Genomic DNA, 60948 nt, shown 5'->3' on the forward strand with positions numbered 1-60948 from the left:
CAGACAGGTGGGTGATGCTGAGCTGTGCAGGCTGTGGCAGGAGCTCGAGGAGAGCTTGCAGCTGCCAGCTAACCTTCAGCATGGCACACACACAGTTGTCCCTTGGTATCTGCAGGGAACTGTTCCAGCTTCCCTCCCAAACCAAAATCCGGGGATGCTCAGTGTAGGATTTGCATATATAACCTACGCACATCCTCCCATATACTTTATTTACTTACTTTTTGGTCACACTGCGTAGCTTGTGAGATCTTAGTTCCCTGGGGCCCTGGGCAGCGAGAGCTCAGAGTCCTAACCACTGAACCGCCAGGGAATTCCCATCTCCCGTATATTTTAAATCATCTCTAGATTCCTTATAATGCCTAATAAAATGCAAATACTATGTAAGTAGTTGCCAGAACACGGCAAATTCAAGTTTTGCATTTTGGAACTTTCTGGGGAAAAAAATGTTTTTAACATCTTTATTGGAGTATAATTGCTTTACAATGGTGTCTTAGTTTCTGCTTTATAACAAAGTGAATCAGTTATACATATACATATGTTCCCATATCTCTCCCCTCTTGAATCTCGAATCTGTAGATTGCTTTGGGTAGTAGAGTCATTTTCACAATGTTGATTCTTCCAATCCAAAAACATGGTATATCTCTCCATCTATTTGTATCATCTTTAGTTTCTTTCATCAGTGGCTTATAATTTTCTGCATACAGGTCTTTTGTCTCCTTAGGTAGGTTTATTCCTAGCTATTTTATTCTTTTTGTTGCAATGGTAAATGGGAGTGTTTTCTTAATTTCACTTTCAGGTTTTTCATCATTAGTGTATAGGAATGCCAGAGATTTCTGTGCATTAATTTTGTATCCTGCTACTTTACCAAATTCATTCATTAGCTCTAGTAGTTTTCTGGTAGCACCTTTAGGATTCTCTATGTAGAGTATCATGTCATCTGCAAACAGTGACGGCTTTACTTCTTCTTTTCTGATTTGGATTCCTTTTATTTCCTTTTCTTCTCTGATTGCTGTGGCTAAAACTTCCAAAACTAGGTTGAATAAGAGTGGTGAGAGTGGGCAACCTTGTCTTGTTCCTGATCTTAGTGGGAATGGGTTCAGTTTTTCACCATTGAGGACGATGTTGGCTGTGGGTTTGTCATATATGGCCTTTATTATGTTGAGATAAGTTCCCTCTATGCCTACTTTCTGCAGGGTATTTATCATAAATGGGTGTTGAATTTTGTTGAAAGCTTTCTCTGCATCTATTGAAATGATCATATGGTTTTTCTCCTTCAGTTTGTTAATATGGTGTATCACGTTGATTGATTTGCGTATATTGAAGAATCCTTGCATTCCTGGAATAAACCCCACTTGATCATGGTGTATGATCCTTTTAATGTGCTTTTGGATTCTGTTTGCTAGTATTCTGTTGAGGATTTTTGCATCTATGTTCATCAGTGATATTGGCCTGTAGTTTTCTTTCTTTGTGACATCCTTGTCTGGTTTTGGTATCAAGGTGATGGTGGCCTCATAGAATGAGTTTGAGAGTGTTCCTCCCTCTGCTATATTTTGGAAGAGTTTCAGAAGGATAGGTGTTAGCTCTTCTCGAAATGTTTGATAGAATTCACCTGTGAAGCCATCTGGTCCTGGGCTTTTGTTTGTTGGAAGATTTTTAATCAGTTTCAATTTCAGTGCTTGTGATTGGTCTGTTCATATTTTCTATTTCTTCCTGATTCAGTCTTGGCAGGTTGTGCATTTCTAAGAATTTGTCCATTTCTTCCAGGTTGTCCATTTTATTGGCATAGAGTTGCTTGTAGTAATCTCTCATGATCTTTTGTATTTCTGCAGTGTCAGTGGTTACTTCTCCTTTTTCATTTCTAATTCTATTGATTTGAGTCTTCTCCCTTTTTTTCTTCATGAGTCTGGCTAATGGTTTATCAATTTTGTTTATCTTCTCAAAGAACCAGCTTTTAGTTTTATTGATCTTTGCTATCGTTTCCTTCCTTTCTTTTTCGTTTATTACTGATCTGATCTTTATGATTTCTTTCCTTCTGCTAACTTTGGGGGTTTTTTTGTTCTTCTTTCTCTAATTGCTTTAGGGGCAAGGTTAGGTTATTTATTCGAGATGTTTCCTGTTTCTTTTTTTTTTTAATTTTATTTTACAAATTTAATCAGTTATACATATACATATGTTCCCATATCCCCTCCCTTTTGCGTCTCCCTCCCACCCTCCCTATCCCACCCCTCCAGGCGGTCACAAAGAACCGAGCTGATCTCCCTGTGCTATGCGGCTGCTTCCCACTAGCTATCTACCTTACGTTTGGTAGTGTATATATGTCCATGCCGCTCTTTCACTTTGTCACAGCTTACCCTTCCCCCTCCCCATATCCTCAAGTCCATGCTCTAGTAGGTCTGTGTCTTTATTCCTGTCTTACCCCTATGTTCTTCATGACATTTTTTTTTCTTAAATTCCATATATATGTGTCAGCATACAGTATTTGTCTTTCTCTTTCTGACTTACTTCACTCTGTATGACAGACTCTACGTCCATCCACCTCATTACAAATAGCTCAATTTCATTTCTTTTTATGGCTGAGTAATATTCCATTGTATATATGTGCCACATCTTCTTTACCCATTCATCCGATGATGGACACTTAGGTTGTTTCCATCTCCGGGCTATTGTAAATAGGGCTGCTATAAACATTTTGGTACATGTCTCTTTTTGAATTATGGTTTTCTCAGGGTATATGCCCAGTAGTGGGATTGCTGGGTCATATGGTAGTTCTATTTGTAGTTTTTTAAGGAACCTCCATACCGTTCTCCATAGTGGCTGTACCAATTCACATTCCCACCAGCAGTGCAAGAGTGTTCCCTTTTTTCCACACCCTCTCCAGCATTTATTGTTTCTAGATTTTTTGATGATGGCCATTCTGACTGGTGTGAGATGATATCTCATTGTAGTTTTGATTTGCATTTCTCTAATGAGTAAAGATGTTGAGCATCCTTTCATGTGTTTGTTGGCAGTCTGTATATCTTCTGTGGAGAAATGTCTATTTAGGTCTTCTGCCCATTTTTGGATTGGGTTGTTTGTTTTTTTGCTATTGAGCTGCATGAGCTGCTTATAAATTTTGGAGATTAATCCTTTGTCAGTTGCTTCATTTGCAAATATTTTCTCCCATTCTGAGGGTTGTCTTTTCGTCTTGTTTATGGTTTCCTTTGCTGTGCAAAAGCTTTGAAGTTTCATTAGGTCCCATGTGTTTATTTTTGTCTTTATTTCCATTTCTCTAGGAGGTGGGTCAAAAAAGATCTTGCTGTGATTTATGTCATAGAGTGTTCTGCCTATGTTTTCCTCTAGGAGTTTGATAGTGTCTGGCCTTACATTTAGGTCTTTAATCCATTTTGAGCTTATTTTTGTGTATGGTGTTAGGGAGTGATCTAATCTCATACTTTTACATGTCCCTGTCCAGTTTTCCCAGCACCACTTATTGAAGAGACTGTCCTTTCTCCACTGTACATTCCTGCCTCCTTTATCAAAGATAAGGTGACCTTATGTCCGTGGGTTTATCTCTGGGCTTTCTATCCTGTTCCATTGATCTATATTTCTGTTTTTGTGCCAGTACCATACTGTCTTGATTACTGTAGCTTTGTAGTATAGTCTGAAGTCAGGGAGCCTGATTCCTCCAGCTCCATTTTTCGTTCTCAAGATTGCTTTGGCTATTCGGGGTCTTTTGTGTTTCCATACAAATTGTGAAATTTTTTGTTCTAGTTCTGTGAAAAATGCCAGTGGTAGTTTGATAGGGATTGCATTGAATCTGTAGATTGCTTTGGGTAGTAGAGTCATTTTCACAATGTTGATTCTTCCAATCCAAGAACATGGTACATCTCTCCATCTATTTGTATCATCTTTAATTTCTTTCATCAGTGTCTTATAATTTTGTGCATACAGGTCTTTTGTCTCCTTAGGTAGGTTTATTCCTAGATATTTTATTCTTTTTGTTGCAATGGTAAATGGGAGTGTTTCCTTGATTTCACTTTCAGATTTTTCATCATTAGTATATAGGAATGCCAGAGATTTCTGTGCATTAATTTTGTATCCTGCAACTTTACCAAATTCATTGATTAGCTCTAGTAGTTTTCTGGTAGCATCTTTAGGATTCTCTATGTATAGTATCATGTCATCTGCAAACAGTGACAGCTTTACTTCTTCTTTTCCCATTTGGATTCCTTTTATTTCCTTTTCTTCTCTGATTGCTGTGGCTAAAACTTCCAAAACTAGGTTGAATAAGAGTGGTGAGAGTGGGCAACCTTGTCTTGTTCCTGATCTTAGTGGAAATGGTTTCAGTTTTTCACCATTGAGGACGATGCTGGCTGTGGGTTTGTCATATATGGCCTTTATTATGTTGAGGAAAGTTCCCTCTATGCCTACTTTCTGCAGGGTTTTTATCATAAATGGGTGTTGAATTTTGTCAAAAGCTTTCTCTGCATCTATTGAGATGATCATATGGTTTTTCTCCTTCAGTTTGTTAATATGGTGTATCACGTTGATTGATTTGCGTATATTGAAGAATCCTTGCATTCCTGGAATAAACCCCACTTGATCATGGTGTATGATCCTTTTAATGTGCTGTTGGATTCTGTTTGCTAGTATTTTGTTGAGGATTTTTGCATCTATGTTCATCAGTGATATTGGCCTGTAGTTTTCTTTCTTTGTGACATCCTTGTCTGGTTTTGGTATCAAGGTGATGGTGGCCTCATAGAATGAGTTTGGGAGTGTTCCTCCCTCTGCTATATTTTGGAAGAGTTTCAGAAGGATAGGTGTTAGCTCTTCTCTAAATGCTTGATAGAATTCGCCTGTGAAGCCATCTGGTCCTGGGCTTTTTTTTTTTTTTTTTTTTTTTTTTTTTTTGCGGTACGCGGGCCTCTCACTGTTGGGGCCTCTCCCATTGCAGAGCACAGGCTCTGGACGCCCAGGCTCAGCGGCCATGGCTCATGGGCCCAGCCGCTCCGTGGCATGTGGGATCTTCCTGGACCGGGGCATGAACCCGCGTCCCCTGCATCGGCAGGCGGACTCTCAAACCACTGCGCCACCAGGGAAGCCCCTGGTCCTGGGCTTTTGTTTGTCGGAAGATTTTTTATCACAGTTTCAATTTCAGTGCTTGTGATTGGTCTGTTCATATTTTCTATTTCTTCCTGATTCAGTCTTGGCAGGTTGTGCATTTCTAAGAATTTGTCCATTTCTTCCAGGTTGTCCATTTTATTGGCATAGAGTTGCTTGTAGTAATCTCTCATGATCTTTTGTATTTCTGCAGTGTCAGTGGTTACTTCTCCTTTTTCATTTCTAATTCTATTGATTTGAGTCTTCTCCCTTTTTTCTTGATGAGTCTGGCTAATGGTTTATCAATTTTGTTTATCTTCTCAAAGAACCAGCTTTTAGTTTTATTGATCTTTGCTATCGTTTCCTTCCTTTCTTTTTCGTTTATTACTGATCTGATCTTTATGATTTCTTTCCTTCTGCTAACTTTGGGGTTTTTTTTGTTCTTCTTTCTCTAATTGCTTTAGGTGCAAGGTTAGGTTATTTATTCGAGATGTTTCCTGTTTCTTAAGGTAAGATTGTATTGCTATAAACTTCCCTCTTAGAACTGCTTTCGCTGCATCCCATAGGTTTTGGGTCATTGTGTTTCCATTGTCATTTGTTTCTAGGTATTGTTTGATTTCCTGTTTGATTTCTTCAGTGATCTCTTGGTTATTAAGTAGTGTATTGTTTAGCCTCCATGTGTTTGTATGTTTTACAGATCTTTTCCTGTAATTGATATCTAGTCTTATAGCATTGTGGTCGGAAAAGATACTTGATACAATTTCAATTTTCTTAAATTTACCAAGGCTTGATTTGTGACCCAAGATATGATCTATGCTGGAGAATGTTCCATGAACACTTGAGAAAAATGTGTATTCTGCTGTTTTTGGATGGAATGTCCTATAAATATCAACTAAGTCCATCTTGTTTAATGTATCATTTAAAGCTTGTGTTTCCTTATTTATTTTCATTTTGGGTGATCTGTCCATTGGTGAAAGTGGGGTGTTAAAGTCCCCTTCTATGAATGTGTTACTGTCGATTTCCTCTTTTATGGCCGTTAGTATTTGCCTTATGTATTGCAGTGCTCCTATGCTGGGTGCATAAATATTTACAATTGTTATATCTTCTTCTTGGATCAATCCCTTGATCATTATGTAGTGTCCTTCTTTGTCTCTTGTAATAGTCTTTATTTTAAAGTCTATTTTGTCTGATATGAGAATTGCTATGCCAGCTTTCTTTTGATTTCCATTTGCATGGAATATCTTTTTCCATCCCCTCACTTTCAGTCTGTATGTGTCCCTAGGTCTGAAGTGGGTCTCTTGTAGACAGCATATATATGGATCTTATTTTTGTATCCATTCAGCCAGTCTGTGTCTTTTGGTGGGAGCATTTAATCCATTTACATTTAAGGTAATTATAGATATGTATGTTCCTCTTACCATTTTCTTAATTGTTTTGGGATGGTTATTGTAGGTCTTTTCCTTCTCTTGTGTTTCTTGCCTAGAGAAGTTCCTTTAGCATTTGTTGTAAAGCTGGTTTGGTGGTGCTGAACTCTCTCAGCTTTTCCTTGTCTGTAAAGGTTTTAATTTCTCCATGAAATCTGAATGAGATCCTTGCTGGGTAGAGTAATCTTGGTTGTAGGTTTTTCTCCTGCATCACTTTAAATATATCCTGCCACTCCCTTCTGGCTTGTAGAGTTTCTGCTGAGAGATCAGCTCTTAACCTTATGGGGAGTCACTTGTATGTTATTTGTTGTTTTTCCCTTGCTGCTTTTAATATGTTTTCTTTGTATTTAATTTTTGACAGTTTGATTAATATGTGTCTTGGCATGTTTCTCCTTGGATTTATCCTGTATGGGACTCTGTGTGCTTCCTGGACTTGATGAACTATTTCCTTTCCCATATTAGGGAAGTTTTCAACTATAATCTCTTCAAATATTTTCTCAGTCCCTTTCATTTTCTCTTCTTCTTCTGGAACCCCTATAATTCGAATGTTGGTGCATTTAATGTTGTCCCAGAGGTCTCTGTGACTGTCCTCAGTTCTTTTCATTCTTTTATCTTTATTCTGCTCTGCAGTAGTTATTTCCACTATTTTATCTTCCAGGTCACTTATCCGTTCTTCTGCCTCAGTTATTCTGCTATTGATCCCTTCTAGAGTATTTTTAATTTCATTTATTGTGTTGTTCATCGTTGCTTGTTTCCTCTTTAGTTCTTCTAGGTCCTTGTTAAATGTTTCTTGCATTTTCTCTATTCTATTTCCAAGATTTTGGATCATCTTTACTACCATTATTCTGAATTCTTTTTCAGGTAGACTGCCTATTACCTCTTCATTTGTTAGGTCTGATAGGTTTTTATCTTGCTCCTTCATCTGCTGTGTGTTCTTCTGTCTTCTCATTTTGCTTATCTTACTGTGTTTGGGGTCTCCTTTTTGCAGGCTGCAGGTTCGTAGTTCCCGTTGTTTTTGGTGTCTGTCCCCAGTGGCTAAAGTTGGTTCAGTGGATTGTGTAGGCTTCCTGGTGGAGGGTACTAGTGCCTGTGTTCTGGTGGATGACACTGGATCTTGTCTTTCTGGTGGGCAGGTCCACGTCTGGTGGTGTGTTCTGGGGTGTCTGTGGCCTTATTATAATTTTAGGCAGCCTCTCTGTTAATGGGTGGGGTTGTGTTCCTGTCTTGCTAGTTGTTTGGCATAGGGTGTCCAGCACTGTAGCTTGCTGGTCATTGAGTGAAGCTGGGTCTTGGTGTTGAGATGGAGATCTCTGGGAGATTTTTGCCATTTGCTATTACGTGGAGCTGGGAGGTCTCCTGTGGACCAGTGTCCTGAAGTTGGCTCTCCCACCTCAGAGCACAGCACTGACTCCTGGCTGGAGCACCAAGAGACTGTCCTCCACACAGCTCAGAATAAAAGGGAGAAAAAGTAGAAAGAAAGAAGGAAAGAGGATACAATAAAATAAAATAAAGTAAGATAAAATAAAGTTATTAAAATAGAAAATAATTATTAAGAAAAAAATTTTTTTAAGTAAAAAAAAAAAAAAAGAGGGACAGAATCCTAGGACAAATGGTGAAAGCTAAGCTATACAGACAAAATCTCACACAGAAGCATACACATACACACTCACAAAAAGAGGAAAAGGGGAAAAAATCATAAATCTTGCTCTCAAAGTCCACCTCCTCCATTTAGGATGATTCGTTGTCTATTCAGGTATTCCACAGATGCAGGGTACATCAAGTTGATTGTGGAGCTTTAATCCGCTGCTTCTGAGGCTGCTGGGAGAGATTTCCCTTTCTCTTTGTTCGCACAGCTCCCAGGGTTCAGCTTTGGATTTGGACACGCCTCTGCATGTAGGTCGCCTGAGGGCGTCTGTTCTTCGCTCAGACAGGACGGGGTTAAAGGAGCCGCTGACCCTGGGGTTCTGGCTCACTCAGGCCGAGGGGAGGGAGGGGTACGGATGCGGGGCGAGCCTGCGGGGGCAGAGGCCGGCAAGACGTTGCACCAGCCCGAGGCGAGCCGTGCGCTCTCCCGGGGAAGTTGTCCCTGGATCCCGGGACCCTGGCGGTGGCGGGCTGCACAGGCTCCCCGGAAGGGGGGTGTGGAGAGTGACCTGTGCTCGCACATAGGCTTCTTGGTGGCGGCAGCAGCAGCAGCCTTAGCGTCTCATGCCCGTGTCTGGTGTCCACGCTGTTAGCCGCGGCTCACACCCGTCTCTGGAGCTCGTTTAAGCAGCGCTCTTAATCCCCTCTCCTCCCGCAGCAGGAGACAAAGAGGGAAGAAAAAATCTCTTGCCTCTTCGGCAGCTCCAGACTTTTCCCCGGACTCCCTCCCGGCCAGCCGTGGCGCACTAACCCCTTCAGGCTGTGTTCACGCCGCCAACCCCAGTCCTCTCCCTGCGCTCCGACCGAAGCCCGAGCCTCAGCTCCCAGCCCCGCCCGCCCCGGCAGCCGAGCAGAGAAGCCTCTGGGGCTGGTGAGTGCTGGTTGGCCCCGATCCTCTGTGTGGGAATCTCTCCGCTTTGCCCTCCGCACCCCTGTGGCTGTTCTCTCCTCCGCAACTTCGAAGCGTCCCCCTCCGCCCCCCGCAGTCTCCGCCCGCGAAGGGGCTTCTAGTGTGTGGACACCTTTCCTCCTTCACGGCTCCCTCCCACTGGTGCAGGTCCCGTCCCTATCCTTTTGTCTCTGTTTATTCTTTTTTCTTTTGTCCTACCCAGGTACGTGGGGAGTTTCTTGCCTTTTGGGAGGTCTGAGGTCTTCTGCCAGCGTTCAGTAGGTGTTCTGTAGGAGTTGTTCCACATGTAGATGTATTTCTGGTGTATCTGTGGGGAGGAAGGTGATCTCCGCATCTTACTCTTCCACCATCTTCCTCAACTCCTGGAAAAATTTTTTTCAAATATTTTTGATCCATGGTAGATTGAATCTGCTGATACAGAACCCACAGATAGCGAGGGCCGACTCTGTAGTGTTATGAGCCCAGATGCTGAGGTCAATCTGCCTGCGTTCAAATCCGACCTCCACCACTTAGTATGACCTTGAGCAGGTTACTTAACCTCTCAGAGCCTCCATGTCCCCATCCATAAAATTGGTGGGCAGGTGTTAATAGTAGTACCTAAAGCAAAGGGCTGTTTTTAGGATAAAATTAGTAAACATATGTGATGTGCTTAAAACGAAAACTAGCCCACGATGAGTTCAGTACAATTGTTATCATTGCTATTTTTAATACCAGGAATTCTCTGAAAGTCAGACCTCTGCAAAGTTAACGTGAAACCACACAGAAAGGATTCCATGGAAGTCTTGTGTGTCTGACAGGTTATGCTATCGATATGAGCAAGGTCAAGTTTTACAGTGGCCTCCATCCCAGCAAGATAGCTGGATCCGTTCACTCAGACTGAAGTTGCTGGTGTGTGTCTCAAATCAAAGGGGACCCAAAATAGAAACCGAAAATTATAACATTCCTTTTACTAATTCATTATTCTACAAACTTTTACCAATTTCCTAATGTGTGTCAGACCCTAGCCTGGCTCTATGAGGAATGAAAAAAATGAATCAAGCTTCAAAAGCCAGTTGAGATAGAATAAAGATGATCTATTCATGCATCATCTATCCATCCATCATCCATCTGTCCATCCATTTATCCATCATCCATCCATCCATCCATCCATTTAATTTGAAATATCTACTGGCTTCCATTGTATCCATAAGGACAGAGGTTGCCCTAACTCGTGAAATGACTGGGGGTGTTAGGAAAATGCTCGCCACCCTCCTTCCCCAAATCCTCCTTTACCCCCTGATTGGTGCTTGAAATTTCACTATTAAATCTTTATCCCTTAGACTCAAAAATACCTCCTAGGAGGGACAAAATGTTAAACCATTATTAGTCATTTATACCTTAGAGTTAAAAAAGATCTAAGGGTGGACTTTGATGGCAGGTGGGAGGAGCAAGGATGAGGGTCCTGGGTGGGAGGGGAGGGCTGGAGCGCCAAGCCTAGCCTCCCTGCCTAATGGTCACTAGTGCGGTGACTCCATGTGCCCGAAGAGGCAGGGGCAGTGTCTGTCTTCTCACCAAGCACCCTGTGCTCACAAGTGCTGGAGTTCAAGCAATATTCAATGAATGAATATTTCCCTGGCGGTCCAGTGGTTAAGACTCCATGCTCCCAATGCAGGGAGCCGGGGTTTGACCCCTGGTCAGGGAGCTAGATCCCACATGCTGCAACTAAGAGCCCACATGCCACAACTAAAGATCCTGCGTGCCGCAACCAAAAGATCCCACGTGCCGCAACTAAGACCTGGGGCAGCCAAAAAAATAAATAAATAAAATATTTTAAAAAAAAATTTTTTAATGAATCGATACCTTTATACTTCAATTGAGTCACTGAGTGTCCCTGTGACTTTGCCCTCTGGCCCAGGAAGGGCTCTTTTGTCCATCAGGAGCCACAAACAGGGCCACCGGCCTGGGAGCTCTCACACTTCAGCCCAGAATAGGAATGAATTGTTCCAGAGAAAGTCAAGCTTTAACAAAAGGGTACAACACATAACATTATGTCCACTTCATTGTTAAATGCAGTATTCCTAAAAATATCATGATATTTTACCAGAATTGGGGGTTTACATTTACTCTCTCTACAAGACTGCCCAAGAATACACAATCAATATCAAGGCAGTTGTGAATTAAATGTATGACTTGTAGCCAAATCATCCCAAAAGCAAAATTATAAAACTAATTTCAAAAACTCCCAGCATAAAATTATAGGTAATGTGGGTGCATTTTAGTGTATAAGATATAGTGGGAAACCTCTAAATAGAAGAGGATCAGGGCCTATGAATGACCCCGAGCTAAAGATGATCTTGTTTAAGACAGTTATTTCCAGAGAAGAGACTAAATAAATAAAACTATGTGGATTTAGGTTGTCAATCCTCAATCAGTGATATTTAACAGACACTTCTGAACCCCTGCTCCAAACGCCCAGCCACAAAATGCTCCCATCCCTGTCATCCCAAGCCCGTTGCCAGGGACACAGGGACAGGCTCGGGTCCACACCCAGGGCCACTCACCCACACCTGAGTTCCTTCACTGTGTCTTTTTCTAAGCACCAACCAGAGCCACACAGATTGACGAGCCGCGGAAGGAACTCAGGAGCCGAGCTGCTGCCCTTAGAGCATCCGTGATGGAACTGATGAGGAAGGGACAGATATGTGTGACAAGTTAGTTGCGGTTCTCAGCCACTCTGGATCCCAGCCCGGTCCGCAGCACACTGGAAGTAGCTGGAGGCATCCCAGCATGGCCCAGTTCCCTCGGCCAGCCTTGCACGCAGTCCTAACTTTCAGAATAACAATCCCAGCCCCACTGGGTTCTCAAGTCATACCTGGACGTCCCCCCAAAGCCACCTTCATGATGTCTCTCATCTCAAACTAATAGCAACCCGTTCCCTTTGCCACCTGTGCCCGGAACCCACACAGCTCACACTCCCCATGACAGACATCACCCAACCACCCATATCTGCAATTGTAGCCAAAAAACAGTTGCACATGGATCAAAACTCACTGGCACGCGCCCAGAGCCCCCAGCAGCCTGCAGGGTGAGAAATTCTGCGTTGCTCAATAGCACAAAAGTCCAAAGCAGCATGGAGACAACAGCCGGGTGGCGGGCTCAGAGCAGGCTGGGTGGGAACAGGAGGGGGTCTGTGTGGGTCACCAGCAGGGATTGGGCGGCCTGCTGGGGGGTCATGAACAAGGAAGTGGAGAAACGAGTATGCAGAGAGTGGGCCGGCGGCCCGGGCTGGACCGCAGATGGCCTTCAACCCCCATCTGGGCGGCCCAGGCTTCGTCCTGCCAGTCCAGGAGAGTCACCAGAGGGTGTTTCAGGGAGGAGATGACGATGCTCGCATGTATCAGGCATTTTTTCCAAAGTGCAGAGATGACATTTCTGGTTGGTCCTGAATGTCTGCCTTGACCCCACAGTCTTATCCTGTGCACGGGGCAGTTGGATGCTTAACTCATCCAACCAAATGACACGTGTGCCCACGCAGGCCCTTCCCAAAGGACCCAGTAATTGTCTAGTCACTATCCTCTCAAGTGCCCTGGCCTTGAAGCTTCCAGTCGGTGGAAGAGGGAAGACTGGAGGGCGATTCCGTGGGTCACGCCGCCTGGCGCCCAGCCAGTTCCCAGAGCAGCCAGGGACCTGGTAAGGCAGCTGGGTCGCCAGGACCTCTGCATGTGAATGTGAGGCGGGGCGACAAGTCGGGAGGCTTTGAGGTTGGCCGTCATTTGTCCGGGCGTCTGCATGCAGGCGGGGTTTCTCCAGGTGGGTGACATCACCCCCTGCAGAAGGGCACCTGGGCCTTGGGGGCCCTGGGGAACCCAGCACCAGGTATGGGGACAGCCAGGCTCCTATGAGCCAGGAGGGACAGCGTCCAGTTCCTGAGCGTTTGGGCAGAACTCTTTCATCGCTGGCGGGGCCTTGGGCTGGGAGGGCCGGATCTGTGGGTGTCAGGAGACGGTCAGCTTGGGGCGCTTGCTGTCACTGCCCCTCTGTGCACTGTGAGGGTCCAGAGCCTCCAGACATGGGAGCCGTATCCTCCCCCCCAGCCCTCCCCCTCCCCCCAACGCACACAGACACTGGAGAAGGGGAGGGAAAGTGATCTCTCTTAATGAGGGTAAAAAATGGTACCGAAGAGGGGAAATCCTATGCAGTCTGCTCTGTGAGTTGATCCTTCAACTACCTTGAATCCCACATCCCCAGCGGCTGCTGCCGGCTTCCCAGAATGAGCGGGAGGGCTTTTGGCTGCACGTTCCCACCGAGAGATTTAATTCCTGCCGCTTTCAAGGCCAAAAATCTCTTTGATTTTTGTTTTGATATAGACCATTTTTTAAAAATCTTTATTGAATTTGTTACAATACTGCTTCTGTTTTATGTTTTTTGGTTTTTTGGCCGCGAGGCATGTGGGACCTCAGCTCCCTGACCAGGGATCAAACCTGCACTCCCTGCATTGGAAGGTGAAATCTCAACCACTGGACCGTCAGGGAAGTCCCAAGGCCAAAAATCTCTTAATCACTAAGTTTAAAGTCTTGGGAAAGCAGAGCACAGCCCTGTCATCAAGTTCTCCCAGCGTCTCAGCTGCTGGTCTCCTGCTGGGTTGGCTTCACTGGAGTCAGAACAGATTTATCTCTAATAATGATAAAACTTCACTAGCACACACCTTGCCTTACTGGGTATCCTTCCTTACAGGGCTTACAGGTTTATACATATATTATCTTAGCATCTTCTCAACAGCTCTGGGAAGCAGCTGTTACGATGTAGATGGTCAAGTGAGTCACATACGGCTGAGCTGTTTGCCCAAAAATCAGTCTGACCAGAAGCCAGCCTCCATTCTTATCTGGCTCCATCTGCTTTGCAGATCTCTAAAGCTTACTGTGCTTTACTTATCCATCTATATAATAGGACCAATGCTCCTTAAGCATCTGCAGAGAAACCTGTAAAAAGGAAGAGACAGTGCCTTGAAAATGTTACTATAAATATTTCCTGCTTCGCAGTTAGTCCTTTTTTAAAGGTCAATGAAATCGAATATATCAAATTTTTTGGTTTTAAAAAATCATTTTCTTGCTTATATCAGAGGATATCTTGCATGACAAGAACAAGAAGTCTAAAAGCCTATTTCCAAGGCTTCTCCTGACGTCTTTTTTTTTTTTTTTTAAAGAAGACGTTGGGGGTAGGAGTTTATTAATTAATTTATTTATTTTTGCTGTGTTGGGTCTTCGTTTCTGTGCGAGGGCTTTCTCTAGTTGTGGCGAGCGCGGGCCACTCTTCATCGCGGTGCGCGGGTCTCTCACTATCGCGGCCTCTCTTGTTGCGGAGCACAGGCTCCAGACGTGCAGGCTCAGTAGTTGTGGCTCACGGGCCTAGTTGCTCCGCGGCATGTGGGATCCTCCCAGCCCAGGGCTCGAACCCGTGTCCCCTGCATTAGCAGGCAGATTCTCAACCACTGCGCCACCAGGGAAGCCCCTGACACGTCTTTTTAAAAAATTCAGGCAGTCAATCTTGCCAGTTCAGGAGTGATTCTTGGCACTTGTAAACTCCAGCATTCCTCCCTCCAGCTGATCTTCATAATCCTCACTCCGGGGCAAGTCCTTACACTGTCTGCAGGACAAGCGGCTGCCAGAGTCATAGGCTGTTTGCTGGGAAGCCAACAGCAGCCGTGCACAGGAATTTTCCACTGGGGGCTATTTGCTGGGAGGGCGCCCCGAGCCTGCCCTAAGAGACCCTCCCCCCGTGGGGTGAAGGTAAGAAGGGAACAGATGGGACTCCCATACCTCATCCGCTTCTCTCGCTGGGGCTGGGGTCCCCTGCCAGGGTGCAGGGAGGCTATGATCAGAGTCTCTGGGGTGAAGAGCCAAGCCACCCAGAGGCAGCGGTTCACCCCGGACTTGGATGTACACACACACACACATACACACACACACACCCCTACAGCTTCCCTGGAGCAAGAGAGAAATGGAAGCTGAGGTTGAGAACACCAGGCCTGTTTCTGTTGGCCACCTCTCTTGGGCACAGGAGACCAGCAATAGCTTTGTTTTCCAAAGGCTGCTCCTTGGCAGATATTTACAGAGGCATCTGGGCTACACTTAAATGAAGAAAAAACAAACATATGAAACCATATTTTTCTTTCTGCAGAACACTGCAGAAGTGTCTCTTATTCCTTTCATCGTTCAAATTAGATGTACTCTTTGGTTTAAGGGAGGAAAGTCTCAGCGTCCAGGCTGCATGGGCCTGTCACCTGCGCGGCCGCATGGGACCCTGGGCTGGGGAGGGCGCCTGCTTGGTTTGATGCTCTGCAGTCGCTATCTTGAAATTCTTAAAATTTTTGAACAAGGGGCCCCATGTTTTCATCTTGCACTGTTTCATCTTCAAGGCTCTCAGGAGGGCTTCTGCAAGCTGAACTCTCAGACCTGACCCAATTCATTCTAAACTTCTTAAACGTTTTCAAAACACATACATCAAAGTAGCACTGGTCTCCCTCCCGGACGGACCCCTACCGTGTTCTTGGCACTGTGAGCATCACTCTTTGGAGCCAGCGAGAGTTTTGTTTTCAAGGGCCAGCCAGGAAAATATAAATGGCCCGTGGGGTAACTTCTTGGCCGATATTAACACATGAGGTGGGCCGAGTGCCCAAGAGGGACTGAAAGAGGACCCAGCTGGTAAGAACAGGTTTGGGTGGAGGGTGAAGTGCTGGGAGGGCAGGAGCCAGAGGGCAGAGGGGTGAACAGGGAAACTGCCTCTTTCTAGACGCTTGGCTGTCGAAGAAGAAGTATGGGGGTGGATGGAGGTGCAGGGTCAAGGATGGGTGTGGGACTCGAGCACGGGTACGACTTGTGGATGGAGAGGAGGTTCTGACGCAGAGGCAGTGTGAGGGCAAAGGCTTGTGAGTAGATGGGCACAGTTGTGCCCATCTTGGGGGACCCCAGAGAAGGCCCAAAGTCAACCAGCAGAGCCAGCAAGCAGAGCAGGCGTTGGTACTGTGACTCTTGGCTAAACAGTGTCAAACTGTTTTTTTGGGGGGGGGGTGGATTCTGGTAAATTTAACTTTGTATTTCTTTTTTTTTAAATTGTCCATTAACAATGTTGTGTTAGTTTCAGGTGTACAGCAAAGTGATTCAGTTATACATATACATGTATCTATTCTTTTTCAAATTCTTTTCCTATTTAGATGATCACAGAGTATTGAGCAGAGTTCCCTGTGCTAGACAGTAGGTCCTTGTTAGTTATCTATTTTAAATATAGCAGAAACTCTTTTAAAGCTCCTGATAGGACCTTTACAAGTCACGTCAATTAAGACGGCAGTTCTCAGACCTGGCTGTATATCCAAGTCACCCGGGGGTGTGAGCGGGGCTCCAGAGTCCCCATATGCAGACCCCACCCCAATCAGTGAATCGTGCTCTCTGGGGTGGCTGGGGCATCGGGGTCTTTTTAAAGCTCTCGAAGGGATGCTGACGCATTAGGAGAGTGGACAGCTGGTGAATTCGGGTTCCTTGGCTGGAATACGCAGAGCTGGGGGACCAGGAGGGTGAAACTGCCTCCCACCTGGCTGAGGTCCAGACACCTCTCACACACACCAGGAAGCTCCCTTCCTGCAGAGACCTGCCCCACAATTTATCTGTCGCGTTATCTGGGGTCACGCATACCAGCACGCAGTGTGTGAGCTTCCCGGCTAGGTTCTGGTATAATTCCTCTCCCCTGTGTCTCAGAGTCTATCCTCAAAAGTGCAAAGCTACCATCTTGCATTTCTCTCCCACTCTACAGAGAACAACAGGGTGTCGGGGGACAAGGAAAGAGGGTGGCTTGTGAAACAAACGATGTTGAAGACTGAAGTCTGGGAACAATATGTGTATCACACGGCAGTCCTGTGGGTGAAAGACAAAAGGCAGAACTGAGAGCTAGGCCAAGATTGACTTGACCGTGACGGAGACGGTACTTAGCAGACATTCAACTTGTGTGCCGTTCCTCTTTCTGGCCCTGCTTCTCTTTCTCTCACCTTCATGGGCGGAAAATAAGTCAGTAATCAGGGAGATGTAACCTCTCAAACAATAGTGAAGCAATCAGATTACAGACTGCTCTAAGTAATTCATGGTGGTTCCATATCCACGGTGGTCCTTTTCTTCCACCCTCCCCGGTGGTCCCATCCTTTCCCACTGTCTTACTCTACTGCTCACCATTGCCCACCAAGGTCACAGTGGCACGTGTCCCAGTCTCCGGCCACCATCTCCTGTCCTTGCAGCTCATTCCTTCCTGTCCTCCCCTCCCTCCTCCCCCACATCACCCACTGTAACACTCACTCCTCTGTGTACACACCAATCTCCCTTCCACTCTCCCTTCACCATTTCTCCTAGAAAAATCCCCACTAAGTTGAGTCCAGCCCTTTGCCCACTCCGGGGCCATGTGGTCCCACTGACAGCTGGAGAAGGCTGTCCAACGGCTTGTGGTCACTGAAGCCTCATGACCACTGGCTTCACACGGGCATCTCCTGCTGACCTTGTCTTAGTCCACTGAGCTCCCGTTCTCCGAGGCGACCTCAGCATCCCTTCTCTCTCCACTCAGACCTTCAATACCTTCTCCATCTTCCTTCTCAACACATCAGACTGCTTCCTCTTTCCCTGAGAAAATTGGGACAATCTGAGAACATCGCCGAGCGCTCCCTGCCACGTCCCCCAGGCTCCCCGCGTTGGCCTCCTTCCTGCTCCGGCCTGAACTGGCCTCTCCGGGTGTGTGCACGGGTCCCTCCTGTGCTCTGTTCAAGGACATCTCAACATCGTCAATGTTTCCCTTTCTACCAGATCATTTCCAAAGGCAGGCAAACGTGCTTCGGGTTCTCTCATCTTCAAATCAGCAACAGAACCAAACAAAGATCCTCTCTTGACCACACATGCCGTTGGCAGAGGTGCTTAACTATTTTGTTTTTGTTCTTTTGTTGTTGAGGTTGCTGTTGTTTACTGGGCTGTTGTTTGTTTTGCCTTGGATCCCTTTGGCAATCTAGTGAAGCCTATGTATCTCTTCTCCAAACAATGCTTTTATTTATATATTTTAGTATTTATTTATTTATTTGGCTGCATTGCGGCACACGGGATCTTCGTTGTGGCTCGCAGGCTCTAGAGCGCCCAGGCTCAGTAGTTGTGGCTCACAGGCTCTAGAGTGCCCGGGCTCAGTAGTTGTGGCGCACGGGCTTAGTTGCCCCACGGCATGTGGGATCTTAGTTCCCTGACCAGGGATCAAACCCGCGTCCCCTGCATTGGAAGGTGGATTCTTTACCACTGGACCACCAGGCAAGTCCCTGAACAATACTTTTAAATGTATAAAATAATACGCAGCGTTATAAAGGAAGCCAATTATATTGAAATACAGTTATCGAAATATTTTAAAATCATTTGTTCATAGTAACTTATGTGCTTCTCTATCAATGCATTACATTACCAGACCTAGCAGGGGTCTTATAACTACCAGAGTTTTGAAATAGCAACGATGGTAAATGATCTTTCCAGGTATCTGCAGCACCTGTAAAGCAATGCAAACTACGAGTGATTCCTATCGGTGATCAACTCACAGGCACCATTCAGATCGCTGTAGGTGGCTGTCTTTATTCATAACACAAGGACAGGCTTTTCAGGGAGAAGCTGATGAAATAAATCGTGCAAGTTTCTTTTCTATCCAAGTTGACAGGTGCCCTGAATTCTACGGGCCCTGGACCCCAGATTAAGAGCCCCCACCCGACAAACTGCTGCCTTGTCTCCTGGTTCCCCTTGATGGGCCAAGTCTTTGAAGGAATTCTCTGAGCTCATTATGTCCTGGGCCCCTACCCCGACTCTCTGTTGAAGCCACTCCCATCACGCTGCTGAAACTGAGCTGGTCAAGGTCTCCGATGTCCTTCCTGTTGCTAACCATCATTTCCATGCTCAGATGACGTGATTTATCTGATGATTTGACACTCCCTCCAACTTGGATCTCTGTCCTCGCTCACCGCTCTTCCTCTGGGTTGTCTCCTCCCTCCCGGCCACTCCCTGTGGCCCATGGCTGGTTCCTCCTCATCACCCCCATCTCTGATGTTGGACGGTTCCTGGAATCAGTCGTCAGGCACCTGTTCCTCTACAGAGGAGTCTACACTCACTCCCTAGGGGCTCTTACCCAGTCTCACAGCTTTCAATCCTGTCTCTTTCTCTTTTTTTGTTTTGTTTTGTGGGATCTAAGTTCCCCAACCAGGGATTGAACCTGGGCCACGGCAGTGAAAGCACCAAGTCCTAACCACTGGACTGCCAGGGAAGTCCCTCGATCCTGTCTCTATGTTTTTGAGTCCCAAGTGGACTTCTCCATTTCTGTGCCCTCCCCAAACTCTGCACTTATACATCCAACCACAGTATCCCCCTCCCCCCCGGCGGGGACAGCCATCTCAACCCGGCGTGTCTAAAACAAGACTCCTCTTGTCTGCCTGTCACCCTCCAAACCCAGATCCTCCCACTTCCCACTTCTTCACCCTCAATAAATGGCAACTCCATTCTTCCAGCTGCCCAAGACCTTGGAGCCATGATTGACCCCTGTCTCTCACAACCCACAGCCAAGCCATCAGCAAACCCTACCTGTCTCACCTCCAAATGTATCTAGAAACCAACCTCTTCTCAGCATCTACCTTTGTCACTGCCAGCATCTCTTACCTGGGTGATCACAGGACTCTCCTATTAGGATCACTGGTTCAGCCCAGGTGTGACCTTGGACAAGTTACTTAACCTCTCTAAGCCTCAGTTTCTCCGTCTGTAAACAAGGACAATAACATGCACATCGTAGATTTGTTGAAGGACTAAATAAGTTAGCACCAGCAGAAGCACTTAGCACAGGTCTGGCATATCACAAACACTCAGGACATTTAGCTGTGATTGCTTTTATTCTTATCATTAATAACTCACAGCTTCTGTGCACCTGTGCTTGAAAGGCTAAATTTACAGAGAATGAGCATTAATCATCATTTTTTAGCTGTATTTTATTTAGCCTTTGTAAATCTCAGTCTTATGCTTTCATTTGACACCATATTTTTAGTCACTGCTATATAATCCCAGTTCAGTGCTCAAATAAGTCATTTTCACAGGCTTACAAAATCCATCAAATAGTTATCTTATTCATGGGGGTTTCCAGCCCAGCTGAGACAATGTCCTGTTACTTACTTCATTTCTGTTTTGATGTAAGTCCTAAAGGGAGGTCCCACTGAGCTCTACTGGATTTCCAAGGGAAAGCCTGGGCAACCATCTGAGTTGCCTTATCCAAACCTGTTGGCACCCCAAATTTGGGTTTTTATGGTCTGTGAAACCAAAACATGTTGATTTAAGAAAACCAGACATCCAGCCTGAAAAGGTCTGCCATGTCTCTGGATGCAGCCCAGCCAATTACATACAAAGTGGAGAACTGAGCCTCTCAAACTCTTTGGGGGATCGGTGGATTCATACACTTTTCCAATCTGGAGAAGCTGAGTCATCTGATCACCGTATGGGTTACTTACTGTAGTTGGCACTTGCTCGTGAGTTTTTACAGCTCCAGAAGGCCTTCCAGATTCCTCCTTCCCTGTGTTCTCTCCCTCTCCCTGGATTCTATCCTCCACACTTTCAGACATGAAGCTGACCAATGCCTTGCTGTTTTCTGTGGCAGATGTGAAGCCATCAGACCATGTTCAGTGCCTGCTCTGGAAGGGAACCCACTTCTCATGGTCAGACATGAGTGTTTTTTTTCTGTACTCCCCTAGGCCACCATTCAGTGATCCCCTGCATTGGTTTACTAGGGCTGCCATAGCAAAGCACCACAAACTAGGCGGCTTAAAACAATAGAAATGTATTCTCTCACAGTTCTAGGGGCCAGAAGTCCAAAATCAAGGGATCAGCAGGGTTGGTTCCTTCTGAGGGCCGTGAAGAAGGATCTGTTCCAGGCTTCTCTCCTAGCTTCTGGTGGCTGCTGGCCCTCCTTGGCACTCCTTGGCCCGTAGCAGCATCACTCCAATCTCTGCCTCCATCTTCATATGGTGTCTTCCCTACGTCTTTGTCTTCACATAGCCGTCTTCTCATAAACATACCAGTCTTATCGGTTTAGCGATATACCCTACTCCAGTATGCCCTCGTCTTAACTAAAAATTACCTCTGCAGTGACCCTATTTCCAAATAATAAGGTCACTTTCTGAGGCATTAGGGGTTATGATCTCAACATACATTTTTGGAGAGACACAATTCAACCCATTGCATCCCTTATATAAAGCCTTCCTAGAGAACACTTTAACTATTAGTCATCTAATCATCATTTAACACTTTTGAAAAAAAACCTTACAACCTATGGGGTGTTTTTTGCTTTTCTAATATTTTTCTTGCACAGCAGATTTTTAGTCACCTGTCCCCTGAAAAATGAAAACAGCATAGCAAATCTACACAACTATCTTGTCAGAAAAAACACGTATGCAAAGGCACCAGGGTTTTTTATTCAATGAAATTCAATCATTTCATTTTAACATGTTGATCTACTGCATTTTTAATGGATTCTAATGAAATTCTGGTGAGTTGAAATTAGAGAGATAATGCCTCCTGGGAAATGGTTGAGAATTTTTATGGTCGTGGTAACTTAAGCTTGTAGTTTTCACTAAATCAATAGTTTGTTCAGTCTCGTTGAGTTGAAAATGGTCTCTGCAAGCACTTAACCACATACCATGATTTTCATACAGTATTAACACAGGCTTTTCCCCAAACCAGCTCTTGTTATGAAAAATAGATTTTTCTTTACTCATCCAAAATAGAGGGGATGTTTTAACCTATAAATTGTCATTTCTATATGATTTGTACAAGATATCTCACATTGGTTTTCCTGAATAATGTTAGCAAGCCCCAGCTATCACGGCAGTAATAAGTTAATTATATAGTAATTCTGTCTCTGCCTCTTATGGAAAGACTGCGGTTCTTCCACACCGTGTGTAGATGGCATAGAAGTCCTCATAAATTTAAAATACAGATGCCTGCCAGTCTGAAAAATAACCCAAGGAAAGTTACAGAAAGCTTGGAATAATAATGAAGGAAACTTCATCTTTAGAGCCAAAACACCCACAGTCCAGCCCATCCTAAATGAATACAAAACGGTTTTTCCAAGGTATTACTTGATCACTGTCATAGTTCTTATACATTTGTATAAAAAGATGTACTAAAATAGCACCTCTGGAGTATACCTAAGCTTCAAGGAAAGAGATCCACTCACTTTGTACACTATGAAGAAAACAAGCATCCAACATGTCATTTAGGATTACTGGCTGGAGTTATTTTATACTGATAGAGCGTAAAGGTCCTTTTTTCTTTTCTCCTGTTGGGTAGCGTTGCTAATGTAGCTCATTTAGATGAATCCAAATCTCCCTTGAGTTTCTCCTTAGTTCCCAAGGTCTAGCATTTATGAAATATCTGAACTACTGATATAATGAGGTGACAAGGAGGACATTACAGGTTTTGGTTAAATTTTTTATTTTATATTGGAGTACAGTTGATTAATAATATTGTGTTTGTTTCCGGTGTACAGCAGAGTGATTCAGTTATACATATACATGTATCTATTCTTTTTCAAATTCTTTTCTCATTTAGATTATTACAGAGTACTGAGCAGAGTTCCCAGTGCTGTACAGTAGACCCTTGGTCATCTTTTTTAAATATTGCAGTGTATACATGTCAATCCCAAACTCCCAATCTATCCCTCTCAGCATTACAATTTTTTGAACCAGACGTTTTCTTCAATTGCTGAACATCAAAGTTGAGGCAACTCTGCATTCTTTCAAAGTCCAATGACCATCTTCCTTAAAAGGGAGCTCTTGGGCTTCCCTGGTGGCACAGTGGTTGAGGGTCTGCCTGCCGATGCAGGGGATGCAGGTTCGTGCCCCGGTCCGGGAAGATCCCACATGCCGCGAAGCGGCTGGGCCCGTGAGCCATGGCCGCTGAGCCTGCGTGTCCGGAGCCTGTGCTCCACAACGGGAGAGGCCACGGCAGTGAGAGGCCCGCGTACCAAAAAAAAAAAAAAAAAGAAAGAAAAAAGAAAAAGGCAGCTCTTCATTTTTTCCGATAAAGCTCTAGGAAACAAAGTCCAAACTGCCTCCACGGTGGATCCAACACGTGTCAGGAGGCCGTGGGGCAGCCATACATGGGATGTCCCATTCCCAACCGGCTCTAAATCCACTCCGACTACAGGCTGGTCAGAAGCTGAAATGAGGTTCGAGAGGCCAAATCATCCAACTCTTCTGCCCAGGTGGTTGTGGGTATAGAACCTTCCACACACCTGGCTGGGGCCCTGTCTCTCAAGGTACAACCTGCTCCTGCCCCGGGGCTAACATTCCCTTCAGCGGTGTGTGTGGAAAAGACAAAGGACACACGTGTCCATAGCAGAGCTCTTCATCATAGGGGCCGAGAGACACGGGGCAGTAGAGAAGCAGGAGCGGGGGCCGGGCAAACAACCCATGTGTCCCTCATCCCCGTGAGGCTCTCCCCACCGGCCACTGCTGTTGAAATGATGCCTAATTCAGAGGCAAAGCTCCAAAGTTGACACAGCTGGGGTCCAGGCAGGCTGGAAGAAAATCCACCATGTGCTCTGGGGTCCTGCCTCGTTTTCTTTGTTTTGTTTTGTTTGTTTTGAATTCCTTCCTGTAAAAAAATGTAGCTCGTGGACAACAGAGGAAGGAGACAACATAAAAGTTTATATGGAAAAAAAAACCCTCGCCTTTCAGACCTGGTGCTCATAAAACCAGATCCAGTGTTAAGGGGGCCACAGCAGCCCTGGTGCTTTTCACAGCTGCTCTTCCCAGATTTTCCCATTAGTTTACAGCCCTGGGGGTTGCTGAGACTCCACTGGGGGCCCATCAGAGCATCTTGCTGGCCGTCCTATTTGTGCTCATTTAACCCTCCTCAAAATCAAAATTATCTTTTTTTTTTTAATCAACCCTATCTCATCATTGCTCCATTAAACTTGCAACAGACTTCCATCCTCTAAGTCCACTTGCCAAAGTGATTTGACTTTAAGCTGCCCTTTGGCAAAGTCGGGGGAGGACGTCTCCAGTCAAATAAGCTTAGGAGATGCCACAGGCGAGACCTTTCTGGGAGATTCCCAATTATGTTTGCATATTACCAGCGATGAGAAGTCCTACAGTTACCCGATTTTCTCCAACCTAGCTGGCATTTCTGTCTTCCACGAGACTTCCTGCCAGCATGGCGTCCTGAGAAGCAGTCACTGGGAAGGACTGCCCTAAATCCTGCTCACAGGTGTGACAGCCACACACTGCCCACCCAGGAGCGTGCTTTGGGAGCTCTGTGAACCCAAACGCAAGGCCCGATGTCCATTCCTGCAATGCGTCGTCTTGTTACACGCAGCCCCACCCACCCAGCCTGTCGAGGTCTTTTTTGGAACCTGATTCTTAGAACCATATTTGTCTTGGACGCACATCTCTCTAGCAAGTGTTTCCACGAGCATGTGCACGTCTGCAGGAAATGCGCAGCCCGTGGACGAAGCCAACTGCAGGCCAGCTGGACCCTCCACGCACTGCCCCTCCTGGAGGCCATGCTTGGGCAAGTTCCTTCCGAAGCATCAGTGATGAGTTTTATGTGGTTTCCAAGGAGATTCGTGCGCTTGAGGTTGTTTTTCCATCCAATGGCCCCAAAGTGAAAAGTGGTTACTGGGAAGTTAAACTATGACCGAACACCAGTAGCAGCTGCTGGTAACTAGGGGGAAAGGGGTGGGGGTCTGGGGTCTGGGAGTTGGGGGCTCATTAACACTCACTTCTTAAATGAGCAAATCCTTCAAGTACAAGTTTAAATATAGCAACCTAATGGTTTCTAAAATTAGCAGTCATTGCTCTCCATAAATATTTAGACAACCAATAAACTTCTGGTCCACTTCCCTAGACTGATGGGGTCAGCAGGCTTAGCTTTTATGCCACATTCTTTAGGCTTAGTGGGCTTAATGATTGACCTTGACAAGCAAGAGCTGTGAGGGGCCTCAGAAGGCCCTGGCCAGGAACAGACAGAGGGGCCACCAGGCTGGAGGTGGCCTTCAGGCATTACCGAAAGGATCTCAGAGGCCACCTGGAGAAATCCGCAGCTCCAGGCTCCCTGGAGGAACCGACCGTCCTGGTTTGCCTGGGACTGTCCCAATTTCAGCACTGAAAGTCCCTCACCCTGGCCACCTGAACCCCTGTAAAAGGACATCTTCAGGGGGGCAGAGTCAACTCCCCCAGGATACACCGAGGACACCACCCCTAGGCGCTCATGCTAACTTCAGTCCTACTGCGTTCAGAAAGGAAGCATTAAACCGGGGAAAATACCAGCCAGGCCAGAAAAAGAACTTTCACCCCTGCACCCAGTTTCCCCACGTGGAAAACAGGGGAGGTAACAGCTGCTGCTTCACTGGGTAAACTGTGGGGAATAAACTGGGAGGCATGTGTGAGCGTCAGCCCAGGGCCGAGCATCATTCAGGCCCAGTAAATTGGCGCTTTCGGTGTCAGCTCTGCTCGAGTGCCCAGTGCCTCCAGGAGGTGGGTGGCAGCAGCTCTGGTGGCGCACATCAGAGCGGCACCCTCTGTGGGCCCCGCCACCTGCCCGGCAGTGACCACAGGACAGTTGCCCCTCCCTGGGCAGCAGGGACTGTGGGGTCTCCCCCCGCTACCCCGCCCTGCAAGCCCAGCACCTGCACTGACTGCTTGCTGAATGGAGGGAAGAAGGCTTCCTAAGGAAAGACAGCTTCGCAAGACGCATGTGGCCCATCAGCCCGAGGTGTGAGTGAAGAACACAGGGTCCTGAGCAAACAGTCATTTTTAACATCGGCAACACCCCCGACCTCGTCCCCCCGCCAGACCACTGATGTCCTGTCCAGCACCACGCTGTCTCACCGGTATCTCGTTTGTCTGTTAAGCAGGACAGATCTAAAGATCATCTCCAACGCCTCCAACGGAAGCATCACCCGTTACTAACCAACTCCCTCACCGTGATTAATGGGAGATTTCTTTACAGCGGACCCAGGATTAAAGCCAAGAGGGCCTGGGGCACCCCAAAAACCGCTCGCAGGAGAATCTGCATTGGGTGATGCGCCCCCCCCCACCCCGGCCCAGTGTGGCTCCCTGCAGCCTTCCTGCGCTTAACTGCAGAACGCTGCTCCGAGAAAGAAGGAAGAAGCGGGTTTTGCCTTGAGAACTCTCACCAGTTTGGGTCGCTGAAGTGACTTGGCACCAGCAGAGAAGCTTCCCTTTTCCTCCCTTCAGAATCAGAAGACACTCTGGGGCCATGAAGTCCAGCTCCCTTGTTTTTTGTTTTGTTTTGTTTTGTTTTGTTTTTGGCGGTACGCGGGCCTCTCACTGTTGTGGCCTCTCCCGTTGCGGAGCACAGGCTCCGGACGCGCAGGCTCAGCGGCCATGGCTCACGGGCCCAGCCGCTCCGCGGCATGTGGGATCTTCCCGGACCGGGGCACGAACCCGCGTCCCCTGCATCGGCAGGCGGACTCCCAACCCCTGCGCCGCCAAGGAAGCCCCCATCTCCCTTGTTTCGAAGACAGAGAGGCCCCGAGCCACGCACAGGGTGGGATTCTCTTCTTCTGCCCCACACTCTGCTCCCGGCAGCAGAGAGGGGTGAGCGGTGTCCACTCGGGCAGCTCTGGTCCCCCGCCCTCTTTCCCTTCCTTCCTCCCTCCCCCACCCCCTGACTCTCTCCTTCCCCCCTCCCAATATCTCCCGAATATCCTCGATACGCCTGGCACTAGACACCACATACGTGCTGGGTCCTTTTCCCCAAGAAGCATTTGCGATTTCGCCAGGGTTACAATGTTCAGGGGCAGCCTGTCTTGTATAAGCCCAGCCCTCTTCACAGGGTGTGAGAGGAGGTACCCTGCCCGCAGGGGAGGGCCACTGATCCGTGGTCCTGGCTGCAGCACCTAAGGAGCTGACGACCTTGGTCCTTCCTCTCCCCTGGCGTCAGTGGATAATCTCTAAGGTCACATCTGGGATTCTGGAAGGCAGCGTCTGACCCGCCTATGGTGCCAACCCCCTCCTATGAGCACATGGGGAAGTCTCCCACTTTCAGAAAATGTTTCATCCTGACAGGCAGTCTAAGCTATTTTCTAAGTCGTACGCAGCCCACGCCTTAACACTCACCAGTCCGATTGTTGATTTAACAACCTTAGTGACTACTGATCAAACAGAATGAAGTGAGATTCAAATGCAGCAGAGTTTGAGGGTAGACACAAGACAGAACTTCCCACATGGGGCTGGTAAGTGCTGAGAGAAGTGGGGTCTCTGGAGTGTCCTCCCCTGGGGTCCTGGGAAAGCCCAGCCCAGCCAGATGTGGGCTGTCACCCCTTCTAGCTCTGGCCTTCCAGGGAAAGCGCCTTAGGCGAGCCGCTTATTCGTTCACCCAATCAAGTCTCCGAAACTATTTTTAAAAACATGTTAATCGTGGAACCAACCGCCTATGGAAATCGCCGTTTCGGTGGCAGAAATAAATGCATCGAGATAATCTTTAACCCGTTTCCTCTCCCCCCGCCCCGCCTCCCGGCTTCATTAGGACTCCCGCGGGCTCCTGAGCGAGCGGCCACCGCCAGCAAGGTCATGGCCAGCGCAGCCGTGCAGCTCCTGGGCTTCCTGCTCAGCTTCCTGGGCCTGGTGGGCACGCTCATCACCACCATCCTGCCGCACTGGCGACGGACGGCGCACGTGGGCACCAACATCCTGACGGCCGTGTCCTACCTGAAGGGGCTGTGGATGGAGTGCGTGTGGCACAGCACGGGCATCTACCAGTGCCAGATCTACCGCTCGCTGCTGGCGCTGCCCCGCGACCTGCAGGCGTCCCGCGCGCTCATGGTCATCTCCTGCCTGCTGTCGGGCGTGGCCTGCGCCTGCGCCGTGGTCGGCATGAAGTGCACGCGCTGCGCCAAGGGCACCCCTGCCAAGACCACGTTCGCCGTGGTGGGCGGCGTGCTCTTCATCCTGGCCGGCCTGCTCTGCATGGTGGCCGTCTCCTGGACCACCAACGACGTGGTGCAGAACTTCTACAACCCGCTGCTGCCCAGCGGCATGAAGTTCGAGATCGGGCAGGCCCTGTACCTCGGCTTCATCTCCTCGTCCCTGTCGCTCATCGGCGGCACGCTGCTCTGCCTGTCCTGCCAGGACGAGGCGCCCTCCAGGCCCTACCAGGCTCAGCCCCGGGCCGGCACGGCCACCGCGCCCGCCTACCGGCCACCCGACGCCTACAAGGACAATCGGCCCCCCTCGGCCACCTCGGCCTCGCACAACGGGTACAGGCTGAACGACTATGTGTGAGTCCCCATGGCCTGTCCCTCCCTGGGCCCCCAAGAGGCGCCGGGACCCAGGCTGCCGACCGCTTCAAGGTCCGGGCACCAAGTTTACTTCTGGGCTGCTTTGGTGTCCAAAGGAATAATGTGAACCTGAGGAAATGGGCTTAGGATGCAGGGAAGGCGGGGAAATAAGATGAGGAGAAAAGCTCTACATACCAAAGACTAAAAAATAATAATAATAATACTAATCCTTCCTGTTTTTGTATTTATTATATGTATTTATGTGGGTGATTTAATGACAGCTGAATAAAAAGCGACTTGGGAGTTTGGTCAGTGGGGTTTGTTTGCAAGCCAGGAATAAACCTTTTGGATGCGGTTGTCTCTGAAACTGACAATATCCGTGTCTGTTTCCAGACCCTTATTCTGTCTGCTAAGATGCTGGTAACCATAGTCAGCACACCTCCGGGCTCTGCCCACACAGGACAGGAGGGCTGGGCTGATGTTCATCCAAAAGGTGCCTGAGCAGCATCACCAAAAACTGTTGCCCTATCCTGGCTCGATCTCAGAGGCAAGGCAGGAAATACAGGGCTTCCTTGAAAAAAGATACTTGCCATCCACCACAAAAGAAGGGCAATGTCATTTTCTGCCGGTGAGCAGTCGGCCCCCATGAGTAAGGCAGCAAAAGTCAGAAGAAAACAAAAGGCAAAGTGAAACACGCCTGTTCACTTGGCTTTCCAGGCACCGACAAGAGGCCCAGTTAGGAAGGCTGCTCGCCCCAAGCACAGAATGTCACTGGCTTCTTTTCTGGGAATAGAAGTATGATGGCAGCTGACATCAGAGCAGGTACAAGGGCTGCTGACCGCTCTTTTAGCTGGAAAGAACTGCTGCGAGGGCCAGGGGAGGCCTGACCTCTTTAAGGACGCAGATGTTGCTTTCAGGGCTGTGATCTAAATCTCACACACACACACACACACACACACACACACACACACACACACGCTGCTCCCCCGTTAGCCCAGGGAGTCTGCTCATGCCTCTGCCGCAGCTTCAAGCTGTGAACATGGAAGGAAATACCCTGCCGTGTGGAAGGGCTGAGTCTGAGGTCTGTTACGTGAAGCCCCACCATTCTCAAGGGGTCTTCGAATAGGGCCACCAGGGCTCCATCTGTCACTGTCTGCAGGGAAGCGAGCCACAGAGGGTTAGCCACACGTGGCTGGGCTTACTGGCGAGGCGTGGCCTGGTGAGACTCTGGCCCTAGGATCAGGGAGGTAGAAGGGGAGAATCCCGGGCAAGGATTAGGAGGCCAGACGGACCTCAGCCCTGCAACTCTGGATCCAGCAAGGCTGGAAGTTGCTTGATGCTCCCCTGACTTCATGCCTCCTCCTGACCAGGTCCTCCGGGCCACTGAGATGGTGACAAGAAGCCCAGCTGCCACGTGCTTCCCATGTAGGCAGAGGCTCTCACCGGTAATGTGCGTACACCCCGCAATCCTCTTCTGATTCCTTTAAGCCTCACCAGTTACACCTAATAAACTGCACCATTGATGAGATCTAGCAACAGGAGAATCTTCTAGCAACATTGAAAAGTCAGGGTTTAAGGTACAATCCTACACATACATATTTCTTTTCTATATTGTGCTGACCTCTAGACTCCAAGCAACAGGGGCCGCTTCTGTTTGGAAGGAGAGGGTACCACACATTTTAGCCTCTATCTAGCCCCGCAGCAGCTAAGAGGGCTGGGATGTGCCATCCTATTTAGGTCAGGGATTTAGATCAGAAAGGTCTTCATTTATTTATGATGAAACAAGCAATTTTAACTTACTCTTTAAATGATAAAAACAAATCTGAATCTATAAAGAAGAGAAACAAAATCTTCTTAAAACGAAATGATATTCTGTCAGTCCTTACTTGATGGTCACTATCTAGAATGTGTTTAGTGAAGTTATTCTAGTTAATAGACCGATTACAAATTTAAAGATAAAATAGCTTTTTAAAATTCGAAGTAGAGTACAATATTTTATTAGCTTCAGGTGTCTAGCAAAGTGATTCAGTTATATTTTTCTCAGATTATTTTCCATTATAGGTTATTATAAGATATTGAACATAGTTCCCTGTGCTATACAGTAAATCCTTGTTGCTTATCTATTTTATGTATCGTAGTTTGTATCTGTTAGCCCCAAACTCCTAATTTGTCTCCCCCCTTCCCTTTGATGACCATAAGTTTGTTTTCTATGTCTGTGAGTCTGTTTTGTACATAGATTTGTTTGTATTATTTTTTTAGATTCCACATATAAGTGACATTGTATATTTGTCTTTGTCTGGCTTACTTCATTTCATATGATAATCTCTAGGCCCATCCGTGTTGCTGCAAATGGCAATATTTCTTTCTAAAATAGCTCTTATCAAAGTCTTTCTCTGAATTCTGTCACTACTGAAGTAAAAGATGTTCCTCTCTCCTACTCAGGTGAAAGACTAATAATAACAGTGATTACAATTTATCAAGCACTTACTATGTTCCAGGAATACCTTTTACTTACTAATTTGGTCCAAAGAGATACATGAGAACCCAATGAGACAAATACTCATTTTAACCCCATTTTCCAAAGGAGGAAATCAAAGTGCATAGAGATTAAATTATTTGCCCAGGGTCACAGAGCTAGTGAGCAAAAGACCCAGGATTTGAACCCAAACAGGTAAGCAGGGAGAAAATACATTCACTCAAGTAGAAGCATGACCTATAAGCTCATTAGTTTCATGTCCAGACTATTTCCAAATAATTAAGTGAATTGTTTCATGACCGTATTTAGTTCTTTTTAGAACCATCACTCCACAAAGCTTCTGCTAACTGGGTTCTGGCTGGATTAGAGGAAATGTGATATCAGACCCATAGGTCCAAGTTTGAATCCCCATAGAAAGCAGGAAGTGACACAGAGGAAGTGACACACGGATGGCTCTGACCTACAGCTGGCCCACCAACTGTAGGAAATAGACCCAAATTAGACCTTAATTCCCTCCTTCAAGATACAGGGTGTAAGAACACTGTTCCCAGTTTCCTCTGGCTCCTTTGCTCTCATCCACTCCTAAGACAAGAGCTCAGGTCCTGTGGTCCCCTTTTTCATCACATCACAATCACCAGGGCCATCAAGTAGATGCCTGCCTCTGCCCACCTCTTTGGGACTAGGCAGTCATAACCAAGGCTGTTTTGAACAAAGTATGGTCTCATTTCGAGGTACAACATGTAATCCCAAAGTTCAAAATAAAAAGGAAACATGAGTCAGATTCTGATGTTTTCCAGCAAACTGTTGTTATGAATGTAAATTACAATATGACCCTCATGGGATAAAGAATGCTGTATGTCTTTGCTTCCCTAAATCAAATCAAATTTGGCTCTGATCCAGAGGTCTAAAGCCAACCACGTTTCCTTGTTCCCTCCCCAGCATTTAGGAGGGCTCAGGGCCCCAGCACTAATGGAGGCCCTGGACTTGGGGAAGCGGTGAGGCCCACCCAGCCTTTAGTCCTTGGGGTCGCTCTGGTTACCTGCTGACTGCCAGGGGCTGGTTCCTTCACAGCCTGGGGCCCCTGATGCTGCTCCCAGGCCACAGCCCATCCACCCACACAGTCACCCATGTCGTGCCCCAGCCCCTCCCAGGCCATGTGTGTGAATGGGCACTGGAATCTTCTACCCTGAGGAACCCTTAGTCCCAGGCTCAGTCTCTGGGAAGCCACTTCCTGAAACGGATCCATGCCTCTCCTATACTCAAAGCACCAGAACGTCCCTCTTTTTGGAAAAGACACCCTAATAGCTTTCCTGGGTTAAGTTTTTTGAAATCAAAAGGCTCTGAAATCCCACAGAGAATCCTACTTTCGTAGCAGCCACTGTTGCCCTAAGTGGAAATAATTTGAAAACTACGGCACATTCACCATTTGTATAATAGTCCATTACTTGATAGTTATAAACCAAAGATGGGGCCAGGATCTGCACCCTAAATGCCCGGCCCCAAAGCCCCAAAGCGTTGCCACATGCCTCCCTACTTCTCCCTGCCTTGGACCCTCTGTGCTTGCTTGCTTCCAGGTAGAGGGAACAGCGTGGATGGTGACAGTCGGGCATGAGATGGGGATCTGGACTAAGAGGCAGCCGTGGAGGTGGGAAGAGGCTGGGATGTGCCCGAAGGTAGAGGTGATAAAATTTACTGACGGCTTGGTTGGGGGTGTGAAAAGAAAGAGGCTTAACTGTTGATGCCAAGATCTGGGACTGGATCAACTGGAAGAATGGGTTCACCATCTTCTGAAAGAAGGAGATTCTGGAAAGAAAGTGTTCTGGTAACGTAGATTTTGTTTGTTTTCCATGTGTTTGGTCTGAGCCGCCTCAAGTGGAGATGGCGATCAGAGCCCTTAGATGTGTGAAGCTGGAGTGGAGAGACAGATTACTGTGGGAGCCTCAGCCCAGGACACAGTTAGCCATGCAGCTAGAAAGGGTCTCATGGGACATGAACACGGGTGAGCAACCCAAGAAGCCAAGGGCTGCTGAGGGTTTCACATTCGGAGGCTGGGAGGACGGGGGCGTCCAGCAAGGCAACCAGAAGAGGAAGACCCCGGGAGCACGGAGAACCAAACTGGGAGGTTCTGGAAGCCGAGGGGAAGGGAGCGGCGTTCAGTCACCTCTTTCTATCTTCACAGTAACTTAGGCAGTATGAGCAGCTGCATTTAACAGATGAGGAAACGGGGCTTCCCTGGTGGTGCAGTGGTTGAGAGTCCACCTGCCGATGCAGGGGATGCAGGTTCGTGCCCAGGTCCGGGAAGATCCCACGGGCCGCGGAGCGGATAGGCCCGTGAGCCGTGGCCGCTGAGCCTGAGCGTCCGGAGCCTGTGCTCCGCAACGGGAGAGGCCACAGCAGTGAGAGGCCCGCGTACCGCAAAAAAAAAAAAAAAAAAAAAATTTATCCAGCAGGGGAAGTCTAATAAATACTGCAATTTCAAAGCAATAATAAGCATAAAGGATATTTTAAGAAATTTGCAACAATTGTAATTTGATGTGAAAATATCTGTAATTTTCAAAGTTACAAGGGTTGAAATACCAAAAGAAAAGTAAAGCAACTTGCTCAGGTGACTTGAAGACACTTAAAGCCCCTTGAGCATGAGAAGACATTCATGCAACCGGAAGTTCAATTTTCCTTCTGCATGTAAGCGATAGTTCATTAAAATAATCCCTAATTGCTCCCTGGGGACCCAGAGGGTGTTAAGCGTGTACCTCTGGGGTGGGGACTGCAGGACAGCAGGGTGAAACTGAGCACCATTCCTGAAGACAGCAGAAGCCTGGGTCCTCCATTAATTCTCAGAACACCCTTTCCTCTATTTGTCCAATGAACACAGTGATAAACCTGGAACTTCTGTCATTTGTGCAGGAAGCGCCATCTCAGGGCCCTGAGGGGATGAATTGTACCACTCCTGTCAAAACCCAAAATCCAACCGAGTAAATTTGAAAGATCCACTTGGTTTTATTAGGCGATTCATGAGTTAGGCAGCAACCCAGCTAGCACCTAGAAGCACGCCCAGAGGGATTGTACATAATGGAAGGTTTTTATAGGAAGAAGGAGGGAGCTATTAGCAAGAGAAAAGAAAGGATTCTTTTTAAGTCAGTATATCTTTGGTGGGGGGGGCGATGACAAAGGTTTGTGGGGTTTTTATTTTTATTTTTATTGGAGTATAGTTGCTTTACAATGTTGTGTTAGTTTCTACTGTACAGCAAAGTGAATCAGCTATACATATACATATATCCCCTCTTTTTTTGGATTTCCTTCCCATTTAGGTCACCACAGAGCATTGGATGACAAGGGTTTGATCACACAGATTGCCTCTTCTTCCTCTGGGGAGGGTTGGAGGGGAATGAACAGGACCCACATGATGGTGCTGACCAGGTTTGGTATCATGGGCTTTTAGCACAAGTGATGCTATCTGGGGCCTGTGGCTTTCCTGTTAACACCCCAAAGGCACTGTTCCCATCAGTGATAAACTGGACAGGGAGCTCCTCCCGGTGGCCGGAGAAGCACCAGGCACCTGATACCCAAGTCGTGGGTTTCAGGCCAGGGACCACTGGCTGCGGTTTGCTTGTCCTCTCGCAGGAGGGATGGAGAGGCAGCTCGCTAAACCGAAGTAGGCGGACAGCAAAGGCAAACCCATCACACATTTCTTATTCAGGAAACGTCCATTTCAGACAAATGAGATTAGAGCTGGCAATGCTCTGAAGCTGAATGGTCAGTGTGGGAGAGTGGGCAGCAAGCTGAGGAAGTCCCAGTGGCAGGGGCTGGAGTGGGGGACAAGTGAGGGAAACAGGTTTAACTAAGACTTCGAGGATTAAAAGGAAAAGCCACCTCGCTTCTGCTATAGCATCCTCACTCCCACCCAAGAGACACAGGAGTGTGTGTGTGTGTGTGTGTGTGTGTGTGTGTGTGTGTTTGTGTGTCTGTGTCTGTGAGAGAGAGAGAGATTGAAATCTGAGGTCCTGTAATATTTGAAGCCTTTTCTTGAATCAAAAAGCACAAAGCCATTTTCTGGGCAAATATCCAAAGGAAAACACAGAAATTTCATTCTAGTAAATTATTTTAAAGTACCACCAACTGGCTTTCACAGGTGTGTGTGGCAGGGGAAAGGCATTAGCAAACAGCCCATTTCCTGCCTGAGAAAGGCCAGTGGAGGTCACCCCGTCAATCTGGGAGGGCCCAGGCCCTGGGGGCGGATCACCTGGGATGATGATGGCACCTCTTGACTGCCAGCTTTGCCCCAGGAAAGCTCAGCACAACATACTCCTTAATTCTTTTCTCCTGAGGGACTTTCTATTCAAAAGCTCGCCACCCTCCCATCCCTGCTGAGTAAATGATTGACAGGCTTGAGCTTTCCATCCCACCAGGGCTCCTGCAGGGAGCATCAGCAGCCTGCAGCTCGGGGGGAGGTCTGGGGTTGTTTTAGTCATCCCAGGCATTTTTCCAAAATAAAGCATTTGCATAGGTTTCCTATCCAGCATAATAAAGAACAAGAAGGCAGGACTTAACAGCCAGAAAATCACTGGAGAGTTTTGGTCTAGTGGCTTCACCAGGTGTCTGGGGAAGCTGGTGCCTGCCTTGGGGAAGAGCTCATTGTGACTTTGCTGAACATGGGCAGTGAGCGGGGTCCCGGGACAGTGAAGAGATTGGGGGAAGGGAGAGACCCAGTGCTGCACTTGGGAGTCCTTGAGCCCAGCCCACTGCCCAGACAACCCTCTCAGCAGGAGGGATGGTCTCTTTTCCATCCATAGCTCCATGGATATTTCTGCTATGAAATTCATCATTCACCTTTGTAGGCATTATGAATTGCTCTATAATACCCAAGCATAAGAATAACACCTGCCTTTGCTTTTTTAAAAAATCAAATCTGGTTCTCTTTCAACCACAATGAGATACCACTACCTGTGAACACCTAAAAGTTAAAGGATTGACCATATCAAGTGTGATGGTGGTGACGGACACAGCTGAGAATACAGGTGGAGAGTCTACAGTTAAGAAGAAGGGCCCCAGGGGTTTGAGCGCAAGACCCGACGTTCCGGAAAGCTGGAACTGAGGGTGGGGAACACGTCGGATTCAGAGCTCAGCAGGAGGTGGGACCGGTGCTTGGCAGATGCCGTCGGGAAGATAGGTACTGGTTTTGGATTAGGACTTGTTTTCTCACTTACCTTCTCTAAAAGAAGAATGTGGCCATTAGCCTTTGGTTCTGGAATGGGATTGGGAATGGAATGGCCTACTCCAACTGTCAGCATGATTTTCAGGCTCCATATCTTTTTTTTTTTTGTCAGTTGAACACATTTTGATACGTTTAAGTGGCATTTTAACCTCTTTTACTTATTTTATTTTTATTTTATTTTATTTTATTCTATTTATTTTATTTTATTTTATTTTATTTATTATTTTATTTTATTTTATTTATTTAATTTTATTTTATATTTTTGTGGTACGCAGGCCTCTCACTGTTGTGGCCTCTCCCGTTGTGGAGCACAGGCTCCGGATGCTCAGGCTCAGTGGCCATGGCTCATGGGCCCAGCCCCTCCACGGCATGTGGGATCTTCCCGTACAGGGGCACGAACCCGTGTCCCCTGCATCGGCAGGTGGACTCTCAACCACTGCGCCACCAGGGAAGCCCTAACCTCTTTTATTTTTAATTTATTTTTTTATACAGCAGGTTCTTATTAGTCATCCATTTCAAACACATCAGTGTATACATGTCAATCCCAATCTCCCAATTTATCCCACCACCACCACCCCCTGCTGCTGCAGGCTCCATATCTTCTACATGGAAAATGTGTCAAAGAGCAGGAGCAGTGACTTCACATCTGAGGACATCCCAGTGGGAGGGAAAGAGAAATCACGTTTATTCCTCAGGAACACTGAGGTACCCTGGAGTAAGCTGACACTCTTTTGTAACAATGTTTTCAGTAATGCTTTAAACTCCAACACACTGTTTATGTATTTGAAACCAAGTCTGTTTCTTGTTTTGTATTTTCTCTCTGGAAATGGCAAGGAGGTGGTCTTAAAAGAAATAAATTAAACAAAAATAGGCAAAAAAAAAAAAAAAAAAAAAGATGGACCTGACCCAGGGCAGACCCTAGGGATATTCAACATGAAGGCTGACAAAGAGCAGAAGAGGAGGAAGAGGAGAGTGGAGGTGAAAATGCAAAATGCAGGGGGTTACTTGTTTATTGACTCTCCCCAGCCCTACCACACACATACAGAAGGTTCTCCTAAAGCAAGTGAACAAACTGTCTGGGAAGAGAATGATTACCTGGGAAGAGTCAGGTAGTGTAGGTGTCAGCTTCTACTTCAGGCATTTGAGAAGTCCTTGGGATAAAACCAGCTTCCTACTCCATCTGGTAAAGGGAAGCTTTCCTTTTGATAAACCTGGCTTATGTAAATAGCACTCCCTGCCAGTTTCTGTTTTGCCTTACACTTCAGAGAAGCACCAGACATTTGAGGAAAGCCTGCAGCATGAAAGAGAGAGAAAAGATAAACAAGGAGAAAAAACTGACACTGGAGGAAACTGATAGTTCAGGGAAGAGAAGAGAAGGTTTTAAAATCTGTATTCTCTATTCTCAGAGAATTCAGGATCTTGTTTCATCCATCACAACAGAATGCCATGAGAAAGATGAGAAAATGGAAAAGACTCTCAAGTTAAAATTTTTCTAATATTACATTTTTACCATTTAAGTAGAGGGATTTGAACGTATAGTAGAGAAAATGTTCCAGAGCGTAGCAAAGATTAAAATACAAATAAAAGGGCACCATGAACTAGAAAACATTGTATAAAACATATGAAAGACACAAAACATCATTGTAGGAGGTCAAACATCTGACAAATAAGAGTTCCTGAAAGCAATAAAGAAAATGGATGAGTGGGAAAAAATGATGAAAAAAATTTCCTGGAACTGAAGGGAGACATGAATTTCCAAATTTGAAAGGGCTTAACAAGTGTCACATAGAAGGAATAAATGAAAATTTACACTATTAAATGAGATACATCCCCATGAAATTTCAGAACATCAAAGTAAAAGAAGCAAAGACCTTAAAAAAAATTCCCAGAGAGAAAAAACCATCCAGATCATATAGAAAGAATAACTGGCTCCTTCTCATCCAAAGCAGCCCTATATCCTTGTTAGTCTCTGTCTCAGCACGCTGTGAACTCCTCTCATAGGCCTCCTCAGAATGTGTGATTGTTTTCTTAATTTGCACATGCATTTTTTCCTGACTCCTCTGTTAGATTCCAGGTCCTTCAGGGCAGAGATTTTGCCCATCTCATTCACTGTCATGTGTGTGAGACCTGGTACAGCCCTAGGCTGAAAATATGTCTGTGTTTTAATTGGAGGGGAGCAGGGAAGGCAGGAGGCATGAGTCCCTCCCTGGAAAGTCAGCAAACCAGCACTGATTCATACTACCATGTAAATGACTGCTACCTCAGCAACTTCAAGTACCTGAGGGTGGAGGGAAAAGGGCACCAAGAGTTACTTGGGTCCTACACCACTTGGCAGCCTACCCAAATTAAGAACAGTCTTGGGGGAGGCCTCAGCCCAGAAGCTGTCTTTGGAGCTTGAGTTAAATTCAGTCTCTTGTCTGCTCTTCCATGTTGGCCAGGCCACATTGGCATAGCAATCTTCCTCTTTTATGTGCTTTTTCCATTTCAGCCATCTACTTTTTCCACTCCTGAAATACGACACTGCAAAGCCAAAGCAGTGTTTGAGGGCTCAGGTCTTATAGGATTAAAAAACTCTACCAGCACACACCTTAGGGTCCATGGGTTCTATGAGAGCATTTCAAGTAGGTGAGACTGGATAATTGAGAAAGTGTGAAATGATGGATGGGAATCCTACAGGAAGCCACAGAAAATTGTAACCAACACATTTTGAAGGGAAGGAGAATCCTTCTAATTAAAATGTAATAATGACCCAGCAATTTCACTCCTAGGTATATACCCAAAATAACTGAAAATAGATACTCAAAAAAAAAAGAAAGAAAAGAAAACAGATAAACAAATCTTTGTACATGAATGTTCATAGCAGCATTACTCACAGTGGCCAAAATGTGGAAACAATCCAAATGTCCATTAACAGATGAATAGATAAACAAAATATGGTATGTTTGTACAGTGGAGTATTACTCAGACACAAAAAGGAATAAGGTAGGAATACACGCTTCACTGTGGTTGAACCTCAAAGAAAACATGCTAAGTAAGAGAAGCCAGACACAAAAGGTCACATATCGTATGATTGCATTTATATGAAATTGCATGATGTCTTCAAGATTCACCCACATTGGGCATGTATCAGAACTTCATTCCTTTTTATGGCCAAATAATATTCCATTGTGTAGATAGACCACATGTGCTCTGTGTGTTCCCTGCTGGACCAGCCCATTCAGATTGGAGGTTCCCAGGGATTGTGGGGGAGAAGAACAGGGAGTGACTGCTTAGAATGTTCTACCATTGCAGATCAGCATCAAGGCTTAAAGAAAAGGCTCTCAACTAAAGCAGCATCAAGCTTTTTCACAGCTCTGGACTTCTTTATCTGCTGTTTCTTCTACCTGGAATGCTCTCTCCCTAAATCTTCAAATGGCTTATTCCTTTCCTTCATTCGTGCTCCTTCTCAAATGTCAACTCCTCACAGATGCCGTCCTTTCCTCACTAGGAAGATCTGGAAGCTGCAGACAAGTGGCAACTGTTGGATAAAATAAGTGCTAATAGACAGAAGAAAAATCTTACAAACCAGCCTACAAGGCATCACTCCAACTCAACTGCTCAAACCAATGCAGAAGAGCAAACTGAAATCCAAGGGTAACCCCACATACACAGAGCAAGATAAGACATCAACCCAGTTTCCAGTAGAGTCAACAAGTTCAGAGAGAAACCACAGGGCCAGAGTTTCCAGAATGCAGCTGTACATAACCTTGGTCTTCCTTCCAAATCCTCAAGCAGCTGAAGATCTAAACAGAGAATAGAAATTATTAGGATCTCACATTCCAAAATAAATGCTAAGGGGAAGGTTCAAATAGTGCTCAGGAACACAGGAAAGAGAAATTCCACCAATATTATTTTTGAACAATCAAGATAATAAACATCTCCAAAAATTTAGTCACGCCTCTTTGCAATCTATCCCTCTCTCCACCCTCATCCCCAAGTAACTACTATATGGTTCCCTTTATAGAAAACTCTAGACAGATCTTAATGTTCTCACCACACACACAAAAAATATAATTCTGTGATATGATAGAGGTGTTAGCTAGAGCTATGGTGGTAATCATATTGCAATATATAAATGTATCAAATCAAATCAACATGTTGTACACCTTAAATTTATACAGTGTTGTATGTTATACATACACATTGTATATGTATTGTTATATGGTATACACATACATTGTATACTGTTATACATATACATATACAATGTTATATGAAAATACAAACAGGGATAATTATACTTTGTCACTTCTTATCATTATGCCTTCATGTCCTTTTCTTGCTTTATTGCAATGTGTGTAACCTCCAGAACAATGTTGAATAGAATTGTTGAAAGTGAGAATCCTTGCTTTATTCCCAATCTCAGAGAAATCAGCTGTCTTTCACCATTTGACATGATGTTAGCTTCAGTCAAGTATATTTTAGAGAAGACTATATGAGTGACATAGTTCATGAATTCTTGACCATTTGATAACATATTTCTGTTGCCTTGTCATAGCAATGATAACTTGACTGGGTATGGAAAATTGGGTCATACACAACCCCTCAAACAAAACACTCATTAGACAATGCTCCAGTTTCTTCTTTCATTTAAAATTGCTAAGGAGAAATCTGAAGTTAGACTAATTTTCTTTTAGTATATAACTTTATTTTTGCCATATTTCCTTTAACCTTACCCTTTCAATAATTTCACTCAGGCTTTACAGTTCTTTATTATTTTTGTCCTAAATAATGAAGGACTCTATTGACGTACAAATGTATGTTTTCCTTCATTTCAGAAAATTCTGGGTTTTATTATACCTTTTAGTTTTTTATCTACTCATTTTGTTCTACTATATTTTTTAGGTCTACAAAATTAACTGTATATTGGATATTTGGGTTGTCAGTCCTCCATATTGAGCATTGCTTTTTTTCAGATGGAAAGGGTTGTCATCTTGATCACAGTGGTAGTTTCACAGAAGTGTGTGTGTGCATGTGTGTGTGTACATAGACTGATCTTGTATACTTTATATATGTGCAGTTTGGTGTACTTCAATTATACGTCAATAAATTGCAAAAAAAATTTACTTGAAACTGTAATCTGAGAGCTAAAATAAAAATAAATAACTCAGAAGTGGGGAAGTCATAGGATGAAATATCAGCTTTGAGTATTGAATCTATTAAATATAAATTACATCTAAATAAGACAGACATTCTAATTACAAGAATTCTAATTCCTGGAAAAGAGGAAACTAATTACTTTTAATTGACAATGGTATAAAGTAGGACAATAACTCCAGAACAAGCAAATAAAATTGGGAAAGAAGAGAATAGGTCGTCCAAAAGTGCTAATTTTCTCATCTTTCATATGAGAAAATAAAGAGGGATGATTGTGTTACTGAAATTGATATATTGTGAAAAATAGGCTTAAGTCTACTTTATAACTTTAAAGTTATTTAAAGTTATAAAGGTAAATACTGGAACCCAAACAGACTATATGCCTGATAAATTCAAAGGAGAAAAAAAGTTAACATAGCAAATGTTTAGAAACAGAAAAAGTAGAAAGGAAATATTAAAAATACACTCATATATGTTTTCAGTTAAACGTAATCATTTATAATATAAACAGATAACCTTACTAAAAGGTGAGAATTCTCATATTGGATTTGAAAAAATCCGGACTTCCCTGGTGGCACAGTTGTTAAGAATCTGCCTGCCAATGCAGGGGACACAGGTTTGAGCCCTGGTCCGGGAAGATCCCACATGCTGCAGAGCAACTAAGCCTGTGTGGCACAACTACTGAGCCTGCGCTCTAGAACCTGTGAGCCACAACTACTGAGCCCACAAGCCACAACTACTGAGCCTGCGTGCCACAACTACTGGAGCCCACATGCCACAACTCCTGAAGCCCATGTGCCTAGAGCTCGTGCTCTGCAACAAGAGAAGCCACTGCAATGAGAAGCCCGCGCACCACCCCAAAGAGTAGCCCCCGCTCGTCACAACTAGAGAAAGCCTGTGCACAGCAACAAAGACCCAATGCAGCCAAAAATAAATAAATAAATATTTTAAAAATCTAAGTATATGCCCATGTATTAAAACAAAATGACTGGGGCTTCCCTGGTGGCGCAGTGGTTGAGAGTCCGCCTGCCGATGCAGGGGACACGGGTTTGTGCCCCGGTCCGGGAAGATCCCACATGCCGCGGAGCGGCTGGGCCCGTGAGCCATGGCCGCTGAGCCTGCACGTTCGGAGCCTGTGCTCCGCAACGGGAGAGGCCACAACAGTGAGAGGCCCACATATCGCAAAAAAAAAAACCCAGAAAACAAAAACAAACAAACAACAAAAAAAACCCAAAATGACTTAGAGAAGCTGAAAATAAAATTACAAACAAAATGATAGGTAAATGGTGAGTAAAATGATGACAAAAAGAAAGCAAGGGAAGGTGTATAATATTAAAACCAAAGAAATTTGAATTCAAGGAAAACTCACTAAGTTATACATAAGGGTCACTTCATCATGATGAATTTTATAATCCACAATGAAAAGATCTTTCTCATGAACCGGAAGAAACTGGCAGAAACACGTTAATGGCAAGATATTTTAACTCACTATCATCAAGTAAGACCAAACAAAATAAAACAAAAAAACCAAAAAAAACCCCAAAAACCAGATATAAATGGTCTGAATAATAGGATGAACAAGGTTGATCTTATACATGCATGTCTAATTCTTTGTCCTGAAACAAAAGAGAAAATATAGCACATTGTCTTTTCAAAAACAATAGCAAACTTATACAATTTTACAATATATTAGATCACAAAGAAAACCTCAATAATTTCCAAGAAGTGAAATAGGAACCACATTCTAAAGCTATAATAAAACTAAAAATAATAAAGTTGAAGTAAAAAAAAATATTAATACCCAAGCTATTGGAAATGTTAAAAAAAAATGGCTGTTTTTCCTTGTTTCAAAAAGGAAATCAAACTAGAACTGCAGACTATCTAGGAAATTACAATAATGAGGATATTATATATCAAACCCCAGGGGATAGGGTCAAAGTTGAAGGCAAAGTAGTAATCATATCCTTAAACACTTCATGCAAAAATGAATCGAGCATTTGGGTGGGGGAGGGACTAGAAAAATTAATACAAAACTTAATGAAAACATAAGGGGAAAAAAACAGAAGAGTTGATAATGAATTCAAGATTGAGGGTTTTTGAAAAGCAAAGTAAAATGACCACAAACTAGCTTGATCACTTTTTTAAAAAAAGACAGGGATGGGAGAGCACAAATACATAAAATCGGGATCAAGTAAGGGAAGCAATTATAAAACAATACTTTTAGCAACTCTTGCCAGTTAATGGTCTTCTGGGAAAGAACATCTTACTGAAATTGGACTGAAGAAAAGAGGGGAAGGCTAACTCGGTAATTTGGGTAAAAACTGTAAAAGCTGTCAATGAACTGTTCCCCCACAAAAGCCTCAGGCTCAGCTGGTTTGATGGCAATTCTTTCAAACTCTGAAATAACAGGCAGTTTTGAGGCTATTTAAACTCTTCAAAGGCATGAATGGATGGTGGTAACTTCCACCAAAGTAAATCGTGTGTGTGGAGGACAAAGAGAGGTAGAGTTTCTGTTGAAACTCACCAGCATGTTTGAATTTGGAAATGCTTTCTCAGCTATAGGTTCTGATCTCAGAAGACCCATAGGAGCCAGAGACAGAGCTTGGGAGATGTGAGCCTACAAGCCATAGGTGACGCCTTAGGTAGGTGATCTACTAACTCACCACTGAGAAATGCACAGAGGAAAAAGGGAAGGGAAACATCAACACAGAAGGGTGGATGGAAGAAAAATAGCCCAAGAAAGAAATTAAGGAGGACTAGCCAGAGATTCAGATACATGTCAGTGAAAGACAGACCCAGGGAAAGTGACCAGCCGTCAAATGCTGATGTGGGCCACTCAGTAGAGAGGTCAGGGCGATGGTGAGAACACAGCCAATGGGCCAAAAATAGGAAGTATTCATTTCACAAATAGTTACTGAACATCTACTAGAGACTAGGCACAGAGGAAAAAGAAAAGGATGTAAATTTTATGTCCCTTAACATTAATAAAGAGGAACAATTCAAATTATTCATTACTTTAAAAAAACTTTTCAAGGGCATGGAGAAAGAGAGAAAGCCTCCAGACTCTCTCAGGTGCTAATTATTCACCTACCATTTCTCAGGTCTAAAGCTACCTTTTTGTGGTCGGCTAGATAGAGGGCCTGAGAACTTGCCCTTCAGACTCCAGCAGGAGGCGCTAGAGGGAGGTGAGCGTCGTAGCTGCCCGTGGTTCTGACTCCAGGTCCCTTGGCTCACCCTGTACAAGCACCTCCTCAGAGTGACACGGCAGCCAGGTAGTGCCCCTCCTCAGAGGTCTAATCTCAGGCTCCAAGGGGGCCCCTCGTGTGCCCTTTCATCTCCAGCCCTAGGGGTGGAAGCTGCCCCCTGAACTCTGGATTTACCATGATGAACCCTCTTTGTTTCTTTCAGCCCATCAGTACCTGTGTAACAACGCCCCGTATTAAATTCCTCTACTTGACACACCTAGTATGGTTTCTGTTTTGCTGGCTGAACCCTGACTAATACAAACACTGATAGCAAAGCCAGTGAAAAATTTCACACAGACACACACACACGTACACACCAGGCCAAGCTCAGTATCTCAGTTATAAATATTGATACAGATGCTTAATAAAATATTAGCAAACAGATTCCATAAAGATAAATATACACCATAAATAAAATGCATTTATTCTAAGTGGATCTCAGAGACCTCAGTAGGTCAAAGAAGAAAGTATAATATGACCATCACAAGAAGAGCCATTAAGACATTTGATAGACTTTCACAGCCTTTTCTTTTCTTTCAGTGTAGTTATTTTTTTTATTGATTTATTGGTTTATTGGTTTACAATGTTGTGTTAGTTTGAAGTGTACAGAAAAATGATTCCGATATATATATATGTATACACTTTTTTTGGAATTCTTTTCCATTATAGGTTATTACAAGATGTTGAATATAGTTCCCTGTGCTGTACAAAAGGATGTTGTTGTTTATTTTATATGTAGTAGTAGTACCTGTTAATCCCAAACTCCTAATTTATCCCTCCCACACCTTTCCACAGCCTTTTCTAATTGCAGAAGAAGAAGAAGTCAGAAAAAAAAGCACATTTTTAGGTATAAAACAAGGGGACCTGCCTCTGGTGTTGAACATTGTTCCGAAAGTGTTGAACTATACTACTGATCTAGAGAGTCAAGAAGAGAAATAAATGATTGAAAATGGAGGGAAAGTTATATTTATTTCCTGATAATATGGTTGAAAGCCTAGAAAATCTATTTCAGTAAGATGGCTGGTTAAAGAACAAATAAATATGACTTCCCTGGTGGAACAGTGGTTAAGAATCCGCCTGCCAATGCAGGGAACACAGGTTTTATCCCTGGTCCAGGAAGATCCCAGAAGCCACGGAGCAACTCAGCCCATGCACCACAACTACTGAGCCCACGTGCCACAACTACTGAAGCCTGTGCGCCTAGAGCCCGTGCTCCACAACAAGAGAAGCCACCGCAACAGAGAAAGCCCGCATGCAGGAACGAAGACCCAACACAGCCAAAAATAAAATAAATTTATTTTTTTTTTTAAAAAGAACAAAGGGCCTCCCTGGTGGCGCAGTGGTTGGGAGTCCGCCTGCCGATGCAGGGGATACGGGTTCGTGCCCCGGTCTGGGAGGATCCCATATGCCGCGGAGCGGCTGGGCCCGTGAGCCATGGCCGCTGGGCATGCGCATCCGGAGCCTGTGCTCCGCAACGGGAGAGGCCACAACAGTGAGAGGCCCACATACCGCAAAAAAAATAAAAATAAAAAAAATTTAAAAAAATTAAAAAAATAAAAAAGAACAAATAGATAGATGATAGGTAGGTAGATAGATAGGGATAGATTTAAAACTTTCATATAACAAGCAATAACCATTGTATTAAGATCAGGCTGGATCTAGTTGAGAATACAGAAACTGCACCAGTTATTATAAGAGAGTAGTTAATATAAGGAATTAGTTAAACAGGTATTAGAGAATGGAAAACGTGAAAAGGGAACTGTGGTAAGCAAAAGAAATTCCCCCCAGAGATGTCCACTTGGTAATACCCAGAACCTGTAAACGTGGAGGGTTACAAGGCAAGGGGGAACTGGGGTTGCAGGTGGAGTTAAGGTTGTTAATCAGCTGACCCAAAGTAGGGAGAGTAGCCTGGGTTATCCAGGTGGGCCCAATGAATTCACCAGGGTCTTTATAAGTGGGCGGGGAGGGGGAAGGGGAGGGCGCAGAAGAGGCACCGCCAGAGAGCTGGCGGCGTGAAACAGACTTAGCCCAGTGCTGCTGCTGGCTTTGAAGATGGACAAGGGGCCCTGAGCCCAGGAATGCAGGCAGCCCCTGGAAGCTGGAAAAGGCAAGGAAATGGATTCTCCTCCCCTAGAGCCTCCGGGAGGAACCAGCTCTGCCTACACCTTGGTTTCAGCCCAGGGAGAGCAACACTGGACTCCTAACCTCCAGAGCTGTAAGGTAATAACTTTGTTTTAAGCCACTATGTTTGTGATGATTTGTTACAGCAGCCACGGGAAATCAATATGGGGACACTGAATGAATACAGAGAAAGTAATTGCAGGAAGCAGCTGTCTCCTGTAGGGCTGGGAAGCACGGGAAGATCTGAGAGGTTTGGAAGCTCAGAGGACAGGTCTGCAGAGCTGGGGCCCAGAACTTTGGGGTCTGAGCTGTTACTCTGGGACCTCTAAGGGGAGGGGGCTGGACCAGGGAGTACAGACTGGCACCAACCACCCTGTGAGGGTGAGGGCCCTGCTAGGCGATGCCAACAGGACATCAAGCAAAGGAAGGTGCAAGTTCGGCCCCCTCTAGCCTGGCAGCCTCCTCTGCGCTGCTGGTCACAGAACCCAGTGCACAGTCAGCTTTCAAAGGAGAAACGTAAGAGGGGGCGTCCTTGCCTCGTTCCTAATCATAGAGAAAAGCTTTCCATTTTTCTCCATTGAGTAAGTGTTCCTGTGGGTTTGTTGTATACGGCCTTTATTATGTTAACGTACATTCCTTCTATACCCAATCTGTTGAGGGTTTTTATAGGAAAGTGTGTTGTATTTTATCAAATGCTTTTTCTGCATCTACTGAGATGATCATGAGATTTTTATCTTTCACTTTATTAATGTGATGTATTATGTTTGTTGATTTGCATATGTTGCATCCCAGGGATGAATTCCATTGGGTCATGGTGTATAATCCTTTCTATGATGTTCTTGAATTTGGTTTGCTACTATTTTGTTGATAATTTTGGCCTCAATATTCATCAGGGATATTGGTCTATAGCTTTTTTTTCTTGTGATGTCCTTATCTGGCTTTGGTATCAGGGTAATGCTGGCCTCGAGGAATGAGTTTGGAGGTATTCCCTCCTCCTCACTTTTGTGGAAGAGTTTGAGAAGGATCGGCGTTAATTCTTGTTTGACGTTTGGTAGAATGTGCCCGTGAAGCTGTCTGGTCCTGCGGTTCTCTGTGTTGGGAGGTTTTTGATTTCTGGTTTAATCTCTCTGCTCTTTTGGTCTCAGCACTCTTATTTGATACAGTGTTGGAAGTCCTAGCTAGATCAATTAGGCAAGACAAAGAAAAAAAAAGCCATCCAAATTGGGAAGGAAGAAGTAAAACTGTTATTTGCAGATGGTATGATTCTGTATATAGAAATCCCAAGACTCAGTGAAAAAAACTGTTGAAACAATGTAGAGGACAAACGTATGGACACCAAGGGGGGAAAGCGCAGGAGCAGGGGTGGTGTGATGAATTGGGAGACTGGGATTGACATGTATACACTAATATATATAAAATAGATAAATAATAAGAACCTGCTGTATAAAAAAAATTTATTTAATTAAGTTTTAAAAAACTGTTGGAACTAATCGATGATTTCAGTAAAGTTGCAGGATACAAAATCAACATGCAGAAATCAGTTTGAGGTGGATTTTTCCATTACTGGCAACAGAAACACACTCTAACTGATACATAAAACTGCAATTATTAGAACAGTAACTGGCTCCACAGTAGACAAATTCATGGATAGATTTATAGGACAAAAGAGAATAGAGAAAGAGATTCATCAACATATGGAAATGTATTAAATAATAAAAGTGACTTCAGGGAATTCCCTGGCAGTCCAGTGGTTAAGACTCCGTGCTTCCAATATGGGGGTGGGGGGGGCCAGGTTCGATCCCAGGTCAGGGAGCTAAATCCCACATACCCCAAGGCGCGGCCAAGAAAAAAAACGTGACTTCAGATTAACTGGGGAAAAGTAAATTACTCAGGAAAAGGTGTTGAAGTGGCTGGCCAGCTATTTGGAAAATGAAGCCTGACTTTCAACCTCACTTCTGACACCGAAATAAAATAAGTCTCATAGAGCTCAAAGATTCACTCTTAAAGAAACTATACAACCTAGAAGAAAAGGAGTGAATATTTTTATAGTCTTGGGGTGACAAAGTCCTTTCTAAGCAGAAAGGAAAAAAACAAGAAATTTAACTATATATAATGTAGAATTTAAAGTTACCAAAAATAACACTTAAAAACTCAAAACAAACTAGAAAAAATTGTAATACATATATAAAGGAGCTCTGATAAATTGATAAGAAAAAAACTGAAAAGAAAAATGGGGAAAAGGTAGGCATACAAATGACCGATTAAAAAAAAGAAATTAATGGAGATTCCAAATGAAAACAAGATATTTTTCAACTACCAGCTTACCAAAGATTTCACTTTATGTTAAACTGACACATACACTGTTGGTGGGAGTGTAAATCAGTATAATCATTTAGTAGACATTTGACAATACAGATTACACCTTGACATATGCTTATCTTTTGACTCAGTGGTTTCTAGGCCTTATCCAAAAGGAATACTTTCACATGGTAGCAAAAATAGTTACACAAGATATACCTTGTAGCATTGTCTTCATTAGCAAAAAAGAAAAGGAGGGGGCTTCCCTGGTGGCGCAGTGGTTGAGAGTCCGCCTGCCGATGCAGGGGACGCGGGTTTGTGCCCTGGTCCGGGAAGATCCCACATGCCGCAGAGCGGCTGGGCCCGTGAGCCATGGCTGCTGAGCCTGTGCGTCCGGAGCCTGTGCTCCACAACGGGAGAGGCCACGGCAGTGAGAGGCCCGCGTACAGCAAAAAAAAAAAAAAAAAAAAAAAAAAAAGGAAAAAAGTGAAAAAACGACTCAGGGGTGCATGACTGGGGGAATGATTAAGGAAATATGCTAAGTCCACTAGGCACCTAATAAAACCTCTTCCCAGGGTCGCAAAAGGGCTCTACTTTGCCAGAACCACTGGTCATCTTACCTCTCGGCAGCCATGTGACACGCGAACCACCCCCTCCTCCTGGAAGCCTCTTCCTCAGGCCCGAGGACACGTGGTCCCCTGGTCCTCTTCCCACTCACCGCTTTCCCTCCTGCAGTGTCTCTGTTCTTCTTCCCTCCCAGACCCAGATCTCTGTCCTTGACCTTTTTTCTCTTCCTTGACTGGTGAGATCATTCAGTCCAGGATTTTAAAATTTCATTCGTATGCTGCTCTTTCTTAAATCTGTATCTCTCCAGAGCACTGGGTATGACTATTCCACGCGTCCTCCATTTCTCTACTCATAAGTCCCCTAGCATCTCCAGCAACATGTCTGAAAGAGAAACCAACGTTTCCTCCCAAACCCCAAGGTCCCCCTATCTCAGCCCCTGGTATCGTTGGCCTCTCGGTCCTAGAACCTAGTGTCATTCTTGTTTCCATCTTTGTACAACAATTAGGCAGTAAGACACTGGGAAAATGCTACTAGCTGTGGACCTGTTATCCATTCTACCGTTTTTTCTTACTAACAGAACTCCAGTTTTCTTTGGGGGTAGCAATGTACTCAGATAAACACATTTATATTTCCTAGCCTCCCTTACATCTAGATTTGGGCCAATTAAATATAAGCGGAGTTGCTAAGGCTTCCAGGAAGTCATTTTAGCAGCTTTTTGTCAATGCCTGGAACACAGATGTGACACTGGAGTTATGCAGCCGCTTTATGACCACAAGGCAGCATACATGAAGTACTTGATTTTTATGTTTAAATCCTTGTGGCCTACACTCCAGGTCTGGCTTCTCTCGCCACCTAAATTGGAAATTAGGGAATTCCCTGGCAGTCCAGTGGTTAGGATGCCGCACTTCCACTACAGGGGGCCTAGGTTCAATCCCTGGTCAGAAAACAAACAAACAAGCAAACAAAAAATTGGAAATTAGCTGCAAACAGACTTATCAATGTCCCCAAGTCTCAGCAAACCATAGGATCCTCTCCTGTTCCCTTAATCTTCCTGAATGTTTTTCTGCTGCAGAGTGACTTTTTTTTAAAGGAACAAAAGAAAATTCATAAATCTGAGAGCTGTCTGACCATCTAACAGTTGACACCATCTCTGATCCCCAGGTTGGAAAACGGGGATCCGATAACAGACATATACAGGAGAAACCGCCACTGTAACTGGTTATGAAGCTCGTAAATATGCACAGCCAGGCACCTGGTGAGACGGCTGTCCCTGTGCTTCAGAATGTCATTGCAAATGGGGCCCACTTGGAAAAACACTTTTTCCACTGACATTAGCCCCACCGAGAGGGGGATCAATCCCTTGGACTTGTTACAAAGGAACAAAAAAACGGACCTTTCAACTAGGCATTTTATTGACTTTTAACACAGACCGGTCACTGCCTTTTGGTTTTTTGCATTTCCACAGTAATTTCCTCTCTCTACCCCACTTTTTAATCTCTAAAGGTACATTTTTTTTTCTAAATGGACTAAATAAATAAGTGTGAAAGGGTTGAATTCATAGCAGGATAAGGGGGACATGTTGGCCGCGGGGCAGGAAATGTACTTACCAGAGAATCGATAAAGCAATCTCTCTTTTGAGGGTGTGCTTTTGAATTTGGGAAACAGCCTGAGTTTGTCTGGCAAGAGGAATAACATTGAGCAGCCCCAGCCCTCTGCAGGATGCTTCGATGCAGACGCAAGTCTCAGCAGGACAGCCTAGAAGGTGCTAGTGATACGCCAAGAGCCTGGGGAGAGATAGAGCCCCCGTGACAACTGCTGGTGACTGGGACTTGTTGCACCCTTCCACCACCTGGCTAATTCTTGGAAACCTCTCTCTCCTGAACTAGGACTTTGGCTTCCGTTTGATCTGGACCCTTCCAGAAGGGGCTATCTAAGGATAAGCCAGTGCAAATTAAAACCCCAGATGGCATCAATTGACTTATTCAACAGTTGTCTTCCTTGTGTTTAAGGCACGAAGAAAATAACCCTCTTTGCTCCCAGCGGGCAGGGCACGTATGCAGGTTCTGTCTCTAGTCTGGGTGTCATGTAAAGGAAGGAGAAGCCCCACAGGTAGCAGAATCGTGTCCCCTCTGAGGCGCCCCCCGCCCCACACCGAGCTTCCGGCTGGATGCTGGTAACAGTAGCTCCTGGCTCAGTTGAGATGCTGGGGCTCGGGTTTCCTCCTCTGTAACTGAGGGCGCCGACTGAGCAACTCTGCAGTCCCAGCCAACTCTCTTCATTCTATGGCTGCAAACACTTATTTCATCCTAGGGGTCAAGGAGACAAGTAAGAGTGGTGGGGTGCAGGGAGCAGCTCCAAGGGCCCATTAAGGGGCTCTGCATCTCTCTCTGTGGGTGGGAGATTGTCAAGCACAGAATCACCGGATCCAGACAGACAGATCCCCAGGCTGACCTTTGGAATAACCAGACCTGCAGCTGGGCCTCAGACTGCCTACACCCCCAAGTCGGCAAGGTCTGGAGGGAAACCTCAGAAGCCTCCTCATTTTTTTGAATGCAGGTAACCTTCCTCTTAGGATGCCTTGAATGGGAACTAACCTAAGCAAACTACTGCTCCCGCTGGAGTAGTTTGTTCAGAGCCAATACGGGCCACATGACCCAAGCACCAGGAAAGGGAACCTGGGTAGGTTGGTAGTAAGGGAACGGATGATGCAAGGTGAGAGGTAGATGAATAGGTGGGGGAGAGGGGATGGTTATATGGCAGGTAGATGGTGCGCAGATGGATGGACGGATTGGTGGGCATGGTGGCTGGGTCATGGTAGGTGGATAGGCGGGCGGATGAGTGAGTGGCTACAATAAAGAGGCCATTTTCAGGACTTCCCCGGTGGTCCAGTGGTTAAGAATCCGCCTTCCAATGCAGGGGACGTGGGTTCGATCCCTGGTCCAGGAACTAAGATCCAACATGCCACGGGGCAACTAAGTCCGAGCGCCACAACTACTGAGCACGCGAGCTCCAACCAGAGAGAAGCCTGTGGGCCACAAGGAAGAGCCTGCGCGGTGCAACTAAGACTCCATGCAGCCAAAAATAAAAAATAAAATTTAAAAAAAAGAGACCATTTTCGTAATAGCTTTTAGATAGAAATGATCAGTGTTTACAATTATTCCAGAAAATCCTCTGGCTAAAGAGCAGGTTGAGAGACGAGTGTTCCTCATTGGTTTAATGTTTTCCAGCTTGTGAGTTCACTTTTCACAGAACCTGGCTCTTTCAGCCAAGTTTTTATAATTTCTCAGCTGTCTTTTATAAAGTCACACCACAATGCCTTTCTTATCTTAATGGATCATTCATTCATTCAACAGCTATTTATTCATTGTCTAGCTTTTGTCACGCACCATACAACACATTGTTTCTATTTTTTCCAAATAAAAGGGAAATGCTGACATTCTAGAGTAAGCAGACAAAACGCATACAAGAAATGAATTTATAATCATACACTGTGATCAATGCTGTGAAGAAAATGAGCATGAAGTTGTGAGAGAATGACAGGTAGGTCTCAGCCAGAAAGAGGTCAGCAGGGACCCAGGAGAAGCGGTTGAAGCCAAGACCTGAGGGCCAGCAAAGAGCCAGGTGGGAGGAGAGCAGGGAAGGGGCCTCCAGGCACAGGACAGGGTGTGTGCAAAGGCCCTGCGCAGGGAAAGAGCTGGGGGTTCAGGGGCAGAGACGAAGTGTGATGACCAGGCTGACCTCACATCCTGGTGTGCTGGGACCATCCCAGGTCACACCTGTTATCCCAGTGTATCTGCCCAAAGTGCCCGGGTTTGGGCAATCTATTTCACGGTCACCCTGATGATAAGGAAGAAGGAAATGATAAGAAACAAGTCAGAGAGGAGTGTGGGAGCCAAGCGCACAGGCTGTGCAAGGATTCTGTCTATTCTATGCACACTGAGAAGCCACTGGATGCCGCTTCTGTAACCTTCCCCACATACACTTAACAAAGGCAGCTGGGAAGTTCGAGACCAGGAATTTCCATCCGTTCATAAAGCAATATATATTTATTGAGCATATCAGACACTGTGCTATGCACTGGAGATATAAAAATGAAAAAGAGGGGCTTCCCTGGTGGTCCAGTGGTTAAGACTCCATGCTCCCAATGCAGAGGGCACAGGTTCAATCCCTGGTCAGGGAACTAGATCCCGCATGCCGCAACTAAATATCCCGCATGCTGCAACTAAGACCCGGTGCAGCCAAATAAACAAATAAATTTTTTTTAATTTTTAAAAAAATAAAAATGAAAAAGAGAAGGGAGTTCCCTGGTGAGCTAATGGAGAGGATTCCAGGCTTTCACTGCCATGGCATAAGTTCAATCCCTGGTTGGGGAACTGAGATCCCACAAGCCACATGGCACTGCCAAATAAAAAAATAAATAAATAAATAAGAGAGGATATACAAATGGCCAATAAGCACGTGAAAAGATGCTCAGCGTCATTAGTCCTTAGTGAAATGTAAATCAAGATAACAATGAGGGTTTCCCTGGTGGCACAGTGGTTGAGAGTCCGCCTGCCGATGCAGGGGACACGGGTTTGTGCCCCGGTCCAGGAAGATCCCACATGCCGCGGAGCGGCTGGGCCCGTGAGCCATGGCTGCTGAGCCTGCACGTCCGGAGCCTGTGCTCCGCAATGGGAGAGGCCACAGCAGTGAGAGGCCCGCATACCGCAAAAAAAAAAAAAAAAAGATAACAATGAGAATTACCACATGTGTTCGTTTCTTAGGGCTGCCATAACAAAGTACCACAAACTGGGTAGGTTAGACAACAGAAATGTATTGTCTCCTGGTTCTGGAGGCTGGAATTCCAAGATCATGGTGTGGGCAGTGTTGGTCTTGTCTGAGGGCTATGAGGGAGCATGTGCTCCAGGCCTCTCTCCTGGGCTTCTCAATGGTCATCTTCTCCCTGTGTCTTCACCTTGTCTCCCCTCTGTGCATGTCCATCCCTGTGTCCGGATTGGATAAAGTCCCACATTAATGGCCTCATTTTAACTTGATTATCTCCGTAAAGATCCTATTTCTAAATAAAATTACATTCTGAGGTACTGGGGGTTAGGACTTCAACATATCTTTTTGGGGGGACATAATTCAATCCATTATGTCATATGACCCAACAATTCCACAACTAGGTATATACCCGCAAAGAATTAATAACAGACTCAAATAGATACTTGTACACAGTGTTCATAGCAACATTATTCACAATAGCCAAAAAGTGGAAACAATTCAAGTGTTCATAAACAAATAAATGGATTAACCCAATGTGGTATATCCATACAGTGGAATATTATTTGGTCATAAGAAGGATTTAAGTTCTAATACATGCTGCAACATGGATGAACCTCAAAAATATTATGCTGGGCTTCCCTGGTGGCGCAGTGGTTGAGAGTCCGCCTGCTGATGCAGGGGACACGGGTTCGTGCCCTGGTCCGGGAAGATCCCACATGCCACGGAGCGGCTGGGCCCGTGAGCCGTGGCCGCTGGGCCTGCGCGTCTGGAGCCTGCGCTCTGCAACGGGAGAGGCCACAACAGTGAGAGGCCCACGTACCGCAAAAAAATATATATATATATTATTCTAAGTGAAATAAGCCAGTCACAAAAAGAACAGATAGTGTACAGTTCCACTTACATAAAATATATAGAATAGGCAAATTCATATAGACCAAGTAGAATACAGGTTACCAGGGTCTGTGGGGTGAGTGGATAGGGAGTTGGTGTTTAATGGGTATGGAGTTTTTGTTTGGGGTGATGAAGAAGATCTGGAGATAGATGGTGGTGCTGGTAACAACATAATGAATGTAATTAATGTCACTGTGTTGTATACTTTAAAATGGCTAAAATGGGGCTTCCCTGGTGGCACAGTGGTTAAGAATCTGCTTGCCAGTGCAGGGGACACGGGTTCAAGCCCTGGTCTGGGAAGATCCCACATGCCGCGGAGCAGCTAAGCCCATGCACCACAACTGCTGAGCCTGCGCTCTAGAGCCCATGAGCCGCAACTACTGAAGCCCACATTCTTAGAACCTGTGCTCCGCAACAAGAGAAGCCACCGCAATGAGAAGCCCACGCACCGCAACAAAGAGTAGCCCCTGCTCGCCACAACTAGAGAAAGCCCACGTGCAGCAACGAAGACCCAATGCAGCGAAAAATAAATAAATAAATAAATAAATAAATAAATAAATAAAACTAAGCAAAAAAAAAAAGGATAAAATGGCTAATTTTATATTTTGTGTATGTTACCACAACTTTAAAAAAGGAGATCTAGTTCCTGCTTCCCATGACCTCACAGAGGGGTGGTGGGGTGGGAGTGGTAAACAGATGGAGCTGGAGGGAGAACTGCTTTCCCTCCTGAAATGCCCCTTGGGAGTGGCCTTGGTGACAGCATCCACCCTAGACAAGGGCTGGAAGGGGTGGCTCCCAGGCACCCTGAGACTCTGCTGGTGGTGACAGGTAAGAATCCCAGGCCAGGCAACGGCTAGAGCCAGCTCCAAGAGAGACCAAGATGATTTCCTATCAATGGTTTTCAAATCTAAAAGCAAAACACTGTTGGGGACTTCCCTGGTGGCACAGTGGTTAAGAATCCACCTGCCAATGCAGGAGACACAGGTTCAAGCCCAGGTCTGGGAAGATCCCACATGCCGCAGAACAACTAAGCCCATGCGCCACAACTACTGAGCCCACGTGTCGCAATTACTGAAGCCCATGCACCTAGAGCCTGTGCTCCGCAGCAAGAGAAGCCACTGCAATGAGAAGCCCGCACACCGCCATGAAGAGTAGCCTCCGCTCGCCACAACTAGAGAAAGCCCGCATGCAGCAACGAAGACACAAAGCAGCCAAAAATATTTAAATAAATAAACTTATTTTTAAAAAATAAAATAAAATAAAAGCAAAACACTGTTGATGAAAAAAATTAATTGATCTAAGAAAGAAATGGAAAATTTTATTTGAACCAACCTGAGGATTATAACCTGGGAGATAGTCTTTCAGAAAGCTCTGAGGACTGTTCTCCCTGTCATAGGTTAAAGCACAGTTACATAAGTTTTTTAGACAAAGGGTTATACATCAAACAGCATATTATTGACAGTTTACACAATCCAGAGCTACACGTACAAAGTAAGTAGTGGGTCATGGGTCATTGTGGCCCCTTAAAGATTAAGAGGAAGGTTATTTCTTAAGGAGTTGTGACCCTTTATGAGATTAAGAAGGAGTGTTATCTCCTAAGGAGGTCTGGTTAATGCAGCATAATATCAATACATGCTAAAGGGGAGGGAGGAGGCCCAAATGGGCAGAGAAAACTTTTATGTTTAAATCTTCTTGTCTTGACATAAAATATGAATTTTATTTCATCAGTTTTCTCCTTTAGATCATTAGTCTTTCAATAGAAAGCACTAGGTGATCAAATATTTGGTCCCTTGATATGCTAGAATGATTGCTTACCTGCCCTGGGTCCACCTTGTCCCTTGATGTTGGTCCTTAATAACCTGGTTCTTTCTTTCCTTTTAGGGGGTTGTACTAATAAGATGTCTGGCAAGGGCTAACAGTCAATTCCAAGTTGTCCAATAGGACTTCTGCCAATTTTACCTTGCCTGTGCACTGTGCATGTTCATTAATTATATAGAGAACTATAGATGTGATCAAAATTGACAATAGGAGTAACAAAGTAATGAGTAAAGTTTTCTTTTTTTATTGAAGTATAGTTCATTTACAGTATTGTGTTTCAGGTGTACAGCAGAGTGATTCAGTTATATATATATATTTTTTTCAGATTATTTTCCATTATAGTTTATTATAAGATATTGAATATATTTCCCTGTGTTATACAGTAAATCCTTGATGCTTATCTATTTTATGTATAGTAGTTGGTATTTGTTAATCTCACACTCCTAATTTATCCCTCCCCTGATCCCTCTCCCTTTTGGTAACCATAAGTTTGTTTTCTATGTTTGTGAGTCTGTTTCTGTTTTGTATATAGATTCATTTGTACTGTTTTTTAGGTTCTACATTTAAGTGATATAATATTTGTCTTTCTCTGTCTGACTTACTTCAATTAGTATGCTATTCTCTAGGTCTATCCATGTTGCTGCAAATGGCAGTATTTCATTCTTTTTTATGGTTGAGTAATATTCCATTGTATATAGATACCACATCTTCTTAAGCCAATCATCTGTTGATGGGCACTTGGGTTACTTCCATGTCCTGGCTATTGTAAATAGTGCTGCTATGAACATTGGGGTGTATGTGTCTTCTTGAATTAGAATTTTCACTTTTTCCAGATATATACCCAGGAGTGGAACTGCTGTATCATATACATATTAAATTAATATACATTATTAATATACATATTAAATACATCCTCACCAATAGCATACAAGGGTTCCCTTTTCTTCACATCCTCTTCAGCATTTATTGTTTGTAGACATTTTTATGATAGTCATTCTGACCAGTGTGAAGTAATACCTCATTGTGGTTTCAGTTTGCATTTCTCTAATAATTAGCAATGCTGAGCATATTTTCATGTGCCTGTTGGCCATCTGTATGTCTTCTTTGGAAAAACACCTATTTAGGTCTTCTGCGCATTTTTTGATTGGGTTGTTTGGGGTTTTTTAGATATTGAGTTGTATGAGCTGTTTGTATATTTTGGATACTAACCCCTTGTTGGTTGCATCAAAACTAGAATTTAACCCTGGTGGTTCGGTGGTTAAGAATCCACGTTCCAGGGCTTCCCTGGTGGTGCAGTGGTTAAGAGTCCGCCTGCCGGTGTAGGGGACACGGGTTCGTGCCCCGGTCTGGGAAGATCCTACATGCCGCGGAGCGACTGGGCCTGTGAGCCATGGCCACTGAGCCTGCACGCGTCTGGAGCCTGTGCTCCGCAATGGGAGAGGCCACAGCAGTGAGAGGCCCGCGTACCGCAAAAAAAAAAAAAAAAAGGATCCACGTTCCAGTGAAGGGGATGCAGGTTCAATCCCTGGTCTGGGAACTAAGACCCCACACGACGCAGGGCAACTAAGCCTGCACTGCGCAACTACTGAGCATGCGAGCCCCAACTAGAGAGCCCGCGTGCTGCAAACTACAGAGCCCACACATTCTGGAGCCCACACGCCACAACTAGAGTGAAGCCTGTGTGCTGCAGCGAGGACCCAGTGTGCCGCAACTAAGACCTGTCGCAGCCCAATAAATAAATAAATAAATAGATAGATAGAATTAAAGATTTTGGATATTAATCCCCTGTCAGTCACATCAAAACTAGAATTTAATATCCACTGAAACATAATCTTTTTTCTCTCTAAAATTACCCTAATTTCTACCAAATGTAGCCAAATTAAGACTAATTTGTTTGCAAAATAAGTCTGGTTAATGACCACATAAACTCTTTTAAATTGTCTGTGCTGGAATTTTTCATAAGGAATCTCAGATTGAATCTTTAGAAGGCCAGGAAAGCCACGCCAAGGACTTTCCACAGATCCCACCTGCGATATCTATGGATATGGATGAATTCCTCTCTTTTCAAGGTCCCCATAATATCTTGAGATTCTTGTATCTGTTAGGAGGTGGCCTTTCTCATTTATCTGATAAGACTGCTGGGAACCTAAGAGTTTCCAATTTCAGGAGGGATCAGGTAGAGAGAAAAGATAAATGTTTCAGTTTCACTTACAAAGATATAATTTATCAAATTGCCATGAAGTCATAATTAGCTTGAGGGGAAAGATTTCCTTATCTGGAAAACACAGATTAAAAACCAGTCATATTTCAGACAAATAACCAAAGAATTATAACCATATTAATCAGTTCACTCAGTCTTATGTGACTAATTCTTTTTTTTTTCCATTGAAGTATAGTTGATTTACAGTATTGTGTTAGTTTCAGGTGCATAGCAAAGTGATTCAGTTATATATATTTTTTCAGATTATCTTCCCTTATAGGTTATTACAAGATATTGAATATAATTCCCTGTGCTATACTATGTGACTAATTCTTTATCTTAATCTTCTATTAACAGTTTTATGAAGCCATCAGTATTTCCATTAGAATTCTTTAGTTTCTTACCCAGTTCAGCAGTATGATCTGAAAGTTATCAGAAACTCGTACTTGTCAAAAAGTCCTTTCTATGAATCCTTTTGAAGATGAAGGCTTTTTTTTTTTTTGCAAAAGCATCAGGTGAAACAATAATTATCTACCTGATTATAACGCAATTGACAAAGAAAATTGGTTATTGCTCTGACAAATATTTAAGATCATTGCTAGAACTATGACTAATAACATTTTACAAGGACATTTTCAACTTTTAGAAATTTCATATAATTTCTAGAATGTTTATATTAATGACACTTACCCATACAATATATCCTAAGGTTTATCACCACTCATTTGACAGTGCTTCCTATGTAATTTAACATACCAAATAAGCCTAATTAGTTTAATATTCTTCTCTCTGAGATGCTTCAGGGGCCCTCTCTGAATATTTAGGACTATTAATGAATATGTTTGGTGCCACACTAAGACATTTTCTGTTTGGAAGAACAAAGAAGTAAATGTTTTCTAGAAACCATAAATAGTATTTATAAGTTTTTAGTTTCTCTGTAAAAGGAAGCCTGTGTTCAGTAACTAATGTTCCAGTATCTTATTTGAAAATGATCTGAATATTCAATGAATTCCCATTATTTAATTTAGAAAAACTCTAAAGTCTTGAGTTACCAAAATCTGGAGAGACTATTTTGGATAGACATTCCCCAAATATAATTATTTCTAAAGAGCTTACCTATAGGCTCTTATCTCATTTACATCTATTTTATTTACCTAAAATTTTCATCATACCAAGTTATTTTTCTTGCTTACAAATTTTGAAACAGGAATAAGATCTTATTTGATTTCTAGTAAAACTAGTTACAGTAAAAGTAATATACTTAACGTTGATGACTCTAAAGACATGTCTATATTAATTAAACCAACAAACTTGTTTTCTTTCATTAAAATTAATCCTAGATCATGTGATTCTGAAATTCATTTGGGTTAACTTCTTTTATATTTCTGAGTATTTATATAAGCGCTTAAATTCCTTTAAGCCAATTAAATAGAGCTCTTTTACAAATTAATTTTGGCAATACTATACATCTACAACACACATGCATAGATACATACAAACATACAAACATACAGACAGACACAGAGACCCCATAGTTCCCAGTCCAAAATTTCAGCCATGATTCAGGTACAGTAATACAAAACCCATCAGTTACAAGAGGCTGCATTCAAACTGGGTTTCTGGCAGATGGAACAAATCAAGGTCACCTGTTTAGATGGCTAAATCCTTTTTACTAGTATTAATAGAGAAGACACTTAAGATCTGTATTTGTCCTTGTCAAGTTCCAAATAGCCTATCCCACTTTTGTTTTTTCTTTCTATAAGAGTTTACCTTCCTGAAATTTGCATTTAAAAAGATGGCCTAGATAAGAGTACATTTGCATCTCAAAGGCATAGGAGGAAAAATTCAAGTT

General features: G+C 44.6%; 1 protein-coding gene and 1 pseudogene across 1 annotated transcript; both read left to right on the plus strand.

Moving 5' to 3' along the window:
- Positions 1 to 27661: 27661 nt before the first annotated feature.
- Positions 27662 to 28372, plus strand: CLDN14 (claudin 14). Its single transcript, XM_060099873.1, has one exon. The coding sequence runs from the start codon at positions 27662 to 27664 to the stop codon at positions 28370 to 28372; it is 711 nt and encodes a 236-aa protein (XP_059955856.1).
- Positions 28373 to 32833: 4461 nt separating this feature from the next.
- LOC132490392 (MICOS complex subunit MIC10-like) lies at positions 32834 to 36694 on the plus strand (annotated as a pseudogene).
- The last annotated feature ends 24254 nt before the right edge of the window (positions 36695 to 60948 follow it).

Source organism: Mesoplodon densirostris, chromosome 5 (genome assembly GCF_025265405.1).
Source record: "Mesoplodon densirostris isolate mMesDen1 chromosome 5, mMesDen1 primary haplotype, whole genome shotgun sequence".
Taxonomy (NCBI): domain Eukaryota; kingdom Metazoa; phylum Chordata; class Mammalia; order Artiodactyla; family Ziphiidae; genus Mesoplodon; species Mesoplodon densirostris.

Coding starts and splice junctions, on each gene's coding strand:
- CLDN14 (XM_060099873.1), top strand. CDS start 27,662: ATGGCCAGCGCAGCCGTGCAGCTCCTGGGCTTCCTGCTCAGCTTCCTG.